We start from the raw sequence: 72,089 nt of genomic DNA on the forward strand, positions 1-72,089 counted from the left end.
TCCATGCTGTAGAAGAGACTCCTGCCCGAAGAAGCCCTGGAAAATGGGTCCGAGACCGAAAGTTTGCTCCACTCGGGTCGAATTTGGTACAAGCCTTTGAAAGATTAACCAATCAAGGAAAGTTGAGACCTATAGGCCCCACCCGTGACCCTCCTGTCAAAAGCAAATATTGGGTCGAAGGTACTTACTGCAAATTCCATCAAGGAAATGGGCATGACACTGAAAACTGCTGGAATCTAAAACATACGATCCAGGACATGATAGAGGTTGAAGTGATACCTCTCCCTAACGTTGGAAAACCCAACAACAACAAGAGCCCACTCGGCTCTTGTCACATCTCTCTCGACCAACCAGAGAATTTCGACCCCACGGTGTACATCACGCCTCAAGGTGCACCACTCGCTGTGGTCCCTATGGATCGAATCGAGAGAGAAGTGTGCGGTGTGTGGAATGATGATGCTGAAGATATTTACCTATCTCAAGTATCGGACCAGGACCTCTTCACCGAAACTTGGCCCGGGTATGCTCTCATTGACACCACCCCTCAGGAGCCCGAGGTCGACAACCTCACCCGATCCGGAAGAATATACCAACCGGATATTCACCCACCTCCTATGGACGGCATCCCGGTTAGACAAACTCCTGAGAATGGACGGCACGCCACCGTCGCAGAAGTCATTGAAAATCCTCTCCTGAAACAACTAAAAAGAACCAAGGCCGAGATTACCATATGGGATATCATGTGTACTTCAAAGGAACATCGTGAAAAGCTTATTCGCTCACTCGACCTCATCTTAGTACCTACAGATATCACACCTGATTCATTGGTTAGCCATGTCACGAGAGATGCCGGAGAAAAAGCCATAGTTTTCACTGACAAAGACTTGCCCAAAGAGGGGGGTGCTCACAATAAAGCCCTTTACCTAGTGGTTGGATGCAAAGGACAAAACATCCCCCTAGCGCTCGTAGATAATGGTTCGGCGGTTAATGTCTGCCCATTGCGAACCGGCCATTGCTTGGGGCTAGGAAACGATGACTTCTAAACCTCCACGCAAGGGGTACGAGCTTATGATAACTCCCGAAGGCCTGTATTGGGAAAAATCAACCTTACCATACAAACCGGGCCTGTGGCACGCACCACGGAGTCTCAAATAATCGACATCAAGGCCACTTTCAACCTCCTCTTGGGGCGGCCTTGGCTCCATGACTTAGGAGGTGTGGCTTCTACCTTGCACCAAATGGTTAAACTTAACCATAACGGGGTAATACTAGAAATCCGCGCCCCTCCTCTCGACGTCAGTTGCACTATGGTTGGAACGGCCGAAACTGCAGACGACCTTTACGGGTTTCAAATGGAAGAAACGATCCAGTTCATCGAAGATTATGACCCAGCATTCCTAGACCCGCATGCATCCCGAGTCATCCCTAGAATGTTGTTAGCTCAAGGTTATTTCCCAGGAACCCCATTGGGCATAAGGAAGAAGGAATACACATTCCATCCTTTTCCCAACAAATCTACTCCCTTTGGCTTAGGCTATGAACCAACGGAGGAAGATATTGCTGACCGCCTGTCTAGGCTACGCCTTAACAAAGCCAAACAAACCACCCTCCTTCCCCCGTATCAAAGGACCCTTAACGGATGTTCGTTCGGGAAGGAGAAAAACACCCATGCTGTGATTTCCCTGAGACCTTCGTTCAGGATGGCTTGCTAAAACCCGGATTTGAAATTTTCCATGACTGCCACACCTTGGATGAGGCACCCCACCTCACCAAGACTAAAACAGCTGAAATATTGGACAACCAGGCTCTATGGACATTGTTTAACGAATCGAGGCCTATGGAGAACGAGACTGTGATGACTACCCTAGCTTTACAAGATGAAGGTTTCGATCCAACTCGGTTAATCTCTCCTGCATCAACACTAGAAGAGGTCGAGAACGGATGGGTGAAGACATATCAGTGGGTCAATGCAAAAGGAATGGAATTCAAGATGAGTATGTTAGGTTATGATACATATGACAATTCATAAATCATGCGGAAAAACCATAAAGCCAGGAAAGCATATTATTTACACATAATCATTTAGCATAGTTTAGATGCATACTCTTTGTTGCGTGCCTTCCCTAGCTGCGCCCGAACCGAACAAGAACAAGTCTTTAGGACTCCAAGTGTCGTCCCTCCGTAGATAGTCCACAGCACATCCGGATCCGCCTTAAGATTGACCAACTGGAATCGCCCTTAAGGTACTACTTATTTTCGGCTAAATGGGCAAGAGTTATGGCTGATTTTTCTGCTTAAAAATCCTAGCTTTGAATACTTGAAAAACACATGTATAAATAATGACCCTAGGCCCTTATTTATAGAGGTATGGAAAAGGAATTGTAATCCTACTAGGATGTGGATTTGTTAATTAGAACTTTATTAGGACTCTAAATAACAAAGCAATTCTAATCAGATTAGGATTTTAATCTTCGCACGAATCCTAATAGAATTAGGATTTCCCGCACACGCATCGTACAAGCCGTGCACCCGCGCAGGCCTTGCGGCCCACGACAAGCGCACAGCCCATGTGCGATGCTGCGTGCGCGCGCGCGCCCTTGGCTGGGCCTGGCCTTGCGCTGGGCCTGGTCGAGGCGTGGGTTGCTGCGTGCGGCTCGCTGGGCGATGGCCTGGCTTCGTGCTGGGCCTTCGTCTAGCGGGCCTCGTCCGATGCTAATTCGTACGATACGCTTCCGATTAAATTCCTGATTCCGGAATTCATTTCCGATACGAACAACATTTAATATTTCCGATTCCGGAATTAATTTCCGTTTCGAACAAATATTTAATATTTCCGTTTCCGGAATTATTTTCCGATTCCGATAATATTTCCGTTTCTGACAATATTTCCGTTTCCGACAATATTTCCGATTCCGGCAATATTTCCATTTCCGATAATATTTTCCGATACGTACCATGTTTCCGTTTCCGGCAACATCTACGACTTGGATAATATTTATATTTCCGATACGATCCATATTTCCGTTTCCGGCAATATCATCGTTTTCGGAGTATTCATTTCTTGCCTGTGACGATCTAGCTCCCACTGAAACCAAGATCCGTCGATTCCGAATATCCATAGATGGAGTATTTAATGCCATTAAATACTTGATCCCTTTACGTACTATTTGTGTGAACCTACGGGTTCAGTCAAGAGTAAGTTGTGGATTAATATCATTAATTCCACTTGAACTGAAGCGGCCTCTAGCTAGGCATTCAGCTCACTTGGTCTCACAGAATTATTAACTTGTTAATTAATACTGAACCGCATTTATTAGACTTAACATAGAATGCATACTTGGACCAAGGGCATTATTTCCTTCAGTCTCCCACTTGTCCTTAGGGACAAGTGTACATTTCCTAATTCCTTTGTCGCTCGATGCTTGCTCTTGAACATAAGGTAAGAGTTGTCATCCTTATTATGTCCAGAGGTGTTCCTCGGTTTCAGAGTTCAACTGATCAAATAAACAGATAATCATAGCCTATGATTCATCCGAGCACGGTCATGCATTTCACAGTTTCTAGCTCTCCGAGTGGCCTTGTACAACTTTTAAGCATCTCATCCCGATTTATGGGAGGACAATCCCAATCTTGCGATCTTGAGATTAGACTTCGTTTGATAGGTGATTACCTGAGCGTTGCCTTTATAGCCTACTTTTACGGTGCGACGGTTGGTCAACGTCAAAGCAACCAGTTCTCAAACAAGTAATCTCAAATCACTCAGGTATTGAGGATTTAGTGTCTAATAATTTTAATGAAATTTACTTATGACAGATTTTCATCTCTTACAGTAAAGTTTCATAGGTCTTGTCCGATACTAGTCTTCCCAAAGTAAGTATCTATGCAAATGATTATGACATTGCCATGTCCACATAGTTCAAGAAACAGAACTACTAGTCATCTTGCATTCTAATCGTCTAACGTTTTCTATGCGTCCAATTTTATAGAAAACTCCGACTAGGGACCATTTTCAACCTTTGACATTCAAGTTCACTTGATAGACATTTCTTAGTCACAGGACTGGTCCTGACAGTCTATGTTGAATATATCGTCAAATTGAAGGGACTCATCATTTAATACTAAACCAAGATTAAATGGAATATGAAAAATACATTTCATATATGATAAATGTTCAACCCCAACGTTTTACAACCATGGGCCTCTAACCCATCTTTAAAACATTTCATGGAATTCAAAGCTATGCTTGATTTCCAGTGCTACAATGTGAGTGTTGCTTCTCACTTGTTGCATAGGTTTAGTTATCATGCTTTGCCAATCTTAATATCCTTTTCATCGAATGTTCTTCGAGATAGATGATAAGATCTTTTGAGTATGTTTATTTTGTGATCTAGTCTTTCTTGCTACAATAGTGGTTCTACGCATTTTGCAATGAAGAACTATTAAGTCAACAGACATGTGATCTACCCAAGTTCAATGAAGAACTTATATAAACAACTCTATTTTATTGCTTCTTAGGCAATAATTACTTTTACTTCAACTGTATAGGTTGCTAGTGATGCTTTGTTTGGATTTGCTTATCCAAGCAGTTCACAAATATGTGGAAGACTTTCCAGCTGTATTTTAGAACATAGAAATTAATATTTAATTTCCCACGCAACAACTCATGGTCTCCAATCCATGTTGCCATTTCAAAACACGATGCTCTATAGCTCGTCCTTATCAATGGTTAACTCCAAAGGGTCTTGTTTGATCCTTTGCCAGTGTTTATGCGTGTAGCATCAAAATTTAGCATATCTTTATTTCCTTGAATCAAGAACTATTCCTATGTACCTTTTCAAGTACCATAAGTATTCTTGATCTCAATCTAGTTGATCTTCACTTAGATCAATAGAGATTGGTATATGTTCGTCATGCCTAAAGTCATACGATACATTTTTGGCGATCCTCATATTATATCATACATGATAAATTCTTTTGCAGAATAATTCCCAATTGAATTCTATTCATGTAACTTTAGCTCATCTAGTTTCAGTAGATACTAATTCAAGCTAAATTCTTTGACATATAATATAGGTTAAGAATCTCATTTAGACTCTTTGATGTTTAACTTAGTAAATGCTTATACATAGTTCAAACATCTATACTTAGATTTATTCATATGGGTCGAATATCTCCAATGGAGTCTTTCGTGTTTGATTTAGTAAATGCCATTACTTAATCCAAAACAATATCATAAGATCTTTGTAAACAGATCTTAATACCCAGTATGTACTAAGTTTCGCCTTGGTCCATCATTGATGAATAATTTCAAACCCAAGTCATTAGCATTTGAATGTTATTTCACAATGGAGAGATATGTGTGATACACATAGGACCAAATAAGTTTTACGTACTCCCACTAAACTTCTTATATATCTATAAGAATCATGTACATTTTATGAAACTAAAATGCTTATTAGCTTCACTAAAATACAGTTCCAATTCCCAATTGCTTGCTTAAATCTGTACTTAGATTTCATAAGTTAGCATTCCTTTTCAAGCATTTATTTGGATCCACAAATCCTATGACATGCCATGTACATAGTTTTCTTCCAACATTTGATTGAGGAATACGTTTTGTCATCCAATTGTCATATGTACCAATATGCAATCATTGCTTGAGTTATAGACTTGAGCATTACGATTATGCATGAGGTTTCAACACAATTCATGCCAGAATTTGCTTGTAACCTTTAGCAACTAATCTAGCTTTGTGTGTGAACACAATTCCATGTTTGATGGTTTTATCCTTAAAACAAACTTGCAACCAATAGGTGTGAAACTATTCTTGCAAATCAACAAAATTTCAATTTTGTCATCAAAACATTGAGTATGTTTTATGGTCTCTAACCATTTAAAACATTTGAGTCTATGTATGGCCTCTAACCATTTTAGGGAATCTGGGTTTCGTCATAGCTTTCTTACAGGTCACAAACTCATTAATCTACATGATAATAGTTTGACTGCAAGTTGTAGGTTTCTTCACTATCTAATAGAAGAATTGCATAGTTTCAGGGACCTGAACTCCATGTTTCTTCACTATAGAAGAATCTCATAGTTTCAGTGATTTGAACTCTATGCCTACTTGGGTATAGAACATCAAACAACAGAATATCAATAGCCACTTGAAAGTCCTTTGAATATTCTGTTCTCCTTGAAGCACTTGTAAAGTCTTCTAAGAGAAGTCTATTCTTTAAAGCCACTTCTAAAGTCTTTAAAGAATAAGTTCGGGTTTTCTGAAGCACTTCGAAAAGCCTCCGGAATGTCCGTTTATGTTTGTTGTTCGCCTCGAAAACTTTCGAGGTCTATTTTCTCCCACTTGTCATTTTGGAAACGAATCTCCAAAAGGACATTATTTCGAGCAAACAAACATTATGTTCTCAAAAATTCGTGGTAGAAACAATACCCTTGTGTCTCATTTGAATAAATCACAATGAAACATATATCTATACTTGGGCCTTAGTTTGTTGAATAACAAACACTAAGCTCCCACTGAGTTTAGGAACTCTTTAGATATATTATGAAAAGATATTCTGAAATTACTTTTCAAAAGTTTTGACGAATTTGGTTTAGTTTGGTGGTAGTTGAGCATTTTGTTTTAGAAATTATAGGAAAAGTCTTTATGATTCATCATTGATCGAATCAAGTACCAATTGACTTCGATCATTCCAACTTAGATATGCCATATCTTATGGAACTAGATCGTGAAATTACAACACACAATCATTGATGATCATTCTTGGTCTCAAGCAATCATTAATATGATCTAACCTAGATCTTTATGATTTCTTTCCAAGTGGATTTTATACTTCTGAATCTTTGAACTAGCCAAACAGATTCAACTTATATCACATTGAGTAAATAAACCTATATTCACTCAAATCCATGTGAAATAATAAAGTCATAAAATCTTTCTTTAGCTTTGAACTCTATTATCTAGGCGTTCTAACAATAGTTCATATCTTTTGTTACTTTCAACAAGTAAGACTAGCTTGTCTTGAATAGATCTAGAAATCAATCAACTTTCAAAAGTCCATCAAAATAGAGCTTATGAATGTTAACTTGTTGATATGGTCTAAGCAACAATGCTAAAGGTTAGTGGAACTCAAATCAAGAGATTGATTTGAACCTAGTAAAGTTTCATTGTTAAAGATTTGTTTGTTTTAATCAAGCATATTGACTCAACCCGTAAATGACCATTTCACTCAAATAAACAAACAAACATTGTTTTTGTTTTTCTTGAATGTGAGTCTTTCTGTGTTTGAAAAACAGAAATTTAGGTATGCTGACTATGGAACAAAATAGCCATTAAGTTCCAGCCTTTGAGAGGACTTAAAACAAACTAGATGACCCTACAACTAATGTAGCATTGCCATGCTTCATTTCCCACTTGTAGGCCATTAGTGTAGCCTAGCTTCCATTGTTTGAGTTATTACCGAAGTAAGAACCTCAAGCGGTATATGATACCAAGGAAGTTTGATTGCTAGGTCACTTTTCTTTAAACATAAACTTACAGGTAAAAACGGAATTGTAAATTCCTTTCATCTGTTCCTTTGTTTTCCTATTTCTTGTACCCTTTCTTATAGTCTTAAGAATTGAATTCTTTAGTGTTGACTTTTATACTTTGTTAGACATGTCCAATGTCACCAACAAGGTTCTTTACCATTTTAATTTATGTTGAATATTTTGTTTCAACTAGATGATCTTACTAGAAGCTTCTAAAGTTCTCTAAGCATCGATCTACTCGAATGTCTAGGGTCTAGACTCATTCGAGAATTAAATGGAAAAAGATATTAGGTTGTTAACCATTGGTAAAGCTGAGCGTTTAAGCTCAATGCTTTATGATCTCAAAACTACAGTGTATTTTGAATTCACAAGCACCAATTGGTTTGCCATTCGATTTTGATATTTGAAAACAACCATAAAAGTCGCTAAAAGAAACGTACATTTTAAATTGCTCATTTTCTCTCATTTCCGTGAATCGTTCTTGGATTCACTACCAATCGAGGAAATTTACTGTTACCTTTCTAAAAGGATTCACTGCAGTGCAAGATATTTAATTATAAACAATAATTAAAACATACATTGAAGCATGCAAAGTCTAAACATTTATCATGAGTAATAACTTGAAAATTAAAGCAATCATGCAATTTCAACAAGTTATTAGCATTTTATTCGAATTTATTGTTCCGGCAGGTGCGAATAAAATGATTCCAAGATCCTAAAACCATTGAAGAATTAAGCACAGTTTGTCGACTCAATTCTAAAACATTTTAGGTAAGCAAAAGCCTTTTGCTAATAGTCTAGAAACTATTCTTGGTTGATAGGTACGTCTAAGAACTTATTAGGTAAACCTATCGATTTTGCCACGACATAAAAGGACTCCTTACTTATATCGTTGAGTTTCACCAAAACTAACATGTACTCACAATTATTTGTGTACCTTGCCCCTTTAGGACCAATAAGTAACACCTCGCTGAGCGAAAACTATTACTAGATTGATGTAAAGGATATCCAAGCAAGTGTATATTTTGGCATGACACCTTTTAACTCAATTTTTAAGTTTGGAACTTAAGGCTCTTACTATGTTGGTTAGATTTTAAGTGAACTAAAATCCTTAATCATGCAACATAATCAAGCCACAATCTCATGCATAATTAAGACATATTTAAAGCAATAAATAACTTAAAGCATGCATAAGATAAATGTGATCTAGTATGGCCCGACTTCATCTTGAAGCTTTAACTTCAAAGTCCGTCTTGAAAATCTCCGTGGGAGGCACCATTTTCTTCAAATAGGATAAGCTATAATTAAAACTAATTACAACTATTTGATGGTACGCAGACCATATTTGATTTGAAAAACAACTTTGGTACTTTAGACCAATTACATTCAAATTAATGGTACGCATACCATATTTTCTATCATATTTGGGCCATACTAGTCACTTCATAACCTGCAAAACAGTACATATACAATATATACCATTCACCCATTCATTATCATCAATGGCCCACATAGCTGGTTAGTAAAACACATTATGCATCACATAAACATTTGCAGCAATTAATCAAGGGCACCAATAATCTACAAATTATTCAGTCCTTATTAATTCTAATCAAGTTGTTTTAACCTTAAGGATTTGTAGACCTAATCAAGAGTTTATGACTAGAAATGCTCCCACTTAAACCAATAAATTCATATGCTTTACTAATTTTAAACATAAAAATGTATTTCTAGTCTAACCGGAAACATACAAATTTAATTAAAATTTAAAGCTCATATAAATTTATAATTGAATCCAAAAGGTTTAATTTAATTTCAGTCGTATTTAAATTAATTCATGATTTTGATTTTAGTAAAATAATTAGAATAAATAAAATTTATTATAATTACAATATTCAAAATTAAAATCCAAGAAAATAATTTAAATTATTAATTTTAAAATTAATTAAAATTACGTAAACTGAAAATTTCAAATTAAAATTTCAAAACGATCTAATCGCAACGCAACAATCCCACGCAACGCACGCCCATGGGCCACTCGCACACAGCCATCGCTGGCCATGTGCGCGCAGCCCATGCGCTGCGTCGCATCGCTGCTGCTCCCCATCGCAAGGCGCCAATCGAACACGCGAGCCAGTGCTCGCTGCGCGCGCCAGCGCTCGATGCAAGCGAGCCATCGCTCGCTGTGCTCGCTTGCCAGCGCTCGATCCATGCGAGCCATCGCTCGCTGCGCGCCTGCCTTTCTCGCACGCGAGCTTGCGCTCATCGCACGAGGCAGCAGTATGCTAGCTGACGCTCGCTGCGCGCGAGCCATCGACGATGTGCGTAGCGCTCGTGGCACGCGAGCTTGCGCTCGCTGCGCGCGAGGCTCCGCATGCTTGCGCGAGGCAGTGCGCGCTGTGGCGCAGCACGCTTGCTGCCCACACGCGACTGCTCGTGCCTTGCTCTCGCCCCTGCCCACACGCCCATTGCTCACAGCCCACGACACAAGGCAGGGCTACTGCCTTGTGCTCGTGCACCTTGCCCTTGCTCGCTGCATTCGTACCGCATGGGCGACGAGCTCCCTTGCTCGTCGTCGCATGCCCGCACTATACAACACCCCTTAAGGGTAACACGTAGCGTCCATTGCTTTGTGCGTGCAAGTTATATGAGCGAATCGCATAAAAAATTAAAAATTTATATTCAAAATTAATGACAAATTAATAAATAATATTAATTTCATAATTTTAGGGCGAAAAATCGAAAATTTATTATTTAATTGATTTCCGATTAACATGGATTCAAGACTAGGTCATAAAAATTTAAAATTTAACATAAATTTACAATTTTTATGGTGGTTTTTAATCATAGGTATCTAATTAAATTATAATTAATTATGAAAATCAAATTAATTCTAAATTATTCTAATTTTTAACAAATTAATCATAATTACAAATTAGATTGCATAATTAACAAGGCTAGGCATTCAAACTTGTTAAACATATACAGTAGGTCAATCAAAAATCCAAGATTTATCAACAAGAATCGCAAATATTTAATTTAACATCTTAAATTTACGAAATTTTGCATTCGAAAAACTAAAACCTCCGAAAAGTCATAGTTAAGCTTCGAATTTGAGAATTCTGGGTTCGGCCAAAAAAAAATTATTTTTGTCAAAATTTTAGAATGCCTTTTACATGCGGAATTGACACAAAAATCACTCGATTTGGATGAGTAACGAAGAAACTGCCGAAAAACTGCGTACGTATAATTAAATAAACGCAATTTGCAATTAATTAACAATTACGAAAACTAATCACCCCTTTTAATTCTTGCAAATTTGTAATATTTAACCATGTTCATGCAATTTAGATTATGAAAATAATAAGAGGCTCGTGATACCACTGTTAGGTTATGATACATATGACAATTCATAAATCATGCGGAAAAACCATAAAGCCAGGAAAGCATATTATTTACACATAGTCATTTAGCATAGTTTAGATGCATACTCTTTGTTGCGTGCCTTCCCTAGCTGCGCCCGAACCGAACAAGAACAAGTCTTTAGGACTCCAAGTGTCGTCCCTCCGTAGATAGTCCACAGCACGTCCGGATCCGCCTTAAGATTGACCAACTAGAATCGCCCTTAAGGTACTACTTATTTTCGGCTAAATGGGCAAGAGTTATGGCTGATTTTTCTGCTTAAAAATCCTAGCTTTGAATACTTGAAAAACACATGTATAAATAATGACCCTAGGCCCTTATTTATAGAGGTATGGAAAAGGAATTGTAATCCTACTAGGATGTGGATTTGTTAATTAGAACTTTATTAGGACTCTAAATAACAAAGCAATTCTAATAAGATTAGGATTTTAATCTTCGCACGAATCCTAATAGAATTTGGATTTCCCGCACACGCATCGTACAAGCCGTGCACCCGCGCAGGCCTTGCGGCCCACGACAAGCGCACAGCCCATGTGCGGTGCTGCGTGCGCGCGCGCGCCCTTGGCTGGGCCTGGCCTTGCGCTGGGCCTGGTCGAGGCGTGCGTTGCTGCGTGCGGCTCGCTGGGCGATGGCCTGGCTTCGTGCTGGGCCTTCGTCTAGCGGGCATCGTCCGATGCTAATTCGTACGATACGCTTCCGATTAAATTCCTGATTCCGGAATTCATTTCCGATACGAACAACATTTAATATTTCCGATTCCGGAATTAATTTCCGTTTCGAACAAATATTTAATATTTCCGTTTCCGGAATTATTTTCCGATTCCGATAATATTTCCGTTTCTGACAATATTTCCGTTTCCGGCAACATTTCCGATTCCGGCAATATTTCCATTTCCGATAATATTTTCCGATACGTACCATGTTTCCGTTTCCGGCAACATCTACGACTTGGATAATATTTATATTTCCGATACGATCCATATTTCCGTTTCCGGCAATATCATCGTTTCCGGAGTATTCATTTCTTGCCTGTGACGATCTAGCTCCCACTGAAACCAAGATCCGTCGATTCCGAATATCCATAGATGGAGTATTTAATGCCATTAAATACTTGATCCGTTTACGTACTATTTGTGTGACCCTACGGGTTCAGTCAAGAGTAAGCTGTGGATTAATATCATTAATTACACTTGAACTGAAGCGGCCTCTAGCTAGGCATTCAGCTCACTTGATCTCACTGAATTATTAACTTGTTAATTAATACTGAACCGCATTTATTAGACTTAACATAGAATGCATACTTGGACCAAGGGCATTATTTCCTTCAGAGTACCGGTGAAGGACCGAAGTTTTATGAGACTAAACCCCAGGCTTGAGCCATATAGAGCACCATTAGTAAAAAGCGCATAGTAGTTCTTTAGATTGATAGAAAAAAAATAATAGAGACTTTAGATGGTCCTAAGGCCCCTTAGAATATAGGTCTGTTTTATTTCAGTGTGTTTTCCTTACTTTCCAAATCAATAAAGGCTTACTATTTCTCCTAAAAGTTTTATTCTAACACTAAATAAACACCAAATGTACTTGCAAAATACAAAAATAAAGAGGCGGCCCACTCTAGGCCCAACAAACAAAGCCCACTCGGTTTTGAAATAGTGCCATGGGAACCAATTCCCGAAACCCACAAAATAAACCGCACCATCCCATTCATATCCCCAAAACATAAAAGTCAACCAGTGTCATCATAAAAATGAATCCATGCAACCCAAAGAAATCAAAAGGAAATCAAATTCAAACAATACAAAAGTTGGTTAAAAAAAAAACTCACAAAAATAAACGCCGCCCCCGGCATCAACACGCACTTCAACCCACCTCAAAAGCCTACACAAAGGTCTTCATAACTTCCGCACCCTAACTCCATTTTCAAAACTGTTTCGAGTCACGAATAGAAAAAATTAATCCGGACAAAAATGCATTTCACGCTAAAAGTCTAAAAAGCCTCCAAAATAGCCTCAAAATTGACTTTAAATACGAGCAAAAATCAAGGCACAAAAAAGAAATAAATGCAAGAACATGTGAAGCAAAGCGTCAAAAATTGACCGCCCAAGTCATTTTCAGCGCCCAGGGCTGGGCGCCGAAATTTCTGACGCCCCAGCCTGGGCGTTGAAACTCTCTGCCTGCCAAAAAATTTCTTTTCGAAAGTGCTCGTCATTTTATCCGCGCACAATGGAAAAATAACGAACACTTGGGGGGTACAATACGTATCCACGTACCCAAATAGGCTTACCAACCAAGAATATAGCAATACAAATTAGTCGAATTTTGAAAACTAATTTTGAATTTCATATTTTACGCGACTTATGGCAAAAAAAAAACGGCAGATGAAAATAATGATAATACTTCACTCATTTGACCGATTAAGTAATATGTTTCCACCTCAGGGAATATCTACCGAAATCCGGCATACTAGAACTTATTCTAAAGCTAGAACTACACGCGACCTGATTCTGACAAGATACGTAGGCAATCCTTACCAAGGATTCGGTCCAATAAAAAAAACAAATATTCTTTGTGCAAAACGTGTTAGACATATAAAATACATAAAAAAGAGGGGAAACAAAAATAAATGAAAATGAAAAATAAAAATACGCCTTTATTGAGAAATAATAAGAAGGAAAACAAAGTGCTAGGAATAAAAACAAACACAACTGAAATAAATGGAGGGCACCTACACCCTAGCAAGAACTACACTACTCTAGTTCTTCCGGATCATCAAATAAAGTCTTGTAGAGGGCAATATTCACAGGATCCACCCCCACAGTCTTCTGCGCTGCCCCAAGGTCAATCTCCCTAAGAACCGGCTCCTGGACACTAACTTCCAAAGATGCCAAGGCTTCAGAAACATTCTCAGTTATAGCCCGCTCAGCCTCGAGGGCACAGGCAATAGTGGGAGAAGGATTATTATCATCAACTAGACTAGCCACTGTTTCTACAGGCGGCTGAGCCTTCCTAACCCATACATTGTTCCGGCGACGATCTCCGCGAGAGCCTGCATTTCTTTTAACAACAGCAGGCCCCTTCATGTTAGGCATCTTTTTAGGCCTGAAACTGGAGCGGGGAGGAACTTCCTTTCGCTTTCGATCAGGACGAGCTTTCACAATGTTAATACTATAGGTACGAGGTCTGGCAGAATCAGGACCCTCATACTTAACGCAAATACGAGGTATCAAAAGCTCAGCCGACTCCCCATTACGAGCCTCGGTCCTCACATCTTTATCATCGGAGCTCATCCACAACTTGTAGTTTTCAGAAAGACCCAGAAAGCCATTTGTAGCTACGGCCCAACGCGGGAGACCATCATAATACTTAGCCCACGCTAGGACCCGTGTTTGTGAAAAGGCCGCTACCTTAGGTGGTACTGTATCAGAAAAGGGGATAGTCTGCCTTAAACCATATTGACGCATGACTCGGTAAGGGAAAATATAAATGGGACGAGATAGCCCCAGCAAAGAAACATAAACCGATACATCAGAACCCCCTGTCATAGTAGTCAAACCCCACCACGGTACCACCCACTTGATAGAACAAATGCCATAAGTAAAAAAGGAGGTCCATTCGGCCTCATCCTGGCCTTGGTGCAAGTATTTTCGGTTACCCAAGGCTATAGGGCGATAATGTTTAGGATCGGCAGGAGCTTCCAAAAGTCTAAGCCGTTCCGCAAGCCGAATCTGCGAAAACAGGTACAATCGAATCAAAAGAATGAAAAAAAAAAACGGTTCCTAGGTCGCAGTTTCAACGCCCAGGACCAGGCGCCGAAAATTCCAGCGCCCAGCCCTGGGCGCTGAAACTCAGCCCCAGGCAAAAAGAAATATATGCAAAAGGGACGTATACGTGCGCAAGGAAAAATCGATTACCTGCAGTAATAGGGGGCTTCCCTTAAAATGTTCAGATTTGACATCCTTCTTCAGCTCATCCGCACTCAGCAAAGTCTCGGAAACAACCAACGGCATAATAGAATAGCAACTTTCCATCTGGCTAATCAAGGGGATCAACCTTATGTCACCAAACTCACCATTGTTATTCGAAAGCAAATAATGATTCAACAAGCAAAATACAAGGGCTCGGATATTCAATTTCTGTTCGGTCATATTCTTACTAGGCCTAAAGTGGTGTTTTACAAGTTTTGCCAAGTTAACCTTGTCCTCTACAACAATTTCAGCAAACATGTTATCATCTAGTCCTAGGAAAGCCCTTATGGTTGTTTTACCCTCTTCAATAGTGCCAGGGGTAACAGGAGTAGCATTAGTAGGATAACCAAGGATTGCAGCAAATTCATTGGGCAAAGGACATATTTCGTTGCCTCGAAAGGCAAAAACATGATGATCAGAGTCCCAAAAGCTTAGGGCAGCATGCAGAAAGTTATAATCAATATTAATTTGTTGTAAGCCTAAAAGTGCCTCTAAGTGGTATTTTTTTAACAAAACCTTTTCTGTGGGAGTAAGGGCCCGTAGCCAACGCCTAACAGTCCGTTGGAGTGAGAAAGTAGGGATCAACATGGCAAAAGCAATGACTAATTAAAGCACAGCAAAAAGAAAAGAAAGGATTTGAGAGTAGTAGAAAATAGGGACGTATCTAGCCCCTATATATAGCTGAACGCACCCAATGACATCCTGATCCCATTCGGAAACGTGTTAGGAAATCCGAAAGTCAAATATCACCAGGAAAAGACTTTCAGCGCCCACGGCTGGGCGCCGAAATGTTTAACGCCTGGCCTTGGGCGCTGAAAATGCATCCCAAGGCCCAGATTTCACAAAACACGGAACAGGAAAGGACTTAAGACCGTGTTGCTAAACACGAGGCCCTATTGCAAGTAGGATCAAGCCCAAAGCACCTTTAGCTCCCAAATAAGCAAGAAAAAAAATATAACATTAAAACTTGGTCGAAACTTAGACTCGTCTCAGAAAATGCTTATGTACACTTTTCAAAAAAAAACAAGTTAAATATCATGGTCATTCTTCGAAACACCAAAAATATGTGTCGTCAAGTCGTTGGTTTTCCAAATAAAAAATGTTTGTCTGTCAAAGGATTAATCCGGGCCAAGCTAAAACCGGATGTCGCCTGAAAACTAAAGTCGCACTCCACGGCTTCGCTAAAGTAGCACACTACTATAAAAGGTCGCTCGCACATACGAGCATGACCCCAAACATGATTACAAGATGCGGAAAACGACCGACGAGCCCCAGTGCTTGGGGGCTCACGAAAAATAGACTCCAACAAGGGGCGCACGATCAAAATCACATTCCCGGACTCCGCCATACGCCATATCATGTTTGGATATCTCAAAAAAGAACGATAACAGGTTCGACCTCATCGAAAGGTCGTCATTGACACTTGTGCACGGTCCTCTGATCGAAGACCAAGTCGAGCCGTAAAGACTAGCTCAAAATCACGAAAGCAGACGGTCACAAGACAAAGGTCCGTCTGAACACGTTGTCAGCCCACGTTCAGGTTACAACTAAATTCGAGCATCCCTCGAAAGAATTCGCTCTTGCAAGAATGAATAAAAAGAAATTCTCAAAAGAAATCACAAAGAACCAAAGAAATAGGAACTTGCCCATCTTCAGTCGGCAAGATCGCGCCACCAACCGCGCGAGTTCCCAAATCGAAAAAACGAATTCAGGGACGTCCACCCTCAGCGGACAGGGCTCGCCCACCCTCAGCGGGCGGGGTCTGCGTCACTAGCCGCGCAGGTCCTCAGTTTTCCAAAAATGAAATAGGTTCGCCATCTTCAGCCGGCGGGGTCTACGTCACAAACCACGTAGGTCCTTATTTTCAAAAAAACACAAAACAAATTTCAAAACAGATTCGTCCACTTCTATCGGACGGGGTGTCCACCCTTAGCGGACAGGTTCACCATCTTTAGCCGGCAGGGTCTACGTCACAAACCGCGTAGGTCCTTATTTTCAAAATTCAAAAACAGATTCGTCCACTTCTATCGGACGGGGTGTCCACCCTTAGCGGACAGGCTCGCCATCTTTAGCCGGCGGGGTCTGCGCCACTAACCGCGCAGGTCCTTAGTCGCTGCAGCGATAACTTTTTCTGGTTTTCCCTTTTCCAAAAATTAAAAGGATTGGTTTTCCGTTTTTTCCAAAAAAAAACGATATGCTGGATTTTCCTTCGTTTTACGTCCCATAAAAACAAGGGGGTTTTTCTCGTTTAGCTAGCCCTGAAAATGAGAATCTTTAAAAACATTTTTACCTCGTGATTGGGCTTGGCCAGGCCCAATTACACTTTATAGCTTTGATTTCGAAAACATCTGTAGCTACTTCCAATGACAAAGTGAGGAAGTTTCTACGCACCTTTAGATCCTTCCAATGACAAAGTGAGGAAGTTTCTATACTATCAGTTGACGAATCCCAATGACACGTGAGGGATATGTCGTCACTTCAAGTGATGATCCTTAAGTCAAATGTTATCACTCGGGGGCTTGTGAGACCCTCGCAAAACAGAGCAAAAAAAACAAAAGAAAAGAGAATACATAGAACTTCCAAGTGAAATAAACGAATGAACAAGAGGACAACTGTGTCATAAAGAAACCTCACCAGAATTCATTTTCAGCGCCCAGCGCTGGGCGCCGAAATCTTTAACGCCCAGGCGTGGGCGCCGAAAATGATCCCAGACCCAAAAAGGCCCCTGACTTCTATAGGGCCCTGCCATATTCATTCGACTCGAAAATTGTCAATTTCTTTACTGAAGTTCGCACCTCACGACTTTGTTAAGAGTAGCACACCACTACAAAGATCGCTCGCACTTACGAGCACAATCCCAAACAAGATCAAGGACATTACAGAATGCGTATCCCCAAGGAACCTCTTTGACAAGAAATGACCGTCAAGCACGAATGCTTGGGGGCTCGAAAGAAAATATACATTATGCAAAGTAAAAACAATATTCCCAGACTACGCTGTACGAAGTCCCGTGTTTGGATGTCTCAAAAAATAAAACCACTTTACGACCTCAAGACAAAGGTCGCCGTTGATACTTATACATAGTCCCCTAATCAAGGACCCAGGTAGTGGCAAAATTGAGCCATAAAGACTAGCTCAAAACCACGAAAGCAGACGGTCGCAAGACAAAGGTCCGTCTGAACACGTTGTCAGCCCACGTTCAGGTTACAACTAAATTCGAGCATCCCTTGAAAGAATTCGCTCTTGCAAGAATGAATAAAAAGAAATTCTCAAAAGAAATCACAAGAACAAATGAAATAGGGACTTGCCCACCTCAATCGGGCAAGATCGCGCCACGAACCGCGCGAGTTCCTAATAGAAAAACGAATTCAGGGATGTCCACCCTTAGCGGACAGGGCTCACCCACCTTCAGCGGGTGGGGTCTGCGTCACTAGCCGCGCAGATCCTCAGTTTTCGAAAAATAAAGTCTTCAAATTTATAATAGGCTCGCCATCTTCAGCCGGCGGGGTCTACGGCGCAAACCACGTAGGTCCTTATTTTCAAAAAATAAACACAAAACAAATTTCAAAATAGATTCGTCCACTTCTATCGGACGGGGTGTCCACCCTTAGCGGACAGGTTCGCCATCTTTAGCCGGCGGGGTCTACGTCACAAGCCGCGTAGGTCCTTATTTTCAAATATTCAAAAAACAAGATTCGTCCACTTTTTCGGACGGGGCGTCCACCCTTAGCGGATAGGCTCGCCATCTTTAGCCGGCGGGGTCTACGTCACAAGCCGCATAGGTCCTTATTTTCAAATATTCAAAAAACAAGATTCGTCCACTTTTTCGGACGGGGCGTCCACCTTTAAGCGGACAGGCTGGCCATCTTTAGCCGGCAGGGTCTACGTCACAAGTCGCGTAGGTCCTTAGTCGCTGCAGCGATAACTTTTTCTGGTTTTCCCTTTTCCAAAAATTAAAAGGATTGGTTTTCTGGCTTTTCCAAAAAAGAGCGATGTGCTGAATTTTCCTTCGTTTTACGTCCCATAAAAACAAGGGGGTTTTCTCGTTTAACTAGCCCTGAAAATGAGAATCTTTAAAAACATTTTTACCTCGTGATTGGGCTTGGCCAGGCCCAATTACACTTTATTGCTTTGATTTCGAAAACATCTGTAGCTACTCCCAATGACAAAGTGAGGGAGTTTCTACGCTCCTTTAGATCCTTCCAATGACATAGTGAGGAAGTTTCTATACTATCAGTTGAAAAATCCCAATGACACGTGAGGGATATGTCGACATTTCAAGTGATGACCCTTAAGTCAAATGTTATCACTCGGGGGCTCGTGAGACCCTCGCCAAAACAGGTCACTATGGCTTGTGCGACGCACTCCGTCTAATACTTTGACCATCGTCTTACTCCAAGACTCAGTCAAAGTGGGGGCTAACTGTAGACACCTACTTTTGTCCCCATTCCCGAAAGGGAAGGTTCGATGATGAAAGCGTAAATCTCCACTTGACAACGCATCGCCTATAAAATAACGAATCTCAATTCCCCTTTTTATATCACCCGCAACCTGCTATTTATAGAAACCTGTTATTTATGGAAACCTGCTAAAAATAGTAACTGCCGTAATCGGTAATTGTTAAAAGTGGCAAGTCATAAAAGATAGAAACCTGTCAGAATTAGGTGTTGCACTCCAACATAAATCCTAAATGAGATAGAAAACTTCGAGAATCCTATTCCTAATATGATTCGGAAATAAGAGTTACGTATTAATTAAAATCCTAACGAGCCTAGAGTTCGTAACAGGCCCAGACGCATTCCGTCATGAAATTGATACGCACTAAAAGACTCGATTAAGTCTCAAACACTACGGATTTCAGGATTCCGAATCTGACTAAGAAAACAGCCCAAACATCAATTTCAACGCCCAGCCCTGGGCGCTGAAATTGCATGGGTCCTATTTTCAACGCCCAGAGCTGGGCGCCGAAATCTTTGTCGCCTAGAGCTGGGCACTGAAAATACCTGGGTACGTGTTTTTTCCTAATTCTTTGTGGATTAGAACTCCGCAATTCTATCTTTCCACAAACTCTTCCCTATAAATACAGCCCCAAATTCGACGTGAAACAACACACAATTCATATTCTGAGTATTGACTCCAACCCCTAAGCCTAAGCCTCACGCTGCGAAATTGTTCACGAAATATAATATTTTTGGGAAATCGGATTATCATGCTAGGTCCCTTAATGCTATTTAAATCAGATAATCGCGATCGATCTAGTATTATATGTTGCATATTCTTAAAATCAACTCAGATTAGTTTAATAGTTAACGCATGTCCCTTCAATTATTTATGCTGAGCTAGTAAGGATATCCTGCCTCCGGAGTTATCGACGAGCGAGTACTCCTCTCGGTAGTTACAGTCCCCCGATCTCTACCTTGCGGGTGTATGTTGAGAGATCCCCACACCAGGGATCACAAGGGAACCTACGGCCGTCGTGGTCAAACATAATTGCACTCCCTTTATGTCACGATAACCGGGTTTTGTCAGTTTTTCTCATTGTCGTTAAAAACTGAATGGCGACTCCTATATTACTAGTCAATTGGGTGTAAATTCACAGGAAATCCAATTACACTTGATTGAATAAAAAGAATCGTCACACCCACGAGGGACGAGGTCACGCATTAGCCTCGTGCTTTTTCGACCCCCTCACAGGTTGATCATGGGTTTTGGTAGGATTTATGCTCCCCAAAGCCAAGGCTTTAAGCTCATATTTTACCCAAATCTACCACGCCGTTACCTAAGCCTATCATTACAAGCTTTGAAGACCTTCCGACCTTTGTGCATAGAGTCGTACTAATATGAAAATAGTTGTTTATCAATGCAAGTTATGACATAACTCATTTCGGGTCGACTACTAGGTTGAGTGCATGTTCTTTTAGACACACGAGTGTTGTGAGTTTGGGAGGGCATTGTTCACATATATGTTGGGAGGAGAGCGAATGGGTACATCTTTTACCCGCCTATAAATGAGTGACGAGTGTGTGAGCACTAGTCTTGAATTCCATTGTGCACTTGTGGTTCTCTTTGTGTGATGATTGTTAAGGAGGATTTGTGGTTGGATAGATTTGATTGGTTGACATTGATGCATGCTCGTTAAATTTTGCCTTGAATTGTATCCATTGTTTTGAAATATGTTTCGGGTGAAGTTGATTCTTGTATTCATCGATGATTTCTTTGCTTAGGGACAAGCAAAGATCTAGTTTGGGGGAGTTTGATATGTGTGTTTTATATAGAGTTTTACCCCCGTCCCTTAGTACTTTTATGCATCCAATGAGCTCTTAGGAGCCGTTTTTAGTACTAATCTGTGTTATTGAGTGTGCCTTGAGTTTCAGGATTACTTAGTAAGAAATTGGCCTTTTTAGGATTGTTTCATGGTGATATGGGCCACTACACGACCCCGAGGAAGTTCGGGACGACCATCATCGACTTTCGGGAGCCTTAGATGCTTATGGTTGAGCCCCGGAAGTTAGACTCGGTGATATGGGCGAAGGATGATGTTTTTTTCAAATCGCCCCTTAAGCGGAGGACGGAATGAGAAGACCGGGCGAAGAAGAATACTGGAAACTTCAACGAGCGCCCGATCGGGCGGGCTTCGCCCGGTCCGGATCGGGCGGTCATTCTGGGCGTTGTTCTGGGCATTTCGCAACCGCCCGATTGGGCCGACTATCGAGCAGAATGCCCGATCGGGCAGCCTTTCGCCCGATCGGGAGATGCCAACCCCTGCTGCTTTTTCGCGAGTTTTTATTTCCGGTTTTGGGCTTTATTTTGGGCAAACTATAAACACTAGCGCCTTTTATTTTTAGTGCTCTCTTAATTTCTAGTATTGAACACTTAGTTTATTTTCCTTAGCTTAGTTATTCTCTCTAAATTTGTTCCAAACACTTAGTTTTTAATTGCAATCAAAATTCAAGCTTTCATATTTCATTGTTCTTCATTTAGGTATTGCTTCTTACTTTGATTTATTATTTTGTTCTAGCTATGTTTTCATTGATTTATATTGCCTTAGTTATTTCAATCATGTGTGAGTAGTCTATTTTCTAGGGTTTGGGGATCCATGAATTAATATGAAGGGATGATTGAATGTTGTTGATTATTAGTATTATGGTTAATTCCTATTGATTGGTTTTATTTACTATGCAATTAGATTTGCGCAGGTTTAATTGTATTAGTCAAGCAATATCAAGTTAAGATTCGAGAGATGCAATTCGATGGTTAGGCTTGTGTCAATAGGTGGAATTGGAGTTAATACGTAGCGAGAGCTCGTTAATTCCGAGTCTATGATTAGTATCGATTCGAGAGAGCATGCTAGTCTAATTAACTGTTTTATTGATTGTTATCGATTGTTTATCATCCTGGATTGTTGTTCATTGGTGAACCTATGCCCTAGATCTTTTAATTTTTAAATTCCCTATTTTATTATTGTTGTAGTTTTAGTATCAAAGTCAACCAAACTTTCTTGTTTCCCAATAGTCTAGACCTTAGTTTTAGTAATAGAAAGAACTCATGTTTCCTTGTGGATACGATCCCTACTTCCCTTACTATCTTGTTAGTGGACTTAGGTTTTTCTTTGATTCGGTGATACGACTTTAGCCTGTCACGCTGGCGAGGGCCTGGCTGTGCGATGGCCTCGGCCATGCGTGGAGTTAGCTCTTGCGACCTTGCCTTGGCCGATGAACTTATTTCGTTTTGTTTTTAACTTTCTGTTGAAAAACGAATTAAATTTAATTTCGTAATTTAATTTTTCTCGGAATTTAATTTTGATTAATTTAATTATTATAATTTATTTTATACTAATTATTTTAATAAAATTAAAACCTTGGTAAAATTATAATTAATTAACTTTAATCAACTGAAAAATAATAAAAGGGATTTAAAATTATTTTGTGTGAGCTTTAAATTTTAATTAAATTTGTAAGTTTCCGGTTGGACTAGGAAATACAATTTTATGTTTGAAATTTGTAAAGCATGTAAATTCTTGGTTTTAGTGGGAGCTTTTAGTCATTAAACTCTTGATTAGGTCTTTATTCCTTTAAGGTTAAAAAAACTCGATTAGAACTAATAAGGTTGAATAATTTGTAGATTGTTGGAACCTTTGATTAGTTGCAGCAAATGTTTATGTGATGCATGATTTTTCTACTAACTTGCTATGTGGGCCATTCATTGATAAATGAATGTATGAATGGTATATTGTAAATGTACTGTTTTGCAGGTTATGGAAAGTGACTAGTATGACCCAAATAGGATAGTAAATATGGTCTGCGTACCATTAGTTTGAATGTAAAATTGGTCTAATGCACCATAGTTTTTATTTAAATATGGTATGCGTACCATCAAATAGTTGTAATTAGTTTTAATTATAGCATATCCTATTTGAAGAAAATGGCGCCTCCCATGGTGAAATTCAAGACGGAGTTTCCAATCCATTTTCAAGATGGAGTTTGAAATCGAAGCTTCAAGATGAAGTCGGGCCATACTAGATCACATTTATATCTTATGCATGCTTTAAGCTATTTATTGCTTTGAATATGTCTTAATTATGCATGAGATTATGTTACATGATTAAGGATTTTACTTCAATTAAAATCTAACCAACATAGTAAGAGCCCTAAGTTCCAAACTTTAAAAGCAATAAATATCTTAAAACATGCATAAGATCTACAAAAAAAACGTTCATCAACTCAGATGCTTTCACAATCATCTGCGAGTTAAAGAACATGTTCCAAGATCTGGCAAGAGTCGAAAGATTCAAGACTCATAGGCAAATTCTTGACACCGAGCTCAAGAAGGGCGAGTCCGTAAGTCCACATGTCCTCAAGATGATTGGATTAATTGAGAATATGAGTCGGCTGGATCAGCAGTTCTCTCAAGAAATGGCTGTAGACACCATCCTCCACTCTCTTCATAGCGGGTATGATCAGTTCAAACTGAATTACAGCATGAATAGTCTGGAAAAAACGCTCACTGAGCTTCACGGTATGCTGAAGACCGCTGAAAAGACGGTCAAAATTGATAAGAAAGATGTGCTTATGGTGCGTGGGGGCAAGTTCAAGAAATCTGGCAAGAAGAGGAATGCTGAGAAGGGTGGCAAGAAAGCCAGCCCAACTAAGCAAGCTGGCGGCACCAAGTCTAAAAAGAAGAAGGTGAGCCAACCCACTTTTGAGTCAGAATGCTTCTATTGTAAGAAGAAGGGGCATTGGAAGAGAGATATCTTGAAGCTAAAGGAAGATCAGAAGAACGAAACTGTCATTCCATCTCCAGGTATTTTCGTTATAGAGTGTATACTTGCAAATTCAACTTCTTGGGTATTAGATACTGGTCGTGGCTCACACTTATGTTCCAATTCACATGGACTAAGAAGAAGTAGAAGGTTAAGCAAGGGTGAAGTCGACGTACGAGTGGGAAATGTAGAAAGGATTACTGCATTAGCTGTAGGAACTTATTATTTTTCGTTGCCCTCTGGGCTAGTTTTGGAACTGGAGGAATGTTTCCATGTTCCAAGTCTTACTAAAAACATCATTTATGTTTCTTGCTTAGATGCTAAGGGGTTAGCTTTATAATAAAAGACAATAGTTGCTAGTTTTATTTTAAAGAGATGTTTTATGGATCTGCTAGATTAGTCAATGGACTTCATGTGCTAGATCACGACAAACAAGTTTATAACATAAATACCAAAAAGGCCAAAAAGAATGATTCAGATCTCACCTATCAGTGGCATTGTCGATTAGGCCATATAAACATGAAACGCATAGAAAAACTTCAGAAAGAAGGAATTCTAGAACCATTTGACTTAGAGGATATTGGTAAGTGTGAATCATGCTTACTTGGCAAAATCACAAAGAAACCTTTCTCTAAAGTTGGAGAAAGAGCAACTGATCTATTGGGATTAATCCATGAGTTCAAATGCTAGAGGTGGTTTCAGCTACTTTATCACTTTCACTGATGACTTCAGTAGATATGAATATCTACCTAATGAAGCATAAGTCTGAGTCCTTTGACAAATTCAAGGAATTTCAGAGTGAAGTAGAGAATCAACTAGGCAAGAAGATTAAAGCACTGCGGTCTGATAGAGGCGGTAAATATTTGAGCTATGAATTTGATGACCATCTGAAAGATTGTGGAATCTTGTCAGAATTGACTCCTCCCGGAACACCTCAATGGAACGGTGTGTCAGAATGGAGGAACAAGACTTTGCTAGACATGGTTCGATCAATGATGGGTCAGGCCGAACTTCCAATAGAATTTTGGGGACATGCACTAAACACAGCTGCACTCACACTAAATATAGCTCCGTCTAAAGCTGTCGAAAAGACTCCATATGAGTTGTGGTTTGGAAAGCCTCCAAAAGTTTCTTTTCTTAAGATTTGGGGTTGTGAAGTATACGTCAAACGATTAATTTCAGACAAACTTCAACCAAAATCTAACAAATGTATCCTTGTGGGCTAACGAAAGGAAACAAAGGGGTATTAGTTCTACAATACATTTGAGAACAAGGTGTTTGTTGCTCGAGATGGTATCTTTTGGGAAAGAGATCACATTTTCAAAATGACAAGTGGGAGAAAAGTAGATCTCGAAGAAATTCGAGTCTAGTAACAAACTCTAGAGAATGCTCAAGATGACATTCAGGTTGAAACTCAGAGATCTATAGAAGTATCTGGTGAGAATTAGGAACCAACTAGAAATGTAAGCCCGCGTAGATCGCAGAGATATAGGTCTCAACCAAAAATATACATAGGTATTTTGACGAATGAGAGCCATGAAATTCTATTGCTGCAAAGCGATGAACCTGCGACTTACAAACAAGCTATGACGATCCCTAGCTCCAAGCAGTGGCAAGAAGCCATGCAATCTGAATTAGACTCCTTGTCTGAAAACCAAGTTAGGAATTTGGTCGATTTGCCAAATGGCTACCAAGCCATAGGTAGCAAATGGGTTTTCAACCTGAAAAAGGACAAGGATGGGAAACTAGAAGTTTTCAAAGCTAGATTGGTTTCAAAAGGATACAAGCAAGTCCACGGTGTGGATTATGATGAAACCTTTTCACCAGTTGCCTTGCTAAAGTCTATTCGGATAATGTTAGCAATTGCTGCATATTATGATTACGAAATATGGCAGATGGATGTCAAAATCGCTTTCTTATATGGCGTTTTAACAGAAACTGTGTTTATGACACAACCTGAGGGTTTTGAGGATCCAAAGAATGCTAACTAAAAAGGTATGCAAGCTTAAGAAATCCATTTATAGATTGAAGCAAGAATCAAAGAACTGGAATATACGTTTTGATGAAGCAGTCAGTGACTTTGGTTCGTCAAGAACACAGACGAATCTGCTTTTCTAGTATTGTATGTCGACGACATATTATTTATCGGAAATGACATTCCTATGTTGAACTCTGTCAAGATTTGGCTTGGAAAATGTTTTTCAATGAAGGATCTAGGAGAAGAACAATACATATGGGGCATCAAGATCTACAGAGATATATCTAAAAAGATGATTGGGCTTAGTCAAAGCACTTATATCAATAAGGTGATTGAAAGGTTCAATATGGCTGAATCCAAGCGAGGCTACCTACCCATGTCTCATGGAATGACTCTAAGCAAGACTTAGTGCCCAAAAACACTGGATGAGCGTAGACGAATGAGTGGGATTCCATATGCATCATTGATTAGTTCAATTGAAGGAAATAATGCCCTTGGTCCAAGTATGCATTCAATGCTAAGTCTAATAAATGTGGTTTAGTATTAATGGATTAAAACAAGTTAATACTTCAGTGAGATCAAGTGAGCTGAATGCCTAGCTAGAGGCCGCTTCAGTTTAAGTGGAATTAATAATATTAATCCACAGCTTATTCTTGACTGAACCCGTAGGGTCACACAAATAGTACGTGAACGGATCAAGTATTTAAGTGAATATATTATTCATTAAATACTCTATTTATGAACATTCGGAAACGACGGATCTCGGTTCCAGTGGGAGCTGAAATCGTCAAAGGCAAAATATAGAATGCTCCGGAAATGATGATATTGCCGGAAACGGAAATATGGATCATGACGGAAATATAAATATTATCCAAGTCGTAGATGTTGCAGGAAACGGAAACTTGGTACGTATCGGAAAATATTATCGGAAATAGAAATATTGCCGGAATCGAAAATATTGTCGGAATCGAAAATAAATTCCGGAAACGGAAATAATAAATATTTGTTCGAATCGGAAATAAATTTCGGAATCGGAAATATTAAATATTTGTTCGAATCGGAAATGAATTCCGGAATCGAAAAAGAATCGGAAGCGCGACGTACGAACGATCGACGGACGATCTTGCAAGACGCAAGGCCCAGCGCAAAGCCAGGCCCAGCGCCCAGCAAGCCCACGCGCGCAGAACAGGCCGAGCAAGGCAGGCCGAGCAGCAGCAATGCCCAAACGAGATGGGCCGCATGCTTTCTGTAAGCGCCCAGCGCTCTTGGGCCAAGCGAGCAGCAGCGCCCACTCGTAGGGTTGCGTGCTGAGAGGTTGCGGACTGCGTAGCAGCGTGGGCTCAAGGCCACGCATGCAATGCCTTGGCCGGTTAGGATTACTTCGTTGTCAAGTAATCGTGTTTTCCTAATTCTACTCAAAATTGGATATTTTAGTTAAATCTGAAATACTTAGGTATTTGATTAAACGTAAAATTCTAATGATATTATTTAACTAGAATCCTAATGGATTTAATTATTCAATTCCTAGTAGAATTCAAACTCCGTTATTTCCACCCTATAAATATGTGGTTCATGATCACAATTTATAATGCAATTCATAAATATTTGCCTAACATTATTTTGAGTTTCCCGAGTGCACATAATACCTTAGAGAATATCCTAATTGGTTGAATCTAAGGCGGATCCGAACGTGCTATGGACTATCTACGGAGGGGCGACATTTGGAGTCCTAAACTTGTTCTTGTTCGGTTCGGGAGCAGCCAGCGAAGGCACGCATCACATTTTATGTATCCTAATTATGCTAATTGACTATGTGACAATTAATTTGGATTTCTGGCTTTATGGTTTTTCCGCATGAATTATATTGTTTATATTCATAACCCTACAGTGGTATCACGAGCCTCTAATTAATTCCATAATCAACTATAGTTAACATGGATTAAATTTTATAAATTTGCAATGAATTAAAGGGGTGATTAATTTCATGTATGTAATTAATTGCAAATTCGTGCGATTATTTGATTATATGTTCGCAGGATTTTTCGGCAGTTTTGTCAATAATGGTCGGAATATTATGTTTTTATAGTGAATTTCGCATGTAAACGACGTTTTAAAATTTTGACAAAAATCAAAGATTTGATGCCGAACCCAGAATTGCCAAATTCGAAGCCTAACTATGACTTTTCGGAGGTTTTAGTTTTTCGAATGCAAAATTTGTAATTTTCATGATGTTAAATTAAATATTTGCGAATCTTGTATGTAAATCTTGAATCTATGATTGACCTACTGTATATGTTTAACAAATTTAAAGCATAATCTTGTTAATTATACAACCTAATTTGTAATTGTAATTAATTTGTTGAATTTCAAATAATTTAGAATTTGTTTTGATTTTCATAATTAATTGGCAATTTAATTAGGATCCTATGATTAAAACCACCATAAAATTTGTTAAAATTGAAAAGTTTTAAAATTTTATGACCTAGATTTTAATCCCTAAAATAAATGTAATCGGAAATTAATTTGAATAATAAATTTTCGATTTTTGCCCAAATTTAGTGAAATTAATATGATCTATTAATTTGTCGTTAAATTTAAGGATAAAAATTATTAATTTTTATAAAACCGATCACCAATCTTGCACGCACGAAGTAATGGAAGCTAAGTGTTACCCATAAGGGGTGTTGCATAGTGCAGGCTAGGCCCTGTGCCGTGTGTGCTATGCGGGTGGTCGAGAAAATTGGGCAACGATGCATCGTAGCACAAGGCACGAGGCAAGGCAGCAACAAACGAGCAAGGGAGCTCGAGTGCCGCTGCGCATGCCACGACCCAGCGCGCAGCCAGCAGGCAGCAAGAAGCAGGCACAACGAGGAGTTGTTGCGCTGCGATGGTGCATCACTCGGCCACAGCTACGCGGGCCTTGGGCGCTGCTTTGTGCACATGGCCCATGTGCGTTGCGGAGTTGGTGCTTGGGCAAGGCATGGGCTTCGGCCTATGGCCTTGCCTTAGTACGTTTGGGCCGTCTTGTTTATGTTTCGGTTGAAAACGATTTTAATTAAATTTAATTTCGTAATTTTATTTTTTCTCGAAAGTTAATATTGATTAATTTAATTTATTATAAATTATTTTATAATAATTTGTTACTAAAATTAAAACCTTGATAAAACTAAATTAATTAATTTTAATCAACTGAAAATAAAATAAAGGGATTTAAATACAATTTTATATGAGCTTTAAATTTTAATTAAATTTGTAAGTTTCCGGTTGGACTAGCCAATACAATTTTATGTTTAAAATTTGTAAAGCATGTAAATTCTTGGTTTTAGTGGGAGCTTTTAGTCATTAACTCTTGATTAGGTCTACATTCCTTTAAGGTTAAAACAACTCGATTAGAAATAATAAGGTTGAATAATTTGTAGATTATTGGAAGCCTTGATTAATTGATGGATTTAAGCAAGCATTAAGGAGCTGGAATATACGTTTTGATAAAGCAGTCAGTGACTTTGGCTTCGTCAAGAACGTAGACGAATCTTCTATATACAAGAAGGTCAGTGGGAGGAAAACTGCTTTTCTAGTATTATATGTCGACGACATATTACTTATCGGAAATGACATTCTTATGTTGAACTCTGTCTAGATTTAGCTTGGGAAATGTTTTTCGATGAAGGATCTAGGAGAAGCACAGTACATACAGGGCATCAAGATCTACAGAGATAGATCTAAAAAGATGATTGGATTTAGTCAAAGCACTTATATCAATAAAGTGCGTGAAAGGTTCAAGATGGCAGACTCCAAGTGAGGCTACCTACCCATGTCTCAGGGAATGACTCTAAGCAAGACTCGGTGCCCAAAAACATTGGATGAGCATAGACGAATGAATGAGATTCCATATGCATCATTGATTGGTTCAATAATGTATGCTATGATATGTACATGCCTGGATGTTGCGTATGCACTCAGTGCTACGAGCAGATATCAGTCAGACCAAGAAGAGGCGCATTGGACTGTCGCCAAGAATATTCTGAAGTACCTGAAAAGGCACAAAGATGATTTCCTAGTCTATGGTGGAGATGATGAATTAATTGTTAAAGGCCTATACGGACGCAAGTTTCCAAACCGACAAGGATGATTTCAGATCACAATCTGGGTTGGTCTTCTGCCTCAACGGAGGTGCAGTAAGCTGGAAAAGTGCTAAACAGAGCACCATTGCGGATTCTACAACTGAAGCGGAGTACATTGCTGCACATGAAGCAGCAAAGGAAGCTATTTGGTTAAGGAAGTTCATAGGTGAACTTGGTGTAGTCCCCTCCATTAAAGGACGAATTGCTCTATATTGTAACAATACCGATGCTATTGCAAAGGAAAAGGAGCCTAGACACCACCAGAGAGTCGAGCATAAAACCTTAAGTAAAATCCTAGTTGGTTGAACCTAAGGCGGATACAAACGTGCTGTGGACTTTCTACGGAGGGGAAACATTTGGGGCTCCAAAGACTTGTTCTTGTTCAGTTCGGGAGCAACTAGGGAAGGCACGCATCCATTGTATGTAACCTAAATTATGCTAATTGACTATGTGGCAATTAATTTGGATTCTGGCATTATGTTTTTTTCCGCATGGATTATATTATTGTATTATTAATAACCTAACACAGGGGACATTTACTAATACGGGGAGTGCCACGCATTATCCTATGAAGCGGTCCTTACTAGTTATCTGTAACGAAGACGGGACATGCGTTAGACTACATTACTAATCTGAATTGCTTTAAATGCACAAATATTAACTAACAATCACCAAAGGGTGATTTAGATTGATTTAAGATACCTAACAATAAATTCGGATTGTCTAAGAAATATCTTATTAGGCGTGATAAATAATGGGATTAAGTTTTATAGATTTATAATGGTGATTAAAATAATAAATCGGATTATGGCACTTTACAATATAGTTTTGGTTATATTTCGGTTCTCAGGAACACTCACCACTCGCCTTAGCAGATCCTCCTGTATCTTTATAACGACCTTTGTACTGACTTTTAGATCCTTATCCTTCCTTTAATTCCGGCAAAGTTTCCCTTTAGATTCCCTGGTTTAGGCTTATGAATTGGCTATAACTTTGGTAGTAATTTGGATGGTTTGAGTGCTTATACTGGCAGAGTTCTTCTTAACAAGAGTTAATACGGAAGAACTATTATGAATACGGGACGAGACTTTAGGAGAGATTTAGAATACCAGAGAGGAGAGGGAATTCAGAATATCAGAGGAGTGAGACTGAATTGATGATAATTGGGGTGTAGAAGGGCCGTATTTATAGTGTAGACTGGTAGAATTACGATAGAATTAGGATCTCTAAACCAGATTTAAATCCAATTTGTATTCGTCTGAAATGGGCGCAAGAAAACTCTCGCGCTGGTCTTTGGGCACAAGAATTTTCTTGCGCTACCTGATCCACGTTTTCTAGAAATTTTGATCTTTAACGGCTCATAACTTCTTTATAAAACTCAGATTCCAGCAAATAATATCTTATTGGAAAGCTACGGAATCCAGCTTTCCAATGCCACCGGTCTTGCATTAGTGGGCTTCATAAATCTCTAGTTATGGCCCAAAGAGTGGAGGTTGGTCCGTTTTGGAAAAGTCCAAGTAAATGTCTTATAACTTATTCTGTTTAAATCGGATTTGGGCTTATGATAAGTCTATGGAAAGCTTATTCCAAGGTCTATACAACCGTGTAGTGTGCATGATTCAAATCATAATTTATAAGACTAACTTTGACTTTGTAAAGACATATCATTTGCTAACGAGCTAACGAGCGTATTCTATGCACTCGTGAACATGTTTAAGTAATTTCTGTTAACATTTACATGTTGTGTGCCCAAGAAATATGAGTAAGCGAAGTGTTACCATCAAACCTATGTTATTCTAGAGCCTGAAGGCAATCACTAAAATGTTGTGGCGCGCACAGGTGTGCTGTAACGCGGACAAATTATATCTTTCTATCGATGCAACCACATATTAAGTCGTATCAGGATGAGAATGCAATTAAGTACGTGTCCAGATTATTTTAGGATTCTTTTTATTTAGGGAAGTTACTTTTTTTAACAGTTTCTACTCGATTTGGTCTCTTCAGCCAGTCGAGGGTCGTTTTTCAGCTAATCAGAGTGCATTGTTGACAAGTGGGTTATAGTTTCATCATTAAACTTATGCTTCTAGATGGAGACCAACTGTAGGCATTTGAAGGAAATAATGCCCTTGGTATGCATTCAATGCTAAGTCTAATAAATGCGGCTCAGTATTAATTAATTATGCATGTTAATAATTCAGTGAGATCAAGTGAGCCGAATGCCTAGCTAGAGGCCGCTTCAGTTCGAGTGGAATTAATAGCATTAACCCACAACTTACTCTTGACTGAACCCGTAGGGTCACACAAATAGTACTGGAACGGATCAAGTATTTAAGTGAATTAAATACTCCATTTATTAATATTCAGAATCGACGGATCTCGGTTCCAGTGGGAGCTGAAATCGTCAAAAGGCAAAATATGAATACTCCGGAAACGATGATATTGCCTTAAACGGAAATATGGATCGTAACGGAAATATAAACATTATCCAAGTCATAGATGTTGCCGGAAACGGAAACATGGTACGTATCGGAAAATATTATTGGAAATGGAAATATTGCCGGAATCGGAAATATTGCCGGAAACGGAAATATTGCCGGAATCGGAAATATTATCGGAATCGGAAATAAATTCCGGAATAGGAAATATTAAATACTTGTTGGAAACGGAAATAAATTCCGGAATCAGAAATATTAAATATTGTTCGAATCGGAAATGAATTCCGGAATCAGAAAACTAATCGGAAGCCCGACGTACGAAATAATCATTGGAAGAGCTTGCTAGACGCAAGGCCTAGCACGAAGCCAGGCCCGCGCCTAGAGAAGCCCGCGCAGCAAGCAAGCAAGGGCAGCGAGCCCAGCTAAGCAAGGCAGGCCCTAGATGAGCACGGAGCAAGGCCAGGCCCAACCGAGCAAAGAAAGGCAGGCCAGCAGCAGCGCCCAACAATGGGCCGCGTGCTGCCAGCGCTGCTGGGCCGAGCCGCGCACAGCGCGCTCCTCGTGGGCTGCGTGCATGTGTGTGTTCGTGCAACGCTACGAATCCTTAGACGCTTAGGATTGTCCGATTAATTATTTTCCTAAATCCACGAGAGTTAGTTGTTTGATTAAACACTAAAAACCAAAGGATTAATTTGACTAGAATTCTAATCGAATTAGTAAATTGAATCATAGTGGAAATCTAAGTCCGAAATTTCCTCCCTATAAATAGGTGATACACAATCACAATTTATACATGATAATCACAAGTATTCATACAGTTTAAGTTTAAACTAAATAATTTACCAAAATAATTAAGCTTTCGAATTACACAAAACCTTAGATAATATTCTAGTTAATTGAATCTAAGGCGGATCCGAACGTGCTGTGGACTATCTACGGAGGGACGACATTTGGAGTCCTAAACTTGTTCTTGTTCGTTTCGGGAGCAGCTAGGGAAGGCACGCGTCACATGTATGTATCCTGAATTATGCTAATTGACTATGTGGCAATTAATTTGGATTCATGGCGTTATGGTTTTTCAGCATGAAATATATATGTTTTATATTTGTCATAACCTAACAGTGGTATCACGAGCCTCTAATTAATTCCATAATCAATTATAGTTAACATGGATAAATTTTATAAATTTGCAATGAATTAAAGGGGTGATTAATTTCGTTGAATGTAATTAATTGCAAATTCGTGCGATTATTTAATTATATGTTCGCAGGATTTTCGGCAGTTTAGTCAATAATGGTCGGAATCCTATAATTTTATAGTGAATTTCGCATGTAAACGACGTTTTAAAATTTTGACAAAAATCAAAGATTTGATGCCGAACCCAGAATTCCCAAATTCGAATCCTAACTATGAATTTTCGGAGGTTATAGTTTTTTCGAACGAAAAATTTATAATTTGATGTTAAATTTAATATTTGCGAATCTTGTATGTAAATCTTGAATCTATGATTGACCTACTCTATATGTTTAACAATGTTAAAGCCTAATCTTGTTAATTATACAACCTAATTTGTAATTGTAATTAATTTGTTGAAATTCGAATAATTTAGAATTTGATTTGATTTTCATAATTAATTAGCAATTTAATTAGGATCCTATGATTAAAAACCACCATAAAATTTTTTGAAATTTAAAAGTTTTACAATTTTATGACCTAGATTTGAATCCATGAAAATAAATATAATCGGAAATTAATTTGAATAATAAATTTTCGATATTTTTGCCCAAATTTATGAAATTAATATGAGTTATTAATTTGTCAATAAATTTAAATTATAAAAGTTTTAATTTTTATGAAAATCGTTCACGAATCTTGCACGCACGACGCAATGGAAGCTAAGTGTTACCCGTAAGGGGTGTTGCATAGTGCGGGCATGCGACGACGAGCAAGGGAGCTCGTCGCCCATGCGGTATGATGCAGCGAGCAAGGCATGGCATACGCGCGCGCGGGGGGGGGGGGGGGGGGGGGGGCAGCCCTGTTGTGCGGTGTGTGCTGTGTGCACGTGGGCGAGAGGCGAGGAAAGGCAGCAAGCACAGAGGCCGTGCAACGCGTGCAGTGAGCGTTGGCTCGCCTAGCGAGTATTGCCCTGCCCCGTCCATCGAGGGAGCTGTTGCGCGTAGGCGTGGCTTGCTCGGCTTGCTGCGTCTACGCGTGGATGCTCGTGCTTGCGCTACGACCGATGCGAGTGGCAACCCATGGGCGCTGCTCCTACAAGGCCTCGACGAGGCATGGGCGCAAGCCTATGGCCTTGTCTTGGCCCGATTGGTTCGTTTTAATTTTTCGGTTGAAAACGATTTTAATTAAACTTAAATTTGTAATTTAATTTTTTCTCAGAATTTAATTTTGAATGATTTAATTATTATAAATTTATTTATACTAATTATTTTACTAAAATTAAAACCCTGATAAAATTAAAATTAATTAATTTAATCAACTTAAAATAAAATAAAGGATTTAAATAATATTTTATATGAGCTTTAAATTTTAATTAAATTTGTAAGTTTCCGGTTGGACTAGGAAATACAATTTTATGTTTAAAATTCGTAAAGCAAAGCATGTAGATTTCTTGGTTCTAGTGGGAGCGTTTTACTCATAAACTCTTGATTAGGTCTAAATTCCTTTAAGGTTAAAACAACTCGATTAGAATTAATAAGGATTGAATAATTTTTAGATTATTGGAACCCTTGATTAATTGCTGCAAATATTTATGTGATGCATAATTTGTTCTACTAACTTGCTAAGTGGGCCATTCCTTGATAAATGAATGGGTTAATGGTGTATTGTAAATGTATTGTTTTGCAGGTTATGGAAAGTGACTAGTATGGCCCAAATAGGATAGAAAATATGGTCTACGTACCATTAATTTGAATGTAAAATTGGTCTAATTCACCAAAGTTTTTAATTTTAAATATGGTCCGTGTACCATCAAATAGTTGTAATTAGTTTCAATTATAGCTTATCCTATTTGAAGAAAATGGCGCCTCCCATGGTGAAATTCAAGACGGAGTTTTCAATCCATTTTCAAGACGGAGTTTGAAGTTGAAGCTTCAAGATGAAGTCGGGCCATACTAGATCACATTTATATCTTATGCATGCTTTTAGTTATTTATTGCTTTAAATATGTCTTAATTATGCATGATATTGTGGCTTGATTATGTTGCATGGTTAAATATTTTAGTTCACTTAAAATATAACCAACATAGTAAAAGCCTTAAGTTCCAAATTAAACTTTAAAAATTGAGTTAAAAGGTGCCATGCCAAAATAACACTTACTTGGATAACCTTTACATCAATCCTAAAGGGGTAAGGTACACAAATAATTGTGAGTACATGTTAGTTTTGGTGAAACTCAACGATATAAGTAAGGAGTCCTTTTATGTCGTGGCAAATGAGATAGATTTACCTAATAAGCTCTTAGACATACCTATCAACCAAGAGTAGTTTCTAGAATATTAGCAAAGGATTTGCTTACCTAAAATATTTTAGAATTGAGTCTAAATACATAATGTGCTTAATTCTTCAATGATTTAAGGGTCTTGGAATAATTTTATTCATACCTGCCAGAACACATAAATTGAATAAAATGCTTAATAAATATTGAATTATGCATGAATGCTAGAATTTAAGTTTATTAAGAGAACTGTGAATGGTTATTTATTTGTTTATTCTTTTCTATTGTAGTTTTAACTATGGCAAACAACAATCAAAACATCATCATGGGTTCTGAGCTTATGATCAAGCTGAACCTAAAAAATTTTCTTGAATGGGAAGCTAAGCTGGTTGAAGTAGTGAGACTCAATGGATTTGAGTATGTACTGTTCAATCCCATGCCAAGCTACTATGCCAGAGACATGATCCCTGAAAGACATGCCGCCTGGGATGCGGCTCTCAAGAAGGTTATGAGTCTCATGCTGAACAACATCCCTGATGATTGGGCTAGGAGGTTTGTAGCTTACGAACCTTTTATGATCATCAAGAATCTGAGGGATATCTGTCGTGGAAATACGGAGGACAGAGACCTAAATGTCCATGAGTTGATTGAATCAATGTCAGGCTTGAAGGTTAGTTCTCATAACAGATGTTTTAGGATGGAAGTGCAAGAAACACATGTTCAGGTCCTTCGCACTAAACAAAGGGTTGGTGTTCCACTAAGGTTTTATGTAGACCTTATGCTTTCATTATTTGATCGCTTAAGTCTACTAGGATCACCAATAAGCGAAAGGATGGCAGTCTCAATCTTACTCAATTCACTCCACAGTGGGTTTGGTCGCTTTAAGCAACTATAAATGAGTGAACCAAGAGAAGAAACAGTTGAAGAGTTTGTTCACTTGGTCAAAAAGGCTGAGATAATACTCGACTTTGAAGCCAAGGATTTACTCAAGGCTAAAGAGACACCCTTCAAGAACGGTGGAAAGTCCAAGGGCAATGTTGAGTCAGTTCCCAGAAAGAAGACAAAGCAGGAAAAGTCCACATCAAGCTGTCTTTATTGTGATGGAATTGGCCATTACAAGAGAGAATGTCCAAAGCTTAAGGAAGATCAGAAGAACGGAACGGTCATTCCATCTTCAGGTATTTTCGTTATAGACTGTATACTTGCTAATTTAACTTCTTGGGTATTAGATACAGGTTGTGGCTCACACTTATGTTCCAATTCACAGGGACTAAGAAGAAGTAGAAGATTAAGCAAGGGTGAAGTCGACCAACGAGTGGGAAATGGAGCACGGATTGCTGCATTAGCTGTAGGAACTTATTATTTGTCGTTTCCCTCTGGGCTAGTTTTGGAACTGGAAGAGTGTTTCCATGTTCCAAGTCTTACTAAAAACATCATTTTTGTTTCTTGCTTAGATGCTAAGGGATTTTCCCTTTTAATAAAAGACAATAGTTGCTCGTTTTATTTTAAAGAGATGTCTTATGGATCTGCTAGATTAGTCAATGGACTTTATTTGCTAGATCACGACAAACAAGTTTATAACATAAATACCAAAAAGGCCAAAAAGAATGATTCAGATCTCAACAATCTGTGGCATTGTCGATTAGGCCATATTTGAAGGAAATAATGCCCTTGGTCCAAGTATGCATTCTATGTTAAGTCTAATAAATGCGGTTCAGTATTAATTAACAAGTTAATAATTCAGTGAGATCAAGTGAGCTGAATGCCTAGCTAGAGGCCGCTTCAGTTCAAGTGGAATTAATGATATTAATCCACAGCTTACTCTTGACTGAACCCGTAGGGTCACACAAATAGTACGTAAACGGATCAAGTATTTAATGGCATTAAATACTCCATCTATGAATATTCGGAACCGACGGATCTTGGTTTCAGTGGGAGCTAAGATCGTCACAGGCAAGAAATGAATACTCCGGAAACGATGATATTGCCGGAAACGGAAATATGGATCGTATCGGAAATATGAATATTATCCAAGTCGTAGATGTTGCCGGAAACGGAAACATGGTACGTATCGGAAAATATTATTGGAAATGGAAATATTACCAGAATCGGAAATATTGCCGGAAACGGAAATATTGTCAGAATCGGAAATATTACCGGAATCGGAAAATAATTCCGGAAACGGAAATATTAAATATTTGTTCGAAACGGAAATTAATTCCGGAATCGGAAATATTAAATATTGTTCGTATCGGAAATAGATTCCGGAAATGGAAATTTAATCGGAAGCGTATCGTACGAATTAGCATCGGACGAGGCCTGCCGGACGAAGGCCCAGCACGAAGCCAGGCCATCGCCCAGCAAGCACGCACGCCACAGCCCAGCGCGCACAAGGCCGCGCATGCGTGGGCCGTGCTGCGCGGGCTGCTCGCACGCGCATGGGCAGCCCTTGTGGCTGCCGTGTGTGTGTGAGTTTCAGCTCATGCGAGATTCCTGAATCTGCAAGAGTCAGTGTATGATTAAATGTCTATTCCTATTGGATAAATTGATTAAGTAGAATTCATGTAGAATTCTAATTCCAATTAATTCGCATCCTACTAGGATTACGATTCCTTTTCCATAACTCTATAAATAAAGGCCTAGGGCTCATAATTTATACACAAGTTTTCAAGTATTCAAAAGTGAGTTTTTTGAGAGAAAATCAAACACACATCTTGCTCAAAAGTGCCGAATTTTCTGAGTACCTTAAGGGCGATTCTAGTTGGTCAATCTTAAGGCGGATCCGGACGTGCTGTGGACTTTCTACGGAGGGACGACACTTGGAGTCCTAAAAGACTTGTTCTTGTTCGGTTCGGGCGCAGCTAGGGAAGGCACGCAACAAAGAGTATGCATCTAATTATGCTATATGATTATGTGTAAATAATATGTTTCCTGGGTTAATGGTTGTTTCCGCATGATCTATGTATTTGTCATATGTATCATAACCTAACAGTGGTATCACGAGCCCCTTATTATTTTCATAATCTAAATTGCATGAACATGGTTAAATATTACAAATTTGCAAGAATTAAAAGGGGTGATTAATTTTCGTAATTGTTAATTAATTGCAAATTGCGTTTATTTAATTATATGTACGCAGTTTTTCGGCAGTTTCTTCATTACTCATCCGAATTGAGTGATTTTTGTGTCAATTCCGCATGTAAAAGGCATTCTAAAATTTTGACAAAAATAGTATTTTTCTGCCGAACCCAGAATTCTCAAATTCGAAGCCTAACTATGACTTTTCGAAGGTTTTAGTTTTTCGGATGCAAAATTTCGTAAATTTAAGATGTTAAATTAAATATTTGCGATTCCTGTTGATAAATCTTGAATTTTTGATTGACCTACTGCATAAGTTTAACAAGTTTGAATGCCTAGTCTTGTTAATTATGCAATCTAATTTGTAATTATGATTAATTTGTTGAAAATTAGAATAATTTAGAATTAATTTGATTTTCATAATTAATTGTAATTTAATTAGAAACCTATGATTAAAAACCACCATAAAAATTGTAAATTTACGATAAATTTTAAATTTTTATGACCTAGACTTGAATCCATATCAATCGGAAATCAATTGGATAATAAATTTTCGATTTTTTCGCCCTAAAATTATGAAATTAATAATATTTATTAATTTGTCATTAATTTTAAATATAAATTTTAAATTTTTATGCGATTCGTTCAAATAACTTGCACGCACGAAGCAATGGACGCTTCGTGTTACCCTTAAGGGGTGTTGTATAATGCGGGCATGCGACGACGAGCAAGGGAGCTCGTCGCCCGTGCGGCACGAATGCAATGAGCAAGGGCGTAGTGCACGAGCACAAGGCAGCAGCCCTGCCTTGTGTCGTGTGCCACGAGCAATGAACGGATGGGCATGGGCGAGGGGCGAGCCAAGGCAGTCGCGTGTGGGCAGCAAGCGAGCTGCGCCACAGCGCGCGCTGCCTCGCATAACAGCGCGCAGCCTCGTGCGCAGCGAGCGCAAGCTCGCGTGCCACGAGCGCTGCGCACAGCATCACTCGCGCGCACCAGCGAGCGATCTCGCGCGCCAGCGAGCGATTGCTCGCGCGCACCAGCAAGCGATCTCGCGCGCCAGCGAGCGATGGCTCGCGCGCACCAGCGAGCGATGCAGCGCCCCAGCGAGCGATGGCTCGCGCGCACCAGCGAGCGATCTCGCGCACCAGCGAGCGCGGTAACGCGCGCGCGCTGCGAGCGATAGCTCGCGTGCGGTGGGCGCTGTGCGGAGGCTTGCGTATGGGACAGCAGCAGCTATGCAACGAGCGCATGGGCTGCGCGCACATGGCCAGCAATGGCTGTGTGCGTACGGCCCATGGGCGTGCAACGCGTAGGGTGTTTGCGTTTCGATTAGATCGTTTTGAATGTTTAATTTGAAAATTTCAGTTCACGTAATTTTAATTAATTTTTAAAATTAATAATTTGAATTAATTTCTTGGATTTTAATTTTGAATATTATAATTATAATAAATATAATTTATTCTAATTATTTTACTAAAATTAAAATCATGAATTAATTTAAATGCGACTGAAATTAAATTAAATTTTGGATTCAATTATAAATTTATATGAGCTTTAAATTTTAATTAAATTTGTATGTTTCCGGTTAGACTAGAAATACAATTTTATGTTTAAAATTAGTAAAGCATATGAATTTATTGGTTTGAGTGGGAGCACTTTTTAGTCATAAACTCTTGATTAGGTCTACAAATCCTTAAGGTTAAAACAACTCGATTAGAATTAATAAGGACTGAATAATTGGTAGATTATTGGTGCCCTTGATTAATTGCTGCAAATGTTTACGTGATGCATAATGTGTTTAACTAACCAGCTATGTGGGCCATTCATGATAATGAATGGGTGAATGGTATATATTGTATATGTACTGTTTTGCAGGTTATGAAGTGACTAGTATGGCCCAAATAGGATAGAAAATATGGTCTGCGTACCATTAATTTGAATGTAATTGGTCTAAAGTACCAAAGTTGTTTTTCAATTCAAATATGGTCTGCGTACCATCAAATAGTTGTAATTAGTTATAACTTATCCTATTTGAAGAAAATGGTGCCTCCCACGGAGATTTTCAAGACGGACTTTGAAGTCAAAGCTTCAAGATGAAGTCGGACCATACTAGATCACAAATATCTTATGCATGTTTTAAGTTATTTATTGCTTTAAATATGTCTTAAAATGCATGAGATCAAAAGCTTGATTATGTTGCATGATTAAGGATTTTAGTTCACTTAAAATCTAACCAACATAGTAAGAGCCTTAAGTTCCAAACTTAAAAATTGAGTTAAAAGGTGCCATGCCAAAATATACACTTGCTTGGATATCCTTTACATCAATCTAGTAATAGTTTTCGCTCAGCGAGGTGTTACTTATTGGTCCTAAAGGGGCAAGGTACACAAATAATTGTGAGTACATGTTAGTTTTGGTGAAACTCAACGATATAAGTAAGGAGTCCTTTTATGTCGTGGCAAATTCGATAGGTTTACCTAATAAGTTCTTAGACGTACCTATCAACCAAGAATAGTTTCTAGACTATTAGCAAAAGGCTTTTGCTTACCTAAGATGTTCTAGGATTAAGTCGACAAACTGTGCTTAGTTCTTCAATGATTTTAGGATCTTGGAATCATTTTATTCACACCTGCCGGAACACATAACTTGAATAAAATGCTTAATAAACATTGAATTATGCATGTATGCTAGAATTTAAGTTTATTAAGAGAAACTGTGAATGGTTATTTATTTGTTTATTCTTTTCAATTGTAGTTTTTAATATGGCAAACAACAATTCATTCAACATTCGATCAATTCTCGAAAAGGAGAAGTTGAACGGGAAAAACTTCCTTGACTGGCAAAGGAACTTGCAAATAGTTCTTATGCAGGAAGAAAAGGAGTATGTCCTAGATGAGGCGATGCCCGAAGCTCCAGGCGACGGGATCACTCAGGCAGCCCTCAATCGTTGGATTGATGCCAACAAGGATGTGAAATGTCTAATGCTCGCCACTATGAGTGCGGATCTGCAGAAAACGTTCATCAACTCAGATGCTTTCACAATCATCAGTGAGTTGAAGAACATGTTCCAAGATCTGGCTCGAGTCGAAAGATTCGAGACTCATAGGCAAATTCTTGAGACCAAGCTTAAGAAAGGCGAGCCCGTAAGTCCACATGTTCTCAAAATGATTGGACTCATTGAGAATATGAGTCGGCTGGATCAGCAATTTTCTCAGGAAATGGCTATAGACACCATCCTCCATTCTCTTCATAGCGGGTATGATCAGTTCAAACTGAACTACAGTATGAATAGTCTGGACAAAACGCTCACTGAGCTTCACGGTATGCTGAAGACCGCTGAAAAGACGCTCAAAAGTGATAAGCAAGATGTGCTTATGGTGCGTGGGGGCAAGTTCAAGAAATCTGGAAAGAAGAGGAATGCTAAGAAAGGTGGCAACAAGGCCAGCCCAACTAAGCAAACTGGCGCCAAATCTGCAAAGAGGAAGGTCAGTCAACCCACTTCTGAATCCGAATGCTTCTACTGCAAGAAGAAGGGGCATTGGAAGAGAGATTGCTTGAAGCTAAAGGAAGATCAGAAGAACGGAACAGTCGTTCCATCTTCAGGTATTTTCGTTATAGACTGTATACTTGCTAATTCAACTTCTTGGGTATTAGATACAGGTTGTGGCTCACACTTATGTTCCAATCCACAGGGACTAAGAAGAAGTAGAAAGTTAAGCAAGGGAGAAGTCGACCTACGAGTGGGAAATGGAGCACGGATTGCTGCATTAGCCGTAGGAACTTACTATTTGTCGTTGCCCTCCGGGCTAGTTTTGGAACTGGAAGAATGTTTCCATGTTCCAAGTCTTACTAAAAACATCATTTCAGTTTCTTGCTTAGATGCTAAGGGATTTTCCTTTATAATAAAAGACAATAGTTGTTCGTTTTATTTTAAAGAGATGTTTTATGGATCTGCTAGATTAGTCAATGGACTTTATTTATTAGATCACGACAAACAAGTATATAACATAAATACCAAAAAGGCCAAAAAGGATGATTCAGATCTCACCTATCTGTGGCATTGTCGATTAGGCCATATAAACTTGAAACGCTTAGAAAGACTTCAAAGGGAAGGAATTCTAGAACCATTTGACTTAGAGGATTATGGTAAATGCGAATCATGTTTACTTGGCAAAATGACAAAGCAACCTTTCTCTAAAGTTGGAGAAAGAGCAAATGAACTATTGGGTTTAATCCATACAGATGTATGTGGACCAATGAGTACAAATGCTAGAGGTGGTTTCAGCTACTTTATCACTTTCACTGATGACTTCAGTAGGTATGGTTATGTCTACCTAATGAAGCATAAGTCTGAATCCTTTGACAAATTCAAGGAATTTCAGAGTGAAGTAGAGAATCAATTAGGCAAGAAGATCAAGGCACTGCGGTCTGATAGAGGCGGTGAATATCTGAGCTATGAATTTGATGACCATCTGAAAGAATGTGGAATTCTATCAGAATTGACTCCTCCTGGAACACCACAATGGAACGGTGTGTCAGAACGGAGGAACAGAACCTTGCTAGACATGGTCAGGTCAATGATGGGTCAGGCCGAACTTCCATTAGAATTTTGGGGACATGCACTAAATACAGCTGCACTCACTATAAATAGAGCTCCGTCTAAAGCTGTCGAAAAGACTCCATACGAATTATGGTTTGGAAAGCCTCCAAATGTGTCTTTTCTTAAGATTTGGGGATGTGAAGTATACGTCAAACGATTAATTTCAGACAAACTTCATCCAAAATCTGACAAATGTATCCTTGTGGGCTATCCAAAGGAAACAAAGGGGTATTACTTCTACAATACATCTGAGAACAAAGTGTTTGTTGCTCGAGATGGTGTCTTTTTGGAGAAAGATCACATTTCCAAAATGACAAGTGGGAGAAAAGTAGACCTCGAAGAAATTCGAGTCGAACAACAAACTCTAGAGAATGCTCAAGATGACATTCAGGATGAAACTCAGAGATCTTTAGAAGAATCTGGTGAGAATCATGGTCAATCTAGAAATGTTACCCCGCGTAGATCGCAAAGATATAGATCTCAACCGGAAAGGTACTTAGGTATTTTGACGAACGAGAGCTATGACGTTCTATTACTTGAAAGTGATGAACCTGCGACTTACAAGCAAGCTATGACGAGCCCTAGCTCCAAGCAATGGCAAGAAGCCATGCAATCTGAATTAGACTCCATGTCTGAAAACCAAGTATGGGATTTGGTCGATTTGCCAGATGGCTACCAAGCCATTGGAAGCAAATGGGTTTTCAAACTGAAAAAGGACAAGGATGGGAAACTTGAAGTTTTCAAAGCTAGATTGGTTGCGAAAGGTTACAGGCAAGTCCACGGTGTGGATTACGATGAAACCTTTTCACCAGTTGCAATGCTAAAGTCTATTCGAATAATGTTAGCAATCGCTGCATATTACGATTACGAAATATGGCAGATGGATGTCAAAACTGCTTTCTTAAACGGCGTTTTAACAGAAACTGTGTTTATGACACAGCCTGAAGGTTTTGAGGATCCAAAGAATGCTAAAAAGGTATGCAAGCTAAAGAAATCAATCTACGGATTGAAGCAGGCATCCAGGAGCTGGAATATACGTTTTGATGAAGCGGTCAGTGACTTTGGTTTCATCAAGAACGCAGACGAATCTTGTGTATACAAGAAGGTCAGTGGGAGCAAAATTGCTTTCCTAGTATTATATGTCGACGACATATTGCTTATCGGAAATGACATTCCTATGTTGAACTCTGTCAAGATTTGGCTTGGGAAATGTTTTTCGATGAAGGATCTAGGGGAAGCACAGTACATATTGGGCATCAAGATTTACAGAGATAGATCTAAAAAGATGATTGGACTTAGTCAAAGCACTTATATCAATAAGGTGCTTGATAGGATCAAGATGGCGGACTCCAAGCGAGGCTACCTACCCATGTCTCATGGAATGACTCTAAGCAAGACTCAGTGCCCAAAAACACTTGATGAGCGTAGACGAATGAATGGGATTCCATATGCATCATTAATTGGTTCAATAATGTATGCTATGATATGTACACGCCCGGATGTTGCGTACGCACTCAGTGCTACGAGCAGATACCAGTCAGACCCAGGAGAGGCGCATTGGACTGCTGCCAAGAATATTCTGAAGTACCTGAAAAGGCACAAAGATGACTTCCTGGTCTATGGTGGAGATGATGAATTAATTGTTAAAGGCTATACGGACGCAAGTTTCCAAACCGACAAAGATGATTTCAGATCACAGTCTGGGTTTGTCTTCTGCCTCAACGGAGGAGCAGTAAGCTGGAAAAGTGCTAAGCAAAGCACCATTGCGGATTCTACAACTGAAGCGGAGTACATTGCTGCACATGAAGCAGCAAAGGAAGCTATATGGCTAAGGAAGTTCATAGGAGAACTTGGTGTAGTCCCCTCCATTAAAGGACCAATAGCCCTGTATTGTGATAATAACGGAGCTATTGCACAGGCAAAAGAGCCTAGACACCACCAGAGAGTCAAGCATGTACTTCGTAGATTTCACCTTCTACGAGAGATCGTTGAAAGAAAAGAAGTCGAGATAAGCAAAATTGGAACTGATGACAACATATCAGATCCATTAACTAAACCTCTGCCGCAAGCGAAGCACAACTCGCACACTGCAGCTATGGGAATCAAGCATATTGGAGAATGGCTTTGATGTCTCTGTTTAATGTTTTAAAGTTTTAGAGTTTAAATCTTTGTAAAACATTATTGGTTAATCATTCACAATAAATGAAAGGAATTCATTTTTCCATTTAATTTGTGGTTTATTAAATGATGAGTCCCTTCAACTTGACGATATATTCAAGATAGACTGTCAGGACCAGTCCTGTGACTAAGAAATGTCTATCAAGTGAACTTGAATGTCAAAGGTTGAAAATGGTCCCTAGTCGGAGTTTTCTATAAAATTGGACGCATAGAAAACGTTAGACGATTAGAGTGCAAGATGACTAGTAGTTCTGTTTCTTGAACTATGTGGACATGGCAATGTCATAATCATTTGCATAGATACTTACTTTGGGAAGACTAGTATCGGACAAGACCTATGAAACTTTACTGTAAGAGATGAAAGTCTGTCATAAGTAAATTTCATTAAATTATTAGACACTAAATCCTCAATACCTGAGTGATTTGAGATTACTTGTTTGAGAACTGGTTACTTTGACGTTGACCAACCGTCGCACCGTAAAAGGAGGCTATAAAGGCAACGCTCAGGTAATCACCTATCAAACGAAGTCTAATCTCAAGATCGCAAGATTGGGATTGTCCTCCCATAAATCGGGATGAGATGCTTAAAAGTTGTACAAGGCCACTCGGAGAGCTAGAAACTGTGAAATGCATGGCCGTGCTCGGATGAATCATAGGCTATGATTATCTGTTTATTTGATCAGTTGAACTCTGAAACCGAGGAACACCTCTGGACATAATAAGGATGACAACTCTTACCTTATGTTCAAGAGCAAGCATCGAGCGACAAAGGAATTAGGAAATGCACACTTGTCCCTAAGGACAAGTGGGAGACTGAAGGAAATAATGCCCTTGGTCCAAGTATGCATTCTATGTTAAGTCTAATAAATGCGGTTCAGTATTAATTAACAAGTTAATAATTCAGTGAGATCAAGTGAGCTGAATGCCTAGCTAGAGGCCGCTTCAGTTCAAGTGGAATTAATGATATTAATCCACAGCTTACTCTTGACTGAACCCGTAGGGTCACACAAATAGTACGTAAACGGATCAAGTATTTAATGGCATTAAATACTCCATCTATGAATATTCGGAACCGACGGATCTTGGTTTCAGTGGGAGCTAAGATCGTCACAGGCAAGAAATGAATACTCCGGAAACGATGATATTGCCGGAAACGGAAATATGGATCGTATCGGAAATATGAATATTATCCAAGTCGTAGATGTTGCCGGAAACGGAAACATGGTACGTATCGGAAAATATTATTGGAAATGGAAATATTACCAGAATCGGAAATATTGCCGGAAACGGAAATATTGTCAGAATCGGAAATATTACCGGAATCGGAAAATAATTCCGGAAACGGAAATATTAAATATTTGTTCGAAACGGAAATTAATTCCGGAATCGGAAATATTAAATATTGTTCGTATCGGAAATAGATTCCGGAAATGGAAATTTAATCGGAAGCGTATCGTACGAATTAGCATCGGACGAGGCCTGCCGGACGAAGGCCCAGCACGAAGCCAGGCCATCGCCCAGCAAGCACGCACGCCACAGCCCAGCGCGCACAAGGCCGCGCATGCGTGGGCCGTGCTGCGCGGGCTGCTCGCACGCGCATGGGCAGCCCTTGTGGCTGCCGTGTGTGTGTGAGTTTCAGCTCATGCGAGATTCCTGAATCTGCAAGAGTCAGTGTATGATTAAATGTCTATTCCTATTGGATAAATTGATTAAGTAGAATTCATGTAGAATTCTAATTCCAATTAATTCGCATCCTACTAGGATTACGATTCCTTTTCCATAACTCTATAAATAAAGGCCTAGGGCTCATAATTTATACACAAGTTTTCAAGTATTCAAAAGTGAGTTTTTTGAGAGAAAATCAAACACACATCTTGCTCAAAAGTGCCGAATTTTCTGAGTACCTTAAGGGCGATTCTAGTTGGTCAATCTTAAGGCGGATCCGGACGTGCTGTGGACTTTCTACGGAGGGACGACACTTGGAGTCCTAAAAGACTTGTTCTTGTTCGGTTCGGGCGCAGCTAGGGAAGGCACGCAACAAAGAGTATGCATCTAATTATGCTATATGATTATGTGTAAATAATATGTTTCCTGGGTTAATGGTTGTTTCCGCATGATCTATGTATTTGTCATATGTATCATAACCTAACAATATTAACATGAAGCGCATAGAAAGACTTCAAAAGGAAGGAATTCTAGAACCTTTTTACTTAGAGGATTATGGTAAGTGCGAATCATGCTTACTTGGCAAAATGACAAAGCAACCTTTCTCTAAAGTTGGAGAAAGAGCAACTTAACTATTGGGTTTAATCCATACAGATGTATGTGGACCAATGAGTACAAATGCTAGAGGTGGTTTCAGCTACTTTATCACTTTCACTGATGACTTCAGTAGATATGGTTATGTCTACCTAATGAAGCATAAGTCTGAATCGTTTGACAAATTCAAGGAATTTCAGAGTAAAGTAGAGAATCAGTTAGGCAAGAAGATTAAGGCATTGCGGTCTGATAGAGAGGCGGTGAATATCAGAGCTATGAATTTGATGACCATCTGAAAGAATGTGGAATTCTATCAGAATTGTCTCCTCCCGGAACACCTCAATGGAACGGTTTGTCAGAACGGAGGAACAGAACCTTGCTAGACATGGTTAGATCAATGATGGGTCAGGCCGAACTTCCAATAGAATTTTGGGGACATGCACTAAACACAGCTGCACTCACACTAAATAGAGCTCCGTCTAAAGCTGTCGAAAAGACTATATGAGTTATGTTTGGAAAGCCTCCAAATGTGTCTTTTCTTAAGATTTGGGGTTCTGAAGTATACGTCAAACGATTAATTTCAGACAAACTTCAACCAAAATCTGACAAATGTATCCTTGTGGGCTATCCAAAGGAAACAAAGGGGTATTACTTCTACAATACATCTGAGAACAAGGTGTTTGTTGCTCGAGATGGTATCTTTTTGGAAAGAGATCACATTTCCAAAATGACAAGTGGGGGAAAAGTAGACCTCGAAGAAATTCGAGCCGAACAACAAACTCTAGAGAATGCTCAAGATGACATTCAGGTTGAAACTCAGAGATCTTTAGAAGTATCTGGTGAGAATCAAGAACCAACTAGAAATGTAACCCCGCGTAGATCGCAAAGATATAGGTCTCAACCGAAAAGTTACTTAGGTATTTTGACGAACGAGAGCAATGAAGTTCTATTGCTGGAAAGCGATGAACCTGCGGCTTACAAACAAGCTATGACGAGCCCTAGCTCCCAACAATGGCAAGAAGCCATGCAATCTGAATTAGACTCCGATCCATGTCTGAAAACCAAGTTTGGGATTTGGTCGATTTGCCAGATGCCTACCAAGCCATAGGAAGCAAATGGGTTTTCAAACTGAAAAAAGACAAGGATGGGAAACTAGAAGTTTTCAAAGATAGATTGGTTGCAAAAGGTTACAGGCAAGTCCACGGTGTGGATTACGATGAAACCTTTTCACCAGTTGCAATGCTAAAGTGTATTCGGATAATGTTAGCAATAGCTGCATATTACGATTATGATATATGGCAGATGGATGTCAAAACCGTTTTCTTAAACGACGTTTTAACAGAAACTGTGTTTATGACACAGCATGAGGGTTTTGAGGATCCAAAGAATGCTAAAAGGGTATGCAAGCTTAAGAAATCCATTTATGGATTGAAGCAAGCATCAAGGAGCTGGAATATACGTTTTGATGAAGCAGTCAGTGACTTTGGCTTCGTCAAGAACGCAGACGAATCTTGTGTATACAAGAAGGTCAGTGGGAGCAAAATTGCTTTTCTAGTATTATATGTCGACGACATATTACTTATCGAAAATGACATTCCTATGTTGAATTCTGTCAAGATTTGGCTTGGGAAATGTTTTTCGATGAAGGATCTAGGAGAAGCACAGTACATACTGGGCATCAAGATTTACAGAGATAGATCTAAAAGGATGATTGGACTTAGTCAAAGCACTTATATCAATAAGGTGCTTGAAAGGTTCAATATGGAAGACTCCAAGTGAGGCTACCTACCCATGTCTCATGGAATGACTCTAAGCAAGACTCAGTGCCCAAAAAAAATAGATGAGCGTAGACGAATGAGTGGGATTCCATATGCATCATTTATTGGTTCAATAATGTATGCTATGATATGTACACGCCCGGATGTTGAGTACGCACTCAGTGCTACGAGCAGATACCAGTCAGACCCAGGAGAGGCACATTGGACTGCTGCCAAGAATATTCTTAAGTACCTGAAAAGGCACAAAGATGATTTCCTGGTCAATGGTGGAGATGATGAATTAATTGTTAAAGGCTATACGGACGCAAGTTTCCAAACCGACAAGGATGATTTCAGATCGCAGTCTGGGTTTGCCTTCTGCCTCAACGGAGGTGCAGCAAGCTGGAAAAGTGCTAACAAAGCACCATTTCGGATTCTACAACTGAAGCGGAGTACATTGTTGCACATGGAGTAGCAAAGGAAGCTATTTGGCTAAGGAAGTTCATAGGAGAACTTGGTGTAGTGCCCTCCATCAAAGGACCAATAGCTCTATATTCTGACAATAACGGTGTAGTCAAGCATATACTTTATAGATTTCACCTTCTACGAGAGTTCGTTGAAAGAAAAGAAGTCGAGATAAGCAAGATTGGAACTGAAGACAACATCTCAGATCCATTAACTAAACCTCTGCCGCAAGCGAAGCACAACTCGCACACTACAACTATGGGAATCAAGCATGTTGTAGAATGGCTTTGATATCTTTAATTAATGTTTTAAAGTTTCAGAGTTTAATACTGTGTAAAACATTTTGGGTAACCATTCATATAAATGAATAGAATTCATTTTCCATTTAATTTATCGTTTATTAAATGATGAGTTCCTTCAATTTGACGATATATTCAAGGTAGACTGTCAGGACCAGTCCTATGACTAAGAAATGTCTATCAAGTGAACTTGAATGTCAAAAGTTGAAAAGGTCCCTGGTCGGAGTTTTCTATAAAGATGGACGCATAGAAAACGCTAGACGACTAGAATGCAAGATGACTAGTAGTTTCGTTTCTTGAACTATGTGGACATGGCAATGTCACAATCGTTTTCATAAATACTTACTTTGAGAAGACTAGCATCGGAAAGACCTATGAAACTTTACTGTAAGAGATGAAAACCTGTCATAAGTAAATTTCATTACATTATTAGATACTAATCCTCAATACCTGAGTGATTTGAGATTACTTGTTTGAGAACTGGGTGCTTTGACGTTGTCAACCGTCGCACTTTAAAAGGAGGCTATAACGGCAACGCTCGGGTAATCACCTATCAAACAAAGTCTAAACTCAAGATCACAAGATTGGGATTGTCCTCCCATAAATCGGGATGAGATGCTGAAAGTTGTACAAGGCCACTCGGAGAGCTAGAAACTGTAAAATGCATGTCCGTGCTCAGATGAATCATAGGCTATGATTATCTGTTTATTTGATCAGTTGAACTCTTAAACCGAGAAATACCTCTGGACATAATAAGGATGAGTACTCTTACCTTATGTTCATGAGCAAGCATCAAGCCACAAAGGAATTAAGCAATGCACACTTGTCCCTAAGGACAAGTGGGAGACTAAAGGAAATAATGCCCTTGGTCCAAGTATGTATTCAATGCTAAGTCTAATAAATGCGGTTCAGTATTTAATTAATTATGCAAGTTAAAAATTCAATGAGATCAAGTGAGCTGAATGCTTAGCTAGAGGCCATTTCAGTTCGAGTGGAATTAATAATATTAACCCGCAGATTACTCTTGACTGAACCCGTAGGGTCACACAAATAGTACGTGAACAGATCAAGTATTTAAGTGAATTAAATACTCCATTTATGACTATTCGGAATCGACGGATCTCGGTTCCAGTGGGAGCTAAAATCGTCAAAAGGTAAAATATGAATACTCCGGAAACAATGATATTGCCGGAAACAGAAATATGGATCGTAACGGAAATATAAATATTATTCAAGTCGTAGATGTTGCCGGAAACGGAAACATGGTATGTATCGGAAAATATTATTGGAAATGGAAATATTGCCGGAATCAGAAATATTGCCGGAAACGGAAATATTGCCGGAGTCGGAAATATTATCGGAATAGGAAATAAATTCCGGAATCGGAAATATTAAATATTTGTTCGAAAGGGAAAAAAATTCCGGAATTGAAAATATCAAATATTTTACGAATCGGAAATTAATTCCGGAATTAGAAAACGAAACGGAAGTGCGACGTACCAAATAATCATCGGACGAGCTTGCTAGACGCAAGGTCCAGCACGAAGCCAGGCCCGCGCCTAGCGAAGCCCGCGCAGCAAGCTAGCAAGGGCAGCGAGCCCAGCCAAGCAAGGCAGGCCAAAGCCGAGCACGGAGCAAGGCCAGGCCCAGCCGAGCAAATCAAGGCAGGCCTGCTGATAAAGGGAAAAACTAGGTCGTTGCTAGTCTTACTCCAAAATCAATCAAATACTTAGACCAACCACTAAAAGAAAGTAAAGTGGCAAGCAAAGGGTCGAATCCACAGAGAATCGCGGGTTTCTTAGCTAAAAGTGCTAATACGAGCTAATTTGAAAAGGGGATTGGTTGTTAAAAAGGAAAGTTAAACTAAGCAATTAGAACGATAGACAAGGGTTAAAAACACTAGGGAATTGGGGTTCACCAAGGGGCACATGCGATAGGGGATTAAGGATTTCGAGGATCAACTAGATATGCAAAGACAAGTCAAAAAGGGAAATCGATTCTTTAATAAACTTAAAACAATGAATTGTGCTTCCGGACCAACCCAAGGGCTAAGAATCAACCAAAAAAATCCGATCGAAAACATACAACGCAGTGACTCACAATCCCTTGCCAAATTAATGCGTTGCATTCCATTGACTAAACAAGGTTACGCCTAACCAAGCAAGCAACAAGGAACCCCCCAACTCATACATTTAATTGCAAAAACTAATAAATCCTACCTTAAAACCCCAAACATTGAAAGCATAGGCTATACCCAACCCCTTAGATGAAAACTACTCACTCGTGGGATTAACCACAAATTTCAACATGATAAATTCGATAGGAGCATGCATTTCCGAATAATCAAAGCAAAAGTCACTAACCAAATAGTTTAAGCTAATTTCATCATGGCAATCAAATCTATAAGCAAAACCATCATCCACAATACAATCGAAATCACCAAATCTTAAAAGATTAGCAAAGAAACTAGTAAGTCTAATCATAAAGGATTAGGAAAAGCTAAATAATCAAACAAGTAGGAAGGAAAAATGTAAAAGTGCCTATTTTTGGGGGTTTTTGATTAATGAGAAAATAAGAGACAAAAGTAAGAAAAATAAGAAATTAATGACAATAAATGGAAATAAGAGTTGAGAATTTTTACAATGAAGCTTCAAATCCAAGATTAGGGAGAATCCCAAGCAATACAATGATCAATGAATGAAGTTCTCCTCCTCTCTCTCTCTAAAATAATAATTCAGACTACTTTTGTAAAAAACTAGGTATTCTTAAAGTTCCTAAAATGCTTTAAATAGTCCCGAAAAACGGCTCAGCGCTGGTAGCAGGTTCGGCCGAACATTAGGTATTTCGGCCGAACTAAGAGGCAAGTTCGGCCGAACATAGAGGCAGGTTCGGCCGAACTTGAGGAGAAACAGGAACTTCTCTTGGAGAGGTTCGACCGAACTTTTTAGGGGATCAGTTCGGCCGAACATAAGGAAGTACGGCCGAACTCTCAGGATTGTTCGGCCAAACTCTGGGCTTGTTTTCTTCACGCATTTTTGCTTCGGTTCGGCCGGACATTTCTGGAGTTCGGCCGAACATCTTGAGTTCTTGATTCCTTGACTCCTTTTCCCACTTCGAGCTTTCCTCGGGTACCGTTGAATTACATTGACTTTTCCGTCCGTTTTACTTGTTTTCCTACACATTAACAAACCTCGTGAAAAGCAAAAGCTTGACAAAAAAAAGAAATAATAAAAACAAGGCGAAAGGACGGTAATTAGGAAAAACCAAGTCAACTAAGCATGTAAGAGCAAGGGGACTAAAATGAGAATAAAAGGGGAAGAAATCAAACAAAAACAAGAAATAAAAGAGGCAAAATACTATCCTAAGAGTGACATAAATCTCACTCATCAAACTCCCCCGGCCCAAGCTAGACTTTTGCTTGCCCTCAAGCAAAACAAGAGAAGAACAAAGGAAAGACGAGATTTTATTCAAACAAAACAAAAAGGAAAAACAGAGGTGAGAATATACACTAAATCACTGTCGTAGTAATCACGATTGCATTTAAGCACATGCAATAAGCTCTTTAAACCCCTAAGTCATTCTAGAGGGCGAGTGAGATCTCGCAAGGGTTTTCCTCGAGTTTTACCCATAACTCAAATGAAAAGGGAAATAAAGAAAATTAAACTACACGGTCATTCCCACGTTAACCCATCACGGAAGTGGTCCACAAATTAAGACAATTGAGTGACTTCTCGGAAAAGCTTATTCCAAATGTATGCCAAACTTAGGAGTAAAGGTGACGACTAATCTAAATTGCTAGAGGACACTTCTATTAGCGCTTTTACTTGGTACATTAGAGCACATTTAGCCATTCAAAAGGTTTCATAAGCTATACTTTGATTAAAAGAATCCAAGAATAATGGTCCACCTCCCCCAAATGCAAGATTAGACCCCCTTTTGCTTCCCTCTACTCAAGACATGAACGAGAGAAAACTAAGCGTGGGAGGCATCCACAAATTGACCTCTTATTAGACCTTTTTTTTTTCTTTTTTTTTTCACGCCATTTTTAACTGTTTTTGGATTTTTCTTTTTCCCTTATTATGGGATTTTCTCTTTACAAGAATAAACTTTATTTGAACAAAGAAGATGAAAAATACACTTGTGGCTTATGATGCCACTTATTGAATGATACGAAGGTAAAACTAAGTCTTTTGTAGAGTTTCACTTTGGAGAGAATAAGGTTACACTTAGGGGATCAAGGGACCACAAATTGGGCTACTTTTATCCAATGATGAGAGAATTAGACAATTTTTCAAGCTAGATGGCAATTGTACGGTTGAAGACTAACTTTAGTGGTACAAGGAGCAATAGAGATTAAGCAACTCCTAGAACACCCTAACTCTAGCATACATTTTTCCAAAAACAACTCCTACAAATTCCCACAAAGGCCTAAAAAAGGGAACCACATTAGATTTCATCATTTGGGCATCGTCCTTGGGCATTTTTTACCGTTTATTAAGTAATAAAGAAAGACCTTTTTTTTTAATTTAATTTATTTACAAAAAGGAAATTGCGAAAGTTGAATAAAAAGCGAAAACAAAAATAATAAATCAAAAGTCTTTTTGTAATTTTATGTTTTAGAAATTAAGAAAAGAAAATAACAAAAATTAAGAAAAGAAAGTGAAAAGAAATAACAAAAATTAAGAGAAGAAAACTCAAATGAGAGAAATTGTTAGTCATTTTGGATTTTGAGATTTGGGAGCGATCATCCACCAAGGATATCGATGAGACATGAACCAAGCACCACAAGCATACACCAATCATACTCATAGCAAGAAAAATCAAACAAGCAAGCAACATCATCAAACAACCAACACAACCAACACGCAATGGCAACAAACAACAACCACCAACCATCAACCAACTAGCAAGAGCAACAACCAACAACCACCAACCACCACCAACAAGCAACAACTACCAAAAGCTACCCCTTCCAATCGACCACATGCTCCCAAATTAACATCCCCCCAAGCTAGCTAAAATCTTCCCCCCAAGCTAACCATTTACTCGTCCTCGAGAAACATAATCTAATCAAGGCACACAAAAAATAACGGGGGGGAATAATCATCACCGTCCATATGATCATCACCGTCCTCTTGAGGAGGTCGGTAGGGATAATAGATGCCCGATGGATCATATTCGCTAACAAAATTGGGTGGGGTCGGGGAGATGTTGTATTGGCTATCCACATCGGACCCGGAGGCGTCGGTGTAGGGTGGCCAATCATACCTAGGGGCGGTGAGGAAAACCGACATGGATGGTGCTTGGTATGTCCCCCAACATGCCCCCTAATTTTCGCAACGGGGAGGGTAAATATCGGGGCATGCCAGGTCATACGCAAAGTCCGCCCCGCCCGGCCTAGTCCAATCATATGGAGGGGGTGGGGCAATTCTCTCCACGGGGGGAACATGGCCACTATAGTATGGGTAGCAGAGTGGTGTGCCATCTCCCCCCCAACGAGGAATTGGCCCTTCTTGGGGCGGGTGGTTAGGTTAATTCAAGTACGGGTCAATGAGGTTGTTCCTCACATTAAAATCATAGTTTGCCCCGTGCATAGTACCCGGCCCCAGTGATCTTGCCCGTGAAGGATATTTCTAAGGGTACTTTGAATACCCTCAAAGCTAAATGGGGAGGGGGTAGAGGAAGATGACGTACCTTGCTCCCCTTGGGGAGCTTGTTGCCGGGGCACTTTCACCCTTTGTTGCGGTGGGTCGGTTACCACCAAGCTTAGATCGACCATCCGGGATGTCTTGCGGCTCGATGGACCATGGGTAAGCTTTTGTGCGGTCAATCTTGGTGAGGTTGTGGTTGGGGAGGACATACCACTCTTGCTCCTTGTAGACCATGACGATCCATCTAGCATCCTTCCTTTTGGTGTAGTTGATGAACCTTTGGCTTTGGAGGGCCGCAATGTTGAGAAACTTGTCATCCGGGCCACCAATGCTAGCAAGACCATTCAACCTTCCTGCAAGTTTCCCTTTTTTCATCCTCTTGGCAATGAGGGTGACCATGGCTCCCATGTGGATTTCTCCCTTCACGGTCCCATCCCTAGTTCCCAAGCATCGGCTTATGAAGGATGCTACACAATGGTAGCGGAAATGTGGCCTTGGTTTGTCGGCCAACCATAGACTAGAAACCTCATCCTTAATCATGGCTCCTAATCTTGCGTTGATGAAAATGGAATAGGCAAGCATTCGAGAGAAATATCGGAGGGCTAGGTGAATAATTTCCGATGCCTTGGATTGGTTTGTTTGGAAGTGGGCATGCTCGGTGATTTGGCTCCACCAATCGCTCTCATTATAGGAAAACCCATTGGCTATTAGAGTGGTGGCTAAGTTTGTGTGGGCTTCACCATCTCGGGGGAAACAAAATAGGGCACCCAACTCGGTGGAGCTCAACTCATGTGATTCATTGAAAAGCCAGAAATGGACTTGCAACCCATCATCCGTTGAAGTTGTCTCTATGGAGGATAGGAAATCTAAAGTGAGCCTAGGATAGGTCTCGCAATTCAGATTTGTGAACTCCTTGAATCCAAAGTTCTCAACCAATAGCATCACTTCATCCTTAAGCCCAAGTGAAACTAGAGTAGGCTCGTGATAGAATTTTGTGGGTCGGATTTTTCTAGAGGAGAGCCGCTCAAAGTTGTCCCACTGCTTTTGGGACTCAAATTGGATGCCATAGGTGGTTGAGACATTGGTGGGTGGGGTGATTTGTGAGGAAGAACCAACATCTCCTCCCCTTCTCTTCTTTGTTGGCTTAGGAGGCATAATGTGTTTGGGGGTTCGGTAGATGTTTCAAAGGTTACTTCACAAGGTTCTAATGGTTTATCAAGGACAACAACAACAAATCCCCAATGTGAGAGACAACAAACAACTCCAAGAACACACCCACAACAAATTTCAACTCAACCTCCAAAAACTACAACCACACCTGTAGAAACACAATACATACAAAAACAATAATCCATCAACAACACAAATAAACTAACAACAACGCATAATCCATCAACAAAGCAAATAAAAATCAATAATTTCTCAATTCACAATCAACAATTTCTCAAACCCTACATATGAATTTTGAGATTATGAAAACAAGTAATATGATGCAAATTAGACTACTCAAAACCATTAGGGAGATGAATAAAATAATAAAACACCCTTACTTGCAACCAATTTCAAGAATTTGAGCCCGTTGAAGATTTCCCCCAAATTTGCAAATTTGAGAAAAAATCGGATTTTTGAAGTATTTGAGGACTTGAATGTGGATTTTGTTGTTGTGGAGTTGATTTGTGAGTGGAAGGAGTAAGGATTTGTGATAGAGTACGGAGAGGAGTTGAATTTGAGTTGTGATGGAGTATCAGGATGAGAGGAAATGGTAGAGGAGAGAAAGGAAGTGTCGAAAATATTGAAAGATGAGGAGAGAGAATCGGGCATGAACTAAATAAAATAGGCCGAAATTCTCAGCTGGTTTGGCCGAACATTAAGAGAGTTCGTCCGAACACCTTAATGTTCGATCGAACCTTCTGCGAAGTTCGGCCAAACCCGAAAAATGAGTGTTTCTGCTGCTCGACAAGTTTGGCCGAAATTTGCAATAGTTCGGTCGAACTTGCTCAAAATTCGGTCGAACCTTGGGAAAAGTTCGGCCGAACTCATAATTGTGGAGCTACTGATTCTCCTAATCGTTCGGTCGAACAGGATTACGTTAGGCCGAACTTTTCTTCAAGTTTGGTCGAACTTAAAGAAAAGTTCGGCCGAACCCGCTTTTTAAGAGTTCCTGATTCTCAGAAAAGTTCTGCCGAACAACAAGGAGTTCGGTCGAACTTTCCTTAAAGTTCGGTCGGACTCGAGGAAAAGTTCGGCCGAACTCTAATTTTTGGAGTTCCTAATTCTCATTGAAGTCCGGCCGAACAAGAAGGAGTTCGGTCGAACTTTTCTTCAAGTTCGGTCGAACTTCTTGAAAAGCTCGGACGAACCCCAATTTTTGGAGTTACTGATTCCACCTAGTTCGGTTGAACCATGAGGTGGTCCGGCCGAACTTTTTGATAGGTTCGGCCGAACTACTCCTTGGTTTGGCCGAACCTGACCTGCATAAAAAACAAAGCCTCCCATCTCTTCTCATTCATGCCATGCATCGTATACTAAAAAACCTATGACTAACAACAGCTCACCAAACACCAAAAATGCCAAAAAGTAGCGAAATAAAAGAAAAATTTAAAGGACAAGGGTTAGAGATCACCGGGTTGCCTCCAGGAAGGCGCTCTTTTAACGTCACTAGCTTGACGTATCTTCACGGAGAAGATGAAGTGATTGCTTGGAGATGTGTTGTGCAAACCGTCCCAATGTGGGCTCCTTCGAAATACTTTTTCACTCTATGACCGTTGACCTTGAAGAAGTCGCATTTGTCTTTGTTCCAAAGCTCCAATGAACCATAGGGCAACACTTTCTTTACCTCAAAGGGACCGCTCCACCAGGATTTGAGTTTTCTGGGAAAAAGCTTCAACTTTGAGTTGAAGAATAGGACTTTCTCACCTTCTTGAAAGTCCTTCTTTTTTATTTTCCGTTCATGATATTCCTTAGACTTGGCCTTGTAGATACTTGCCGAATCATACGAGTTCATGCATAATTCCTCTAGCTCATGCAAGTCTAGGAGTCTCTTCTCCCCCGCACTCTTTAGATCAAAATTTATGTGCTTGATGGCACTTGAGGCCTTGAGTTCCATCTCTACCGGGAGGTAGCAACTCTTCCCACACACGAGCTTATATGGTGTTGTTCCAATGGGAGTCTTGTAGGCCGTTCTATAGGCCCATAGGGCATCATCAAGCTTCAAAGCCCAATCCTTACGGTTCGAGGCTACCGTCTTCTCAAGAATGAGTTTGATCTCGCGGTTAGAGACCTCCGCAAGACCACTTGTCATAGGATGGTAGGATAATCCTCGCCTTTGGATGACACTATATTTGGAGAGAAGGTTTGAGAAAGCACCCTTGAAATGAGACCCACCATCACTAATAATTTCCTTGGGCATCCCGAACCTAGGAAATATCACCTTCTTGAAGAATTGGATGACCACTTTAGCATCATTTGTAGGGGTGGCAATGGCCTCAATCCACTTGGACACGTAATCAACCGCTAGAAGTATGTAGGTATTCCCTTGCGAAGATATGAAAGGCCCCATGAAGTCAATGGCCCATACATCAAAAATTTCAAGCTCAAGGATGGGATTTTGAGGCATTTCATCCCTCTTGGAGATATTCCCAACTCGTTGACACCTATCACAAGTCTTCACAAAAACCCAAGCATCCTTGAAAAGAGATGGCCACCATAGAAGATATTGCAAAACCTTTTCCGCGATTTTGGAGGCACCCATGTGACCACCACTAGGTGACGAATGACACATATGAAGAACACCTTGAATTTCATCATCCGGAACACACTTCCTCAAGAGATCATCAACACCTCGCTTCAATAGACACGGATCATCCCAAATATAATGCTTGCAATCATGCCTCAACGTCCTCCGTTGTTGGGGGGTGAAGTCCGGAGGAATCGCCCCACAAGCTAGAAAATTCACAATATCGGCATACCAAGGAGTGGCCTTGGTTTGAATAGCATAGAGGTGATCATCCGCAAAAGTCTCATCAATGAGGTGATTTTCACCACTTCCCTTCACTTCCAACCTAGACAAGTGATCCGCCACTAGATTCTCGGTTCCCTTCTTATCGCGGATCTCGATATCAAATTCTTGAAGGAGAAGGATCCAACGAATAAGCCTTGGCTTGGCGTCCTTCTTGGCAAGAAGGTACTTCAAGGCCGAATGATTCGTGTAAATGATAATTTTGGAGCCGAGAAGATAAGGACGGAACTTTTCCAAGGCATAGACAACCGCAAGAAGCTCTTTTTCCGTAATGGCATAGTTCGCTTGCGCGTCATCAAGAGTCTTGCTTGCATAAGAAATTGCATGAAGGGCCCTACCATCTCATTGCCCAAGCACCGCCCCAATGGGAAAATCACTAGCATCACACATAATCTCAAATGGTAGCTCCCAATTAGGGGGTTGAATAATGGGTGCCGTGACGAGAGCTTGTTTGATCCTAATAAAAGACTCAAGGCATTCATTAGAAAAAACAAAAGGGACATCCTTGACAAGCAAACTAGATAGTGGTTTAGCAATTTTTGAGAAATCCTTGATAAACCGCCGGTAGAAACTGGAGTGACCACGGAAACTACGAATCCCCTTGACATTGATTGGGGGAGGCAATTTCTCAATCACTTCTATTTTGGCCCTGTCAACTTGGATTCCCTTGCTTGAAATCACATGACCAAGGACAACGCCTTCCTCTACCATGAAGTGGCATTTCTCCCAATTCAAAACGAGGTGGACATCTTCACACCTTTTCAACACCTTTCCTAGGTTGACTAGGCATGAATCATAGTCTTCCCCATAGACACTAAAGTCGTCCATGAAGACTTCCATGATTTTCTCAAGAAATTCCGAAAAGATTGCCATCATGCATCGTTGGAAGGTTGCCGGAGCATTTCACAACCCAAACGACATCCTTCGATATGCAAAGGTGCCAATTGGGCATGTGTTGTCTTTTCTTGGTCACTTGGAAGGATGGGAATTTGGAAGAATCCCGAATATCCATCCAAGAAACAAAAATATTTGTGCTTGGCAAGCCTTTCCAACATTTGATCTATGAATGGTAGAGAGAAGTGGTCTTTTCGGGTGGCGGTGTTTAGTTGCGATAATCTATGCACATGCGCCAACCGGTCACAACCCTAGTGGGGATCAACTCATCATTATTGTTCTTAATGACGGTCATTCCCCCCTTTTTGGGTACTACTTGGACAGGGGAGACCCACTTGCTATCCGAAATCGGATAAATGATTCCCGCATCCAATAGTTTAACCACTTCCTTCCATACCACTTCCCTCATATTGGGATTCAATCTCCTTTGAGGCTCAATAGAAGGTTTATGACCTTCTTCAAGAACAATTCGATGCATGCAAAAATCCGGGCTAATCCCTTTCAAATCGCCAATGATATACCCAATAGCCTTTTTGTGTTTTCTCAAAACGTTCAAGAGTTTGGAAAGCTCTTCATCATTGAGTTTAGCATTGACAAGCATATTTGAGAGTAGAGGGGAGGGGTTTGAGTTCAAGCTTGCTTACCTCCTTGGTGGCCTCAACGGGCACCAAGGGTTCTTCACAATCCATAGCTAAAAGCATCTCTTGAGTCTCCACGGTGGCATTGCATTCATTGGGATCATGCACAAGAACATACTCAGGAACATCGTTAGTAGAATGCATATGCATGCTCATAGAATCATTGACAATCTCATCAAGGATATCAATCCTTTTACAATCATCCATATGGGAGGGGAATCTCATGATTTGGTTAAGTTGAAACTCAATTTTCTCATCCCCCACACTAAGGGATAGTCTACCACCTCTCACATCTATGATTGCTCCCGCGGTGGCAAGAAAAGGTCTTCCTAGGATGATTGAGATATTAGGGTCCTCCTCCATTTCTAAAACCACAAAATCAACGGGAATAAAGAACTTTCCGATCCTCATAGGCACATCCTCTACCTTTCCCAATGGAAGCTTGACCGAACGGTCGGCTAATTGGAGGGACACTTGGGTAGGCTTCAACTCTCCCACATTCAACCTTTGAAAAATAGAGAATGGCATTACACTCACACTTGCTCCCAAGTCACATAGAGCTTTATCTATGACAAGTTCTCCAATTGCACAAAGGATGGAAAAACTCCCGGGATCATTCAATTTGGTGGGCAACTTGTTTCGGATAATGGCACTACAACTTTCGGGTAGGCTAATAGTCTCAACCACATCCACAACCCTCCTCTTGGTTAGGATCTCCTTAAAAAACTTGGCATATGTAGGAATTTGCCTAAGGGCTTCGGCAAAAGGAATGTTCACATAAAGCTTCTTGAGCACTTCTTGGAATTTAGCAAATTGATCATCAAGGTTAGCTCCGGCAAAACGAGATGGGAAAGGCAATTTGGGCTTGTAAGGAGGGACCACTCTCTTGGGAACTTCAACAACCATTGGCTCACTCACCACAACCTCTTCCTCATCTATGGTGGTATCAACAATAGGCTCACTCTCATCCATGGGCTCACTCTCTCCTTGGGTTGGACTCTTAGTAGTTGAATTCACAAGGTTTTTCCCACTTCTTGTCACAATAGCATTGGCTTGATGGGTCTCACCGGGACTAATCCCTTGTGGGGGTAAAGAACTGGGAACTCTTGAAGCATTAGAGGATGACAATTGCGCAATTTGTGTTTCAAGCATTTTATTATGGGTGGCCATGGAATCAAACTTTTGGTTGACTTGAGTCATGAAAGTTTTCAACATTGTTTCAAAATTGGACTCTTGAGGAGGTGGAGCATTGAGGAGCAGTCTTTGAAAACCGGGAGGGGGATTTTGAAAGCTTTGTGGTGGAGGTGGCTTTTGAAATTGAGAAGAAGAGGAGGATTGACCTTGGTAGCTCCCTTGACTTTGATAGCTTTGTAGTGCTGGTGGTCTTTGGAAGTTTGAAGATTGGCCTTGATTTTGAAAATTTTGGGCATAGTTTTGATTCCTTGGACCCCCATAATAGCTTGAACTTCCACCCTCATAGTTGCCTTGATTTCGACCATTCCCATGGTTTTGAAATTGGTTTTGACCTTGGGTTTTATCATCCTTCCAACTAAACCTTGGGTTGTGCCACCGACCGGGGTTATAGGTGTTGGAATAAGGATCAAACCGTTGGTTGCTTGCATTATTAAAAGCATTAACTTGTTCCATGGGTTGGTCCAAAGGATAGAAATATGAAGAGGGATGCTCAAATGAACCACAATAATAACAAGACAAAGCACAAGACATGACACTAGAAGGGGATTGGGGAGTAGAAGGACAAGAAGGGATAGAATTGGACCTTTGACGTTGTGTGACGAGAGCATCAAACTTGGTGCTCAAAGCATGGATCGGCTCAAGGTCGTACCTTCCTCCTTTCTTGTCACATTCTCTTCTATCATCGTTCCAATCTTCACAATTTCGGACCACATCATCAATGATGTCAAAAACCTCTTCTAAGCTCTTCTTCATGATTGGCCCCCCGGCTCCCGCATCTAGGGCCGTCCTAGAAGCCTTATAAAGCCCATGGTAGAAGCAATGGAGAAGCACCCCCATCTCTATGCCATGATGTGGGCATTGGCGAAGAAGCTGATTCAATCTTTCCTATGACTCTTGAAGGGTTTCGCCGGTCCTTTCCTTGAATGTCATCATCTTGGACCTGTAGTTTGCGGTTTGCGCGAGGCTACTATATTTGTTGATGAATGCCTCCGTCACCTCATTCCAAGAGGTCAATGAGTTTGGCTTGAGGTCATCGAGCCACTTTCTTGCATTACCGATCAAGGAGAACTTGAAGAGTGCCATTCGAATGTATTCTTGGGTTACCCCATTGTGTTTCACCGTGGAGAAATAATCGACAAAAGTCTTTAGATACTCCCTAGGACTCTCAAGTCTCGACCCGGTAAATTGGCTCCTTTGAACCATCCCAATAAGTGCGGGTCGTAACTCAAAATCGGTAGCCTCCAAGGCCGGAAGTGAGATGGCACTTTTTGCCTCATAGGCCCCGGGGGCACCATAACTCCTCAAATCATGCTCCATTAGGAATGTATCACTTGAACTACTCTTGAAAGATCGGAGACTTTCCAATTCTCCGTCCGAATATTCTAGCTCTTCGTGCTCAAACGGAAAAACGGGTTCCTCTTGATGATCAATGTTGTTAGATGCTCGTTACAAGCTTTGACGCCTAGCACGAAATGTCCGCTCAATTTCCGGATCTTGAGGAATGAGGGGAGATGCTCTAGGAATTCTTGGCATGCATACTCAAGCAAACATTAGCATTGACAATCAAAAAGGAAAAGAGGAAAGCAATTAAAAGAACAAGACTCATACACTAGAAGCTACTAAACTTAGCCGCAATTCCCCGGCAACGGCGCCAATTTGATAAAGGGAAAAACTAGGTCGTTGCTAGTCTTACTCCCAAATCAATCAAATACCTAAACCAACCACTAAAAGCAAGTAAAGTGGCAAGCAAAGGGTCGAATCCACAGAGAATCGCGGGTTTCTTAGCTAAAAGTGCTAATACGAGCAAATTTGAAAAGGGGATTGGTTGTTAAAAAGGAAAGTTACACTAAGCAATTAGAACGATAGACAAGGGTTAAAAACACTAGGGAATTGGGGTTCACCAAGGGGCACATGCGATAGGGGATTAAGGATTTCAAGGATCAACTAGATATGCAAAGACAAGTCAAAAAGGGAAATCGATTCTTTAATAAACTTAAAACAATGAATTGTGCTTCCGCACCAACCCAAGGGCTAAGAATCAACCAAAACAATCCGATTGAAAACATACAACGCAATGACTCACAATCCCTTGCCAAATCAATGCATTGCATTCCATTGACTAAACAAGGTTACGCCTAACCAAGCAAGCAACAAGGAACCCCCCAACTCATACATTTAATTGCAAAAACTAATAAATCCTACCTTAAAACCCCAAACATGGAAAGCGTAGGCTATACCCAACCCTCTAGATGAAAACTACTCACTCATGGGATTAACCACAAATTTCAACATGATAAATTCGATAGGAGCATGCATTTCCGAATAATCAAAGCAAAAATCTCTAACCAAATAGTTTAAGCTAATTTCATCATGGCAATCAAAGCTGTAAGCAAAACCATCATCCACAATACAATCGAAATCACCAAATCTTAAAAGATTAGCAAAGAAACTAGTAAGTCTAATCATAAAGGATTAGGAAAAGCTAAATAATCAAACAAGTAGGAAGGAAAAATATAAAAGTGCCTATTTTTGGGGGGTTTTGATTAATGAGAAAATAAGAGACAAAAGTAAGAAAAATCAGAAATTAATGACAATAAATGGAAATAAGATGTAACACCATAATAATTCCTTGGTTTTATAAAATCATTTTCCAAGTCCCTAATAAGATCCGAGTCCTCATCCATAGCCTCATCATTTTGTTGTGGCTCACTATCAACCACATTGTTCTCTTCAAGCTCATCTTCAGATCCACTGGATATCTCAATGGTGGGTTCATGAACTACAGGGTTAGGATTTTCAATCTCTACCACATCATCATCACTATCCTCCTTAACCTCACCAACTTGCTCATCATGGATCATGTCATCCTCACCATCACTTTCTATTCCTCCGTAGCCCATACCAAGACCCGCATAATACTTCCCATCCTCATAATAATTTTCCGCAACCTCTAAGATAGTAGCAAGAACCTCAGAATCATACTTCCACCTACCATCACTAGTCCCATATTTGTACCAATTAGGGGTACCATCACCAAAATGCATGTCACTGAACTTGTTCTTGAGGTCTATGTAAGGGTTCTTATGGGGTAAACAATGTATAACCATACTACCCATCATATCTTTGTGCCTAAGGTGGGGCATATTCTTGGTCGAAGCCAAATAGTCACAAGCAAACACGATCTTCTGAACATACGTGCGAGGAGTCTCATTATCCATCTTCTCTAAGTATCCTAGACTGGTGACCTTAGAAGGTAGCATCCTTAATTCCTGAAAATTCACAACTCAAAAGTCTTACTAACGCGTTTCCATAGAAATTCCAACCCCAAAAGAATACAATAAATAGTTCGTGGAGCCATACAATTTTTAATGCACAAATATATACTCAACATGAAATATGATGCAATTAATCACATAAAGCAAGATAAAACATGGTTAGAACATATACATGGCAATTAATAATCCACATAATCACATAAAATGCATACTTAAACTAATATTCCCTTCTTAGTCTACCCAATTCTCACTTAAAAATAATATTAATTTTCGAAATTAATTAACAAATAACTCCTAACTTAGTTGAAATTATTTAAATTAAAATCGAAAATTAATAAGAATTAGTGATTAATTAAATAAATAAATAAATAAATAAATAAATTTCGGATAATTGAAAATAAAAAGAAATCCGAAAAAATTTAAAATGTAAATTCGAAAAAAAAAATTCGAATAATAATAAATAAATAGATAAATAGATAAATAATTAAAATAATTAGAATAATTAAATAAAAAAATTTCCGAAATTAATAAAATAAATTCGAATTAAATTCGAAAATTTCGAATAAATAAAAAAAAAATCGGAAAAATTAATTAATATTAAGTAATAATCCAACTTTTCAACTCATTTCAAACGACCCAAAATAATTGATATTTGACCTTTAAAATATTTAGTACTCAAAATAATACGTTTTGACTTTAGGAAAATAATATTTAAAAATCTTAAAGTTCCGCAAATACCACTTTGTAGTATGAATTACTACAAAGAAGCATTAGTCTCCGATTACCACTTTGTAGTATTGCTTACTACAAAGAAGGAATGAAACTAAGCTCTAGTATACCACTTTGTAACACCCTAATAATTCCTTGCTTTTATAAAATCATTTTCCAACTTAAAATAAAGGAATTACTAAAGCATTACCGCCACCGTGATAACGGTTAAAGCTATTACCAGAATTACGCAGCGGAATTTAATGACAACTAACTTTTAAAAAAAAACATAATTAATGAAATATCGAGGCCTCCTACAATTTGGAACCATAATGGCCCAAAACCCAAAGTATAAATAATTCAAACATTTCAAACATAATTAAAGTAAAGTTAAATAGTTCAAAATACGAAAACATGCAACTCTCTCGATCATCCCAAGCCACATGATTCAGATCTACCAACCTGCTATATTATTCTACTCCCCATCAATACAAGTGGAAATGATAGATCATCATAGGGTCATTAAGGCAAAGGCCATGACCAAAACACACAAAGCACGTAGTCAGCAAAAGCTGAGTACTTACAAGAATAGAGTGAACTGAAACTAAAACATGCATCACTCACTAAGTAATAATCAACATGAAAAAGCCATATAATAATAAACAATCAACCATGAATACAAGACTCGACTCTTGACTCGACTCTTGACTCACAATTTAATTAGAATAAGCTTCGAACGGCCCAAAGAATATTCCCTAAAGGAAAAAGGTGATGGGAGCCAACCATACACCAAATAATAAATAATAAATTCGGGCCATACCGAGTGTCGGGCCATACCGATGGAATTCCCGCGCATATTATAAATGAGTAGGAGTACGAGCTTTCCGGCAAGACTCCCCCCATTGTTCATACTCAAGGTATATACGTTCCAAGAGTTTTGAAGCTTGTTCTGGTTGCACTTTACGTTTATTAATATTTTATTAGAGGTGAACTCAAGACTCAACAACGTACATTCAATCAATTAATAAACAACAACCAAAACAGTCTTATTTTAAATGCTTTAGGACTTGTGATCAACAAGGCAAGACACTTGTGAAATTACTACCATGTTCCTCCTCACCAAAGTGAGACTCCACATCATGCACATTAACACGAGGGTTGTGCCCTTGCACGACAAATCCTAATTCATTTCATACATAATATTCCCAACTGAACCCTACATGTGCGGTGGCTTACGTGAGCTGACCCTTCACATGTGGTAAAATAAGTAGTACAACGAGGTACGAATGATTGGCTCAAAGTATGATAGACATCCCATACAATAGCATACAAATAAATAATCCATCCCTTGCATGTGAAACAAACCATACATGCCTAAATATTGGACAACATGATTGACAATGAAATCCATACTCATAATAATTTCAACATGCTTGTTCAACAATTAATCCAATAAATCCAACATCACAAATCACATGCTCGTTCACCAAAATAAACATGATTCCACATAATATAATTCACATCATGTAATATCATTGACAAAAGGTGTGGTCGCCCTAGACTTGTACGTACCTTGAATACCTAAGCGTAGGGGCCACTTTGCAATAACGAGCACTCAACTAGAAATCACCTCCTATCATCAAAATAATGAAACTTAAATTATTTCCATGTTCATTAAATTTCCAGCAACTTTATAAAATTTAAAACCTCCTTTAAACTTTAGAATTCAATCGTTTTTCAATAATATAATCGTCTCGATTTGCAAAATCAATCCCTAGTACAAAAACATACTTTTTCCGCCTTTAAAATCAATAAAAATCAACACTTTAAGCCTTTATTCAAATCTGAAAATATAATTGATTATCGTAATTAAAATCATCACCGAATTATGCTAATCGATTGACTCATTAGGTCTAGGTTAAAACCCTAACTTGAAAATCCCAATAAAACTAATTTATTATCATAAAAATCAATGCTTTATTCAATAAACAAATCTGAAAATTCATCCTTTAATAATTAAAACAACCCTAATGAATCACAACACGCAAATCCTCAAACGACGGTATTCATAACCGGTTCCCAGCATTTTAATTACTCAAAACAATATTAATATTATAATTTAAAATACGGAATTTAAATAGAATAGGCAAGGAAGAAGAGAATTATACCAATCCGGCCTATAGCACGGAACAATCACGAATTAATTGTGATTGGGCGAAAGAATTGAATAACGAACAAACACGAACACACACACACACACTCGTGTGTGTGCGCGCGCAGCAAAGGGGCGACGAGCAAGGGGCAGCGAGCGCGGGCTGGGCGCAGCATGCGAGCAAGAGGCGAGGCACAACAGTGCTGTGCGCGCGGGACGAGGGGCGGACACAGCGCTGGGTGCGCGGGACAGAGCAGGCACAGCACGCGAGGGCGCGCGACACAGAGCAGGCACACAGCACGCGAGGGCGCGAGGGACGGAGCAGGCACACAGCGCGCGAGGGAAGGCGACGGGCGAGCACACGGCACGAGCACCCGAGTGCTGGGCGGTCGTGTGTGAGCCGGGCAAAGAGAGGAGAGGAGTGAGGTGCAAGAAATCAAAGAGAGGGTTTATGAGGTTTTAGGGGTTCATTTATTGATGAGGAGTCCTGTTTATAGGCTCCTTATTGTTAATGGGCTAGGCTTAGGAAATTAGAATTGGGCTCAGGGGATTAAATGATTGGGCTAGCTTAGGACTTGAATTAAATTCTTTTGATTGGGCTCGTTTAATAAAACGAATTGGAATTTTCATTTGAAACCCGAAGCCTTAAAAAATCGTTTGCAACTCATTTAATTTCCCGACTCAAGAATTAAATTCGTTTCGTAATTAATTAAAATAATAAATATTCTAATTAATTAAAATACATTAAATAAGATACATTTAAATATTATTTAAATGATAATAAATCGTAAAATGCTTTATAAATATAATAAAATATACTTATAAATATTATTTAAAATACGAGGTATTACAGTCTACCCTCCTTAAAAGAAGTTTCGTCCCGAAACTTGTGTTCGGAAATCAAAATTCAACTCAAAACTTGAGACTTTCTGAGACTTTCAATGTGTTCATTTACAAAAATTTTAAGTTGCTGTACTCTTTACATGATTAAACAGGACAATAATAAGTGCAAATTCAATAGAAACCACTAAATTGAGCATAAAATAGGGGAAAACAAGGTAAAAAGCGCGAAATTCTACCGCACTCTACCCCCCTTAAAAGACACGAGTTACGACCCCGTAACTCAACTAACCTCGGGAAAAAGCTTGGGATATTTCTTTCTCATTTCGTCCTCCGCTTCCAAAGTAGCTTCCTCAGATTCTTGATTAGACCACAACACTTTGACAATTTTCACATCTTTAGTACGCGTACTACGCACTTTGCTATCAAGGATTTTGACAGGTCTTTCCTCAAAGGTTAGACTTTGGTCTAATTCTATGGTCTCCGGTTGCAACACATGTAATTTATCCGGGATATATTTCCTTAACTGAGATATGTGAAACACATTATGCACTCTATGCAAGTCCATAGGCAAGGCTTGTCTATAGGCTACCTTTTCGATTCTTTCTAAGATCTCATATGGGCCTATGTACTTAGGGCTTAACTTCCCTTTCTTTCCAAATCTCATGACACCTTTCATTGGTGACACTTTGAGTAACACCTTATCACCTATATTGAACTCTTCATCCCTACGTATCAAGTCTGCATAACTCTTTTGGCGTTCTTGCGCCGCTTGAATCTTTGATTGGATGGTTCGGATTTGGTTCATGGTGTCCTCTATCATTTGAGGTCCCAACACTACGGTTTCACTAATATCGTTCCAACAAAGTGGACTTCTACACTTTCGTCAATACAGAGCCTCAAATGGTGCCATTCCAATGCTAGCATGATAGCTATTGTTATAGGAAAACTCAATCAAATCTAGGCTATCTTCCCAACTTCCTTGGAATTCAATAACGCATGCCTGAAGCATGTTCTCCAGGGTTTGGATAGTCCTTTCAGTTTGTCCATCCGTGGCTGGGTGGAAGGCTGTACTCATTTTCAATGTCGTACCAAAGCTCTTCTGCACACTTTTCCAGAAATTCGAAAGAAACCTTGAATCCCTATCTGACACGATATCCTTACGAACTCCGTGTAACCTCACAACATTCTTAATGTAAGCTTTAGCAAGTTGTTCCCTTTTCTAGGTTTCCTTCATTGGTATAAACACTGCTGACTTAGTCAACCTATCTACCACAACCCAAATTGTATCATTCCCAGTCTTTGGCTTAGGTAAACAAGTGACGAAGTCCATAGAAATACAGTCCTATTTCCAGCTTGAAATCTCTAACGGTTGGACCTTCCCTTGAGGTCTCCTATGCTCTATTTTAACCTTCTGACAAGTCAGACATTTAGCCACAAATTCAGCCACTTCGTTCTTCATCCTTGGCCACCAATAGACCTTTTTCAAGTCCTTATACAACTTGTCACCACCTGGGTGCACAGAATATGGCGTATTATGCCCTTCTTTCATCAATCTCTTTTTCAATTCTCCACACTATTGAGGCACGCACCACCTGCCTTTGTACCTCAAACTTCCATCATCATGGATTCGGAATTCTAACTCCTTACCTTGCGAAATCTTTTACTTGATTCGCTCCAACTTTACGTCACCAGCCTAATTCTCCCTAATCTCATCAAATATGGACGGCTTGATGGTTAAGGCATTCATCATTCCCTCAAGGCTTTCACCACTCACTATTTCAAGGTTCAAACGCTGCATGTCCTTCCACAGCTCGTTAGCAACTACTAACGCATTAACACTATGACTTGATTTCCTACTCAAGGCATCCGCAACTACATTGGCTTTTCCTTCATGGTACTGGAC

This window comes from Spinacia oleracea, chromosome 3, assembly GCF_020520425.1.
Source record: "Spinacia oleracea cultivar Varoflay chromosome 3, BTI_SOV_V1, whole genome shotgun sequence".
Taxonomy (NCBI): domain Eukaryota; kingdom Viridiplantae; phylum Streptophyta; class Magnoliopsida; order Caryophyllales; family Amaranthaceae; genus Spinacia; species Spinacia oleracea.